The sequence below is a fragment of the Brachionichthys hirsutus genome, chromosome 19, assembly GCF_040956055.1.
Source record: "Brachionichthys hirsutus isolate HB-005 chromosome 19, CSIRO-AGI_Bhir_v1, whole genome shotgun sequence".
Taxonomy (NCBI): Eukaryota; Metazoa; Chordata; class Actinopteri; order Lophiiformes; family Brachionichthyidae; genus Brachionichthys; species Brachionichthys hirsutus.
In genome coordinates this window covers 11,279,090-11,340,037 of record NC_090915.1, presented here as the reverse complement: position 1 = coordinate 11,340,037, position 60,948 = coordinate 11,279,090, and the positions used below count along the sequence as shown (strand labels likewise).

General features: G+C 45.5%; 6 protein-coding genes across 6 annotated transcripts; 4 read left to right on the top strand and 2 right to left on the bottom strand.

Annotated features, from left to right (window-relative positions):
* The first annotated feature begins 708 nt into the window (after positions 1 to 708).
* zfand5b (zinc finger, AN1-type domain 5b) lies at positions 709 to 5,222 on the top strand. The gene is made up of 6 exons (XM_068752631.1): positions 709 to 1,037; positions 2,657 to 2,840; positions 2,928 to 3,054; positions 3,185 to 3,288; positions 3,516 to 3,644; positions 3,867 to 5,222. The coding sequence occupies exons 2-6, from the start codon at positions 2,684 to 2,686 to the stop codon at positions 4,013 to 4,015; spliced, it is 666 nt and encodes a 221-aa protein (XP_068608732.1). The 5' UTR covers positions 709 to 1,037; positions 2,657 to 2,683; the 3' UTR covers positions 4,016 to 5,222.
* A 3,383-nt stretch (positions 5,223 to 8,605) lies between these two features.
* Positions 8,606 to 19,265, top strand: tmc2a (transmembrane channel-like 2a). The gene is made up of 20 exons (XM_068752617.1): positions 8,606 to 8,626; positions 9,852 to 9,890; positions 9,983 to 10,427; positions 10,856 to 11,011; positions 11,088 to 11,178; positions 11,272 to 11,353; positions 12,100 to 12,206; positions 12,516 to 12,614; positions 12,839 to 12,981; positions 13,260 to 13,407; positions 13,525 to 13,713; positions 13,801 to 13,980; positions 14,066 to 14,224; positions 14,363 to 14,491; positions 14,991 to 15,058; positions 15,993 to 16,232; positions 16,335 to 16,460; positions 17,024 to 17,102; positions 17,629 to 17,749; positions 18,019 to 19,265. The coding sequence occupies exons 1-20, from the start codon at positions 8,617 to 8,619 to the stop codon at positions 18,213 to 18,215; spliced, it is 2,808 nt and encodes a 935-aa protein (XP_068608718.1). The 5' UTR covers positions 8,606 to 8,616; the 3' UTR covers positions 18,216 to 19,265.
* Positions 19,266 to 20,364: 1,099 nt separating this feature from the next.
* Positions 20,365 to 24,960, top strand: LOC137908309 (annexin A1-like). Its single transcript, XM_068752698.1, has 12 exons — positions 20,365 to 20,616; positions 20,685 to 20,801; positions 21,125 to 21,230; positions 21,522 to 21,616; positions 22,056 to 22,169; positions 22,682 to 22,772; positions 22,853 to 22,989; positions 23,124 to 23,217; positions 23,852 to 23,947; positions 24,382 to 24,440; positions 24,520 to 24,642; positions 24,726 to 24,960. The coding sequence occupies exons 2-12, from the start codon at positions 20,724 to 20,726 to the stop codon at positions 24,780 to 24,782; spliced, it is 1,050 nt and encodes a 349-aa protein (XP_068608799.1). The 5' UTR covers positions 20,365 to 20,616; positions 20,685 to 20,723; the 3' UTR covers positions 24,783 to 24,960.
* A 1,890-nt stretch (positions 24,961 to 26,850) lies between these two features.
* slc30a5 (solute carrier family 30 member 5) lies at positions 26,851 to 32,012 on the top strand. Its single transcript, XM_068752804.1, has 16 exons — positions 26,851 to 26,921; positions 27,330 to 27,452; positions 27,563 to 27,629; positions 27,791 to 27,876; positions 27,961 to 28,048; positions 28,188 to 28,275; positions 28,381 to 28,457; positions 28,535 to 28,705; positions 28,937 to 29,225; positions 29,311 to 29,519; positions 29,596 to 29,753; positions 29,828 to 29,957; positions 30,256 to 30,481; positions 30,558 to 30,784; positions 31,017 to 31,145; positions 31,768 to 32,012. Exons 1-16 carry the CDS (start codon positions 26,851 to 26,853, stop codon positions 31,936 to 31,938), a joined length of 2,310 nt encoding a protein of 769 aa, XP_068608905.1. The 3' UTR covers positions 31,939 to 32,012.
* A 457-nt stretch (positions 32,013 to 32,469) lies between these two features.
* On the bottom strand, positions 32,470 to 42,746 carry LOC137908829 (MAM domain-containing protein 2-like). Its single transcript, XM_068753251.1, has 15 exons — positions 42,713 to 42,746; positions 42,479 to 42,589; positions 41,306 to 41,583; positions 38,811 to 38,895; positions 38,514 to 38,672; positions 37,874 to 38,151; positions 37,523 to 37,616; positions 37,033 to 37,179; positions 36,155 to 36,274; positions 35,516 to 35,661; positions 33,989 to 34,085; positions 33,544 to 33,696; positions 33,002 to 33,255; positions 32,841 to 32,925; positions 32,470 to 32,750 (listed from the first exon to the last, which is right to left on the bottom strand). Exons 1-15 carry the CDS (start codon positions 42,744 to 42,746, stop codon positions 32,704 to 32,706), a joined length of 2,088 nt encoding a protein of 695 aa, XP_068609352.1. The 3' UTR covers positions 32,470 to 32,703.
* Positions 42,747 to 43,302: 556 nt separating this feature from the next.
* pip5k1ba (phosphatidylinositol-4-phosphate 5-kinase, type I, beta a) lies at positions 43,303 to 52,318 on the bottom strand. The gene is made up of 13 exons (XM_068753250.1): positions 52,256 to 52,318; positions 51,270 to 51,400; positions 50,597 to 50,714; positions 50,352 to 50,504; positions 48,974 to 49,270; positions 47,787 to 47,971; positions 47,306 to 47,386; positions 46,910 to 46,958; positions 46,738 to 46,822; positions 46,522 to 46,662; positions 46,329 to 46,419; positions 46,081 to 46,168; positions 43,303 to 43,377 (listed from the first exon to the last, which is right to left on the bottom strand). Exons 1-13 carry the CDS (start codon positions 52,316 to 52,318, stop codon positions 43,303 to 43,305), a joined length of 1,557 nt encoding a protein of 518 aa, XP_068609351.1.
* Between the last annotated feature and the right edge of the window lie 8,630 nt (positions 52,319 to 60,948).

The following is a 60,948-nucleotide window of genomic DNA, read 5'->3' as shown; positions in this document are numbered from 1 at the left end:
TATAGTGTACACTATCCCAGCCAGCAGCACAGATAAGGGGGGGGGGCACACCCAAGAAAGAGGAAACCTCCTTTATTTTTTCAAAACGAGGTTTAACATTTGAACCACTGGATTTATGCAACTCTCACAGATCTCAAGGGATTAAAATCACACCGAGCTAAACATTGAGTTTGTCTTTTTTTATTTTTTGAAGGTTTGCGTAGGGGTGCGCCTTATAAATGATCTTGCGTTATACATGCTGTGATGTGTTGCCCATATCATTATATATTATAGACGTAATCCCACGAGGGCAGTAAACATTGAATGATCATTGTCAGAAAAACAAGGACATCCCTGGAACACTGAGTTCATGACAAAAACACGGGAACGTTAATGTCCCGTGATCCGGTGCGTGGGCCTGCCTGGCAATGGAACTAGTTCATGATGGACAGAACATTCCGGACGAACCGGTAGTTTACGGGGAGTCTTTAAAGGCAACATTAAATCTAAAACTTGTCTTGAATCCTGTTTACGCAAACATGTTTTAACTAAGCAACAAGTCCAAGGACACGATCTGTGGGCTTGGTCGAGGCGTCAGATTTAATGTTGAAATCTTTCCTGGATTTGCTCCAACACGCTTTTGCCATCCAATCACACATCACCGTTTCCGTGACGTAGACCGGAAAAGGAGACGAGAAAAAAAAACGCGTCACGTAAAAGCAAAACAGATTCCTCCACTCGCCAGAGGACGTCAGCAAGGGTAGCGCGGCCGGGCCCGTCGAGTCCCCCCCCTAATGTGCGTGAGAAGCCCGACAGAAAGGCTCCAACAAGCAGCTGCCCCGGCGGCCCGAGTTAGCTAAGCGGAGTTAGCTAGACGGAGTTAGCTAGACGGAGCTAGCTAAACGGAGTTGGCTAGACGGAGTTAGCTAAACGGAGTTAGCTAGACGGAGTTAGCTAGACGGAGTTAGCTAGACGGAGTTAGCTAGACGGAGTTTACCTTTTTACACTGATCGTGAGGCCGCCCTGAAAGATAAAGCTACGTTCCTCACACACGGAAGGTGAGCTAACTATGATGAGTGTTGGTTTGGGAGGTGTCTGAAGTGAAGTCTACCCTCATCATCATCCTCATTTATCAAAAGTCTCGTTTTTATTTCACTTCGCTGAGCTGGGATGTTGATTGTATCTTTGGATTACTTTATTAGCGAGGATTTAAAATAAAACAATGTTTAGTTCGCTTAGCACGTGTCCAGGTAAACTTTGTGGTCTATTTAATAAGGGTTTATGGATAACGGCTCGTTTCTGAAGCTAAATAATGTCTTTTATCTGCTTGTTTTGTTCCCTCTTCGACCTTTGTCGCTGTACAACCCGTAGCATGATTGCGTTTTGCTCGCAGCCCCCCCATCCTGGGACTTGGGTCTGAGTTATCTGGTTGGTTATATCTCGGTTTTTATCATTACTTTATTGTATCGTATAAGCGTTTTACTTTAGTTGTCTATTTCGACATAAGACTCACGGTTCAACTTTTAGTACAAATCTTTGTCCTGTATTCAGGTCGAAGAAAAACAAAGAGCAGACAATGAAGGCAACAATGCTAATAGTTGGTTCCAAGCTAACCTCTAGCATGCTAATGCTAATGCGATCACGAGAACCTTGCTGTGGCTAAACGTCACACGCTGGGCCAGTCGGTACAAATAACAGTGCAGAACTTCGGTTTGTTGTGCCGGTTCTGACTCGAACCCGCGGTAACTCGGGAGCGGGTCGTGTCCGTGCTAGCCACGTAGCGTAGCTTTTTAAAGTCAGGCGCTAGCAGCAGCCATTAGCTTGCTAGGATGACTCGGTGGATTTGTGCAGCGACGCCGCCGTGGCCCGGTCCCCGGTGTTTGTCAGTAAACGAGCCTTATCTATGAACTAATATTCAGCTCGTCTCCGCGGCGTGGCTCTAGCTCTGTTTTATAAATAGACGTGTTCGGAGCCGTGCTGTTCTGAGATCAGTGCCACATGCACCCGTGTGACGGACAGACGCCGCCACGCACTGATCCATGTGAGCCTGGAGCAGCAGAACCGGAGCCCCCCCCCCCTTTCACCTTTACCTTACAATAAATATGAACTAGAGTCGAGGCCAAGAAGTCAGATTCGGTTAAATGAAACGTTTTGCCAAATCTAGCTCCTAACATTTACACCATAGTTCATGTTTCTGCCGGCCAAACATCTGGATCTGCTGGATCGGTGTGGGTACCGGCCCCCTGCTTGTGTGCGTCATCCATCAGGAGCTGCTATGGATGGTTGTGCGTTTAACGATCCCATAATTAACATACCTAAATAGTTTACCAGCCCTGTTTTAGGGCTTCACAGACTGAGATATGGACGCTGCTGTTGGTTGATCGACGTTTAAATGAGCAGCTGACTGATCGCTCTGTTTGTGCTTTGGGTTCTAATGGAACGGACTTCAGTTAAATCTGAGTCCAGACGGTGGAATGTATATTTTTATTCGTGGCTGTCCTCACCTGACCACCCTGTCCAGGCTTAGACCGGATTGACTGAATGTTTTTGGACATAGCCATTAGCATGTTGTGCCACATGGGTTGTGTTTCCCCGCTGCCTGTTGAGCGTTTGTCGCGCCGCTATGCGTAGCTCCGTGTGATCACTCACAGCTTGTGTCTTTTGTTCGCGCCTCCAGGTTAGCTCACAGGTGGCAGGCATCACTATGGCCCAGGAGACCAATCAGAGCCCAGTTCCCATGCTATGTCCCACTGGCTGTGGTTTCTATGGCAACCCAAGGACTAATGGCATGTGCTCTGTATGCCATAAGGAGCACCTGTCGAGGCAGAACAGTGGAGGAGTCGGCTCTTTGAGTTCTTTGGGTCAGTCCTGCTGCAGAGCGTTCTTCCCTTGTAGAAGTGGATCTTCCGGCCTCCACGTCTGACTGTAATGTCGTTTGTCCTCCTCAGGCAGCAGCAACAGTTCTGCAGCCGAGGCTTCTGCCATCCAAAGGTTAGAGGCCACTCTGAATAATGCTGCAGTCGCTGCAGCCGCTGCTGCTGCAGGGGAGGCCGCTGAGTCCAGCGAGGCGCTCGGGTGAGGGGATCCACCGGCATTTCTGACACTGCTTCTTGCTGGATGTGGAGTCCATAATATTTGCTGAACTTCTCATCATAATACAACAATTAATTTTTTTTGTTTCTTTTTTTGTTTTTTTTCCCCCAAGTGGGGTTCCAGCAGCCGTCTGCGTAACACAACAGATGACGGAACTGAGTCTCCTCTGTGAGGAGAAAGGAGCGACAGGGAGCAAGGTGGAGCTGCCTGAACCAGGTGGGTGCCAAATAAGGGACTGTTATCAATCACAGAGCCAGTACGCCATGATGCAGCCTGACGTGGGATTACACGGCCCCTATTCAGATTAGAATCAGATCAGGATTACTTTCTGGCTGTTCTTTCAGTCCACCGTAACAAAATGTTACCGCTGAGATGGATCGCAGTGAGCGCTGAGCAGGTCTACTTTAATGAGTTGGGCTGGATGTTTTGTTTTGTGTCTCCAGTGCTGAGTCAGCCCACATCCTCAGCCTCCCATTCCTCCACTGCTGGCAGTGAAGATCACAAAGCCCCAGAGCCCCCCAAACCAAAGAAGAATCGCTGCTTCATGTGCCGCAAAAAGGTCGGCCTCACAGGTAAGAGGCCCCGGCGAGAGCTGCGTTTGGGGGGGGGTGTTCCAACAGGAGGTTGTTTTTCCTAAGCTAATCAACAGGGAAACGCCCACATTTCTTCAGAAATCTAGATCTAATCCCCCGACCCGCGTATCGCCTGCACCGCGGCGTCCCAGGATCGTGCCGTTCAGGATGTTCTGCTTCTTGTTCCTGATTCGACTCCCCATGCCTTCTGTGGCGTTTCAGGCTTCGACTGCCGCTGTGGGAATCTGTTCTGCGGACTTCACCGTTACTCCGACAAGCATAGCTGTCCGTACGACTACAAAGCCGAAGCTGCCAACAAGATCCGTAAAGAGAACCCCGTGGTGATGGCGGAAAAGATCCAGAGAATATGAAGAGGACTCGCAGCCTGACTTTGAATACTTGGAGTGATAGTTTTAGAAACAGACTTCAGCTCGGCCTTCTTCTGGAGGGACCTGGGCTTTTTTATTTTCTTTTTTGTCCTGCCGTTGTTTGTTACACAATCGGGATTTTTCTCTCCGTGCATGAAAGTTCACGTCTCTTTTCAGCTTTTTAGTCTTTGTGTGTGGGGTGTGGATGTGGGGGTGGGGGCGAGTCCGTCGGCGTTCCCGTCGGCGTTCCCGTCTGCTTCGTGTCTCCCTGAGCTCCCTTGAACTTTGTCTGGAAGGAGTCGGACACTCTGGCTTGGACTCCGACTCCGACTCCGACTGACTGTTACTGCTGTTGGCTGACGTTGCCATGTCAACTATGCTTGCTCTCTGCTGGCTTGAGTAGCAAAATGGATCATGTGTTTTGTTTTTTCCTCCTTGTGTCAGAGCGTAATCCTCGCCCTGTGGAGATGCTTCTGGGATCCGGTGCAGGCAGACGTTAAAGACGAGATTTAGTTTCTAGCCGATGCTGACGATGCTCCTTCCCTCCACCTGTGTGTGTGTGTGGCTGTAGAAGCACAATGTAGTTGGATTATTGACTTGATAGCTTCCGCCCTGTTGATATTGGCTGAATGCTGTGACCCCCCCCCCGGACCTGACTGCCTGGACTCTGCTTTATAGGTCCCAAACCGATCCACTGAAGTCACATTTACATGGTCTCACTTCTTGTTTTCCAGAAAAACAGTGTGTTGTAAGAAGAAGAAAAAATAGCCTGAACTTGTATTAATTTCAGCCTTTGGAAATGTTTAGCTCGACTAATGCTTTTGTCTTTTATGTCTTTTTGGAATGTTTTCGTCCGTATTTACTGTGAGCTGTGACTTGCATTGGCGGGAGTGTCGGACGTTTGCGTCCTGTGTATCCAACCCAACCATGTGGTGCGTGGGCATCAAGTGGCTGTGTGTGTGTGTGTGTGTGTGTGTGTGTGTGTGTGTGTGTGTGTGTGTGCGTGTGTGCGTGATATGATCAGATCTGTGGTGCATAGGCTATTAATAATTCAGATCAGTTTGTGTTCCGGCTGCTTAATCCGTTGTTTTTATCCTTTTAGTTATGCAAGTTTGTACATCTTTATTTATATACTACATTGTGCATAACCCTCCATTAATACAGAATAAATCTGAATATGATCTGAATAAACTATGTTCACAATGTAGAACGACAGCGTCTGTGCCTTCGTTTTCGTATTCCACCATTGCACACGTGAGATAAAACGCTCCGTCTTGACCCGTGATGAACGTCGGCGTGGAGACGTGCTGCGGGGCACGTTGAGCGTGAAGCGGGGCACGTTGGGCGTGAAGCGGGGCGCGTTGAGCGTGAAGCGGGGCACGTTGGGCGTGAAGCGGGGCGCGTTGAGCGTGAAGCGGGGCACGTTGGGCGTGAAGCGGGGCACGTTGGGCGTGAAGCGGGGCACGTTGAGCGTGAAGCGGGGCGCGTTGAGCGTGAAGCGGGGCGCGTTGAGCGTGAAGCGGGGCGCGTTGAGCGTGAAGCGGGGCACGTTGGGCGTGAAGCGGGGCACGTTGAGCGTGAAGCGGGGCACGTTGGGCGTGAAGCGGGGCGCGTTGAGCGTGAAGCGGGGCACGTTGAGCGTGAAGCGGGGCGCGTTGAGCGTGAAGCGGGGCACGTTGGGCGTGAAGCGGCTCCGGCTCCAGCGGACTCCCAGTCTCGTGTTTGCAGAGTGAACGTTGACCACCTAGAGCTGGGATCTTTTTTTCTGTGAGATTGCGTCGCTCGTTCTAATCCTGGCGTTCGTAGTTCACGTCTGCAATATTTTCAGTTTATAACAATGATCTCTGGTTAAATTCACTACATAAGGTAATCGACACGAAGGAGCTCTTCATGGATTACCTCAACTGTTCTTTCGCATTATTTTCCTTTTTTTGCCTTCCTGAGTTGCTGAGATTTATTTATTTATTTTTATCACAAATTGACGAGACAAGTGGTGCACATGAAGAAACGTTGTTCCCTCAGAGACAAAATGAGTGTAGGAGGCTTTATTGTGTCGGATACCTACGGACGCCTCATTAAAGGGAGCAACAATTGCGTACAAAGAAACAAATCAAACTTCCAACCATCGCTTAATTTGATCAGATTTGTTTTGGCTCTACGCACAAACAAATTCATCTTGCATGAAATCTGGACTTGATTTTACTCAAAGTTGTTTATAAATTCTAAAACACAAGGGGAAGACTTGATGTAATCTCCTAACTTGAATTCATGTTGATGTTTATGTGACGGCGTTTATGCCTCTACCAAAGAGTTTGTGCTTCTTAGCGGAATTAGACAAAACTACTTTCCACAAAACGTCTCTGGAAGAATGGAGCTGCGGGCGACCCTGGTGTGGATTCAGGGAGAGATGCATCTGGTTTATTTGTTAGAACTTAACTTTGCTATGAAAATCTTTCTATATTTCTCTAAAAATCTATATTTTGCGGCAGATCAAGCTAATCATCCGTATCTAATAGATTAAATTACATATTTGTGTGGGATCTGTATCCAGCTGCTTTACAGAAATAACTTGACAGTGGGATTGTTTGGTCCTGAGAGATATTCATCCTCGAGCCATTCGTTCCTTCATCTTCTGAAGACGAAACGATTTGAAACACTTATCCGAATCTGGGTCACAGGATGGAGCCTACATCCCAGCTGCCTACAGGCAAGAGGCAGGGTACACCCTGGACAAGTCGCCGGTTCATTGTAGGACCACACGGAAAGACAGAGACGCTCACGTTCATGCCTACGGACAGTTTAGACTAGTGACCAGTTCACCCAAGTTGCTTTTTTTTAGTGGTGGGAGGAAGCCGGAGAGAACCCACGGAGAGTACGCACAAACTCAGCACAGAAAGAGCCCAGGTGGAATTGAACCAAGGACCTTCTTGCTTTCAAATGAATCATTTTACACCTCAGTACTCATCTGGTGTCTCCAGGAATATGTTCTGAAAATGATCATGGCCTTTGAATACATGTGAATCAGCTCATTTAATCATGATACTAATTTAACATTAAGAACTGTTCAGTTCAGTGCATGACCGCTAGGTGGCACAACAAGAACGTGCATTGTATAAAGTTTTTTTATTTCTTTTTTATTGCTTTATTAACATAACGCACAGTACAAACTCACTGTACAGATCTCCCCCATCGACATTACACAAAACATTCACATCTTCAGAGATAAAAATAGAAGGAAATCTAACAGTGAGGAATATAAAATCAGTAATACAATTATATGTGCAAAAGGAAGGAAAGAATGAGAAGGAAAAGATAAAACACAAACAAGGGGGTTGGGAAACGGCATTACATACAGTACATCCACCACGCGAGCCAATCATAGCTTGAAACACTCCGAATGCGTCGCCAGTGCATCGCGGGGCCACACACAACGCACGGACACGCACACGCACACGCTACGAACAATTTAGGCTAATCAATTCACCTAAATTGCATGTTTTTAGAGATGGGAGGAAACCCACGGGGAGAGCTCCACAGAGATAGGATTCGAACCCGATACCTTCTTGTTGCGAGGCGACAGCGTTTACCACTACGTGACCCTGACCTACCTGGCCCATGCAGAACACCGAACCCTAAAGGTTCAGACGTTTGAAAGGTATGAGGTGAGAAAATAAAACGTTTATACCACTCAAATGTAAAAGCTTCAAATCCAACATCGGGTAAAGGCATGTGCTTTATACCCTCATGTGCATTAATCATGCACGGCCAGTCTCATGTAATTGTCACTTTATGATTGCAAAATGAAATTTACAGTCACGCTGGGGATATGGTACGAGAAGTTCTGAATTTCCTTTGGTGTTGGGCAGCACGTTACACATTTATGCATTTGCCCCAGCTGCGTCTATTCCCTCTGAGCAGCCAGCGAGGGGAAGCCACCCCGCTGGATAAACAGGTGTCATGTGGGAACGCAACCGAGTAATGGAATCACTTTGGAGTCGTAAAATGAGCTCTGTTGCATTATTCAATGAGGCTGCGATGCGTGTGTGCATCTATGATGCTTCATAAGGCTTCCGGCGCTATACGCACACACACGCACACACGCGTGCTGCAGGTCGGCTGACTCCAGACCTGCTGCTCTGGGCTCCAAGACAGTGAAATGGAAAGATGCTGCAGCTTCAAGGTCATCTCTGGGCATTTACCCTTGGCAAAGCGAGAGAAACCCAAACCGTCATTAAATGTTTAGGGCGTCTGGTCTTCTTCTCTCACTCTGTGTGTGTGTGTGTGTGTGTGTGTGTGTGTTTTGTCTCAGGTAACACAAGGAGTGAGAGTGTCTACAGTGTGGTCCTTTGGCCAGTTAGAGAAACCCCAGCAGGACACCCGGCTCCACTGCAGGCCTGCTAGGTCCGCTCTGGTTTTCACAAGATCCTGCACTTACCCAACGTGCACGTGTTGAAAGCGGGTAACGCGTAGCAGTCGTCATAGTGACGACACGGTCGGCCGACCTGCTGCTGGGGTCGATTGGGCTACGCTGTAGACGGCTCGGAGGACAGAGGGATTTTCTTTTATTTCTATATGTCATGCCGAGAAAACGTGATACAGCGTCCATGGAAGACGGTGAGTATCCGTTTCGTACATCAGTGATGCAGGTTGTGTGGGTTTTAATGATCTGTAATGGTTCATGGTTCATTCATTCATTCATTCATTCATTACAATGATTCCTTATTCATGAACACAAAGTCCTTTCTTTACACTCTCGCCGCACTGACAGCATTACATTTGCCTCGATGCCAGAGATGCAGACTCTGTGAGTCTAGACTCTTTTCCCGCAAGCAGAAACGTAAATAGAAACAAAACTAGCATGAAGTTATACAGACTGACTGTCGACTGCTTCAATGGTGCGACATCAAGACTCACACACCTGTGGCGAGCGTTTGCTTTAGAGTGTGGGTATGTTTCTCTTTGGTTCTTTGCCGGCGTGTGTGTGTGTGTGTGTGTGTGTGCGTGTGTGTGCGTGTGTATGGGCCTGGGCATGGATGACACACAATAATACATTCATCCAATCCTTGTGATTGGTGGGGAAAAGTTACCAAGTTTAATATCAGTGCTGTGCTTGCTTATCTGCTCTATCTTTGTTACCCTTACTTAAAAATAAAGGAAATTAAATAAAAAAAGATATATAAATACATAAATTCACCCGGTGTCGGGCGGAGCGGTTGGAAAATGAATGAATGGAATGAATAAATAAACACACACAAGACTGGGTTGAGCAGCAGGCGGGTGATTCTGGAAGGGTATTGATCCATTAGATCTTTTTTCTATTTGACATCTGAAATTGCTCAAATAAGAAATGAGAATGATGATGATGATGATGATGATGATGATGATGAAATTATTACACTTCATGACACAACAAGAAGAAATGACTGTGTCTTCTTACAGTAATGATTCATGCCTTGATGAACTGATCACGTATGCATAGGATAAAAGTGGAACATTTTTAACAGCATTTACATCGTAATCATGGACATTAGGCTGCAGAAGTGTTTCCATGGGATGAAATGATTTGCATTTTTTAATATGCAGCATGTAAAATCGCATACAAACTAGAATCAAGGAGGCTGGTTTGAGTGAAACCACCTTTTCTTGGGTCGTCTCACATTTCCCTGCTGTCGCTGTGACCCAAATGAGCTTTGCAACCTCCTCCAGTCTGCCCGACTCACAACGCAGACATAAAGATATTCTTTAGACTGAAAAATAAAAACTTTAACTGACTCTGATGAGTGGTAGTTCATAGTGCAGATGTTCTCCTGTTGAGTGTTCCTTCTGTGTTCTTCCTCAGTCGGGATTGAGATTGACGCAGATTTGAATGACAGTGACGGTGAGTGAATAAAAGATTTACCGGTAATTGGACTGTGTTATAAAATAATTATTCTTCAGTCTAATCTACTGTGTTATTTGATCTTAATCTAGAGGATTTCAAGCAGAGGAGAACCAAAAGGAGGCAGGCAGGTGGAAGAGGAGGTGCAAAGGGAAGAGGCCGGGGTATAAAAGCAGCCAGCGAGGAGGAAGACGAGGAGGAAGACGAAGCTCCCAGGAGACGCAAGGGAGGAAACAAGAAGTCCAAGAAGCGTGGAAGTGGTGATGATGATGATGAAGATGGTGAGAGCGGGGATGAAGCACCCAAGAAGAAGCAACGAGGAGCAGCCAATAAGAAGAAAGGAGGCAAAGCCCTGGACAGTGATGAGGAGGACAGCGATGACAATAAAGGAAAGAAGGGGAAGAGAGGAGGAGGAAAGAAAGGAGGGAAGGATGATGCACAAGATAGTAAGGGCAAGAAGGGGGATGCTAAGGGGAAAGATAAGGGAAAAGATAAGGACAATGAGAAGAATAAGAAGAAAAAAAAGAAGGATGACAGGTAGGTCAGAGCAAATACATCCAATCATCCAATCATTCATCTTTTACCGCTTAATCCCAAATCACTGGATCTATTGGAGCCTATCCCAGCAGTCTACGAGAGAGGCGGGGTACACCCTGGACAAGCCGCCAGTTCATCGCAGGGCCGCACAGACAGACAATCATTCACACACACACACACACACACACAATTCAGCTAATTAGCATGTTTGTGGTGGTGGGAGGAAGCCGGAGAACCCGGAGAGAACCCTGCAGACACGGGGAGAACATGCAAAGTCCTCACAGAAAGGCCGCAAGTTGGATCTTCTTGCTGTGAAGCAACAGCACGACCCACTGCGCCACCGTGCTGCCCGGAGCAGATACGACTGATTCTTATTTTCGCTTTAGAAAGACGTCGCCTCCACAAATTCCCATCCCTTTCTCCCCCAGTTCCTCTGATTCCAACTCTGACTCAGATGAAGAGGAGGAGTCCATGTCAGAAGGAGAGATGGCCAAGCTCATGGAGGAGGTGGAGGAGAAGAAGAAGCTGATCACGAACATCAGGAACAAGCCATGGAGGATGAAGAAGAGGCTGACACACCTAAAGTAATGCCTTACACCTTTACCGGGATCCAGCTCCTGCTCCTCAACCTGAATTCTGTCTCTCCTTTTTTGTTCCCAGGGAGGCTCAAGAATTTGTGGACAAGTTTGAAGGAGCTTTGGGAAAAGGAAAAGGCAGAAAATGGTACGCCTACAAAGTGATGATGGCAAAGGTCAGGCACCCAATTTGCATGTTTGATTCTTCTCTTTTTGATCGTGTGCATATTCCTCCTGTAATCTCTCTATTTTTATATATATGCTGCCAGAAATGGATCAAGTTCCAAAGGGATTTTGAGAACTTCAGAACTGCCTGCATCCCCTGGGAGAGGAAGATAAAAGAGGTGGAGAGTACGTTTTCTTGTCTTCTTGCAGCAGTGCTGTTGTGTGGAAAAAACAGACGAGTGAGTGGGTGAATGCTGAGTGGGTGAATGCTGAGTGGGTGAATGCTGAGTGGGTGAATGCTGAGTGGGTGAATGCTGAGTAGGTGAACGCTGAGTGGATGAATGCTGAGTGGGTGAATGCTGAGTGGGTGAATGCTGAGTGGGTGAATGCTGAGTGGATGAATGCTGAGTGTGTGAATGCTGAGTGGGTGAATGCTGAGTGGGTGAATGCTGAGTGGATGAATGCTGAGTGGGTGAATGCTGAGTGGGTGAATGCTGAGTGGATGAATGCTGAGTGGGTGAATGCTGAGTAGGTGAATGCTGAGTAGGTGAATGCTGAGTAGGTGAATGCTGAGTGGATGAATGCTGAGTGGGTGAATGCTGAGTGGGTGAATGCTGAGTGGATGAATGCTGAGTGGGTGAATGCTGAGTAGGTGAATGCTGAGTAGGTGAATGCTGAGTAGGTGAATGCTGAGTGGATGAATGCTGAGTGGATGAATGCTGAGTGGGTGAATGCTGAGTGGATGAATGCTGAGTGGGTGAATGCTGAGTGGATGAATGCTGAGTGGATGAATGCTGAGTGGGTGAATGCTGAGTGGATGAATGCTGAGTAGGTGAATGCTGAGTGGATGAATGCTGAGTGGGTGAATGCTGAGTCGGTGAATGCTGAGTGGGTGAATGCTGAGCGTAAATATCTCTACTCAATATCCTCAGGTCACTTCGGGTCTTCGGTGGCATCTTACTTTATCTTCCTGCGCTGGATGTACGGCATGAACCTGGTCCTTTTTGGTTTCACCTTTGGACTGGTTGTTATCCCAGAGGTGAGATGATTTAAATCGAATTTAAATCTGCTCTTAAAATTGGTATATTGGTATATATATTAATAAAGCCCTGGTTAAAAGCTCTAAGTTTGAAGCATCTTATTTCATTGGTATAAAAAAAAAACTATTCCATAAAAAAAAGAAAAAGAAAAATGAAGAAAATATCGCTTAAAAATACGTTTAAAAAACAGTGAATCATATAAAACAAAAATGTATAAGGTCACTGTAGAGTTCTGGGTCTTCCTGGGTGAAGGACAAAAATGTGATTTCTTTTATCATATGAGTCTGTATATTCATCTTCTTTGCCAGGTACTGATGGGCCTTCCCTATGGATCTATTCCCAGGAAGACTGTGCCTAGAGCGGAGCAGGACACCGCTCAGGACTACTCCGTCCTCATGGATTTCAACGTCAGTCTCATCCCACCTCTTAGTAACCTGCAAGAGAAATCAAACACTTCTTACCTTCCTTTCGCATGACAGAAAACGGTGGCAGTTGCTTTTCATACTACAATGCCAACCGCCACAGGGAGGTTCAGGTCTCAGCTTTACAGTCTTGCCAGATCGACTGTGATCTAAAACTCTTTTTTTGCCCCACACGTATTGCTGAATTCACCACCTCCTTGTTTTCTTAGGGCTACTGCAAATATTCCGTCCTATTCTATGGATTTTACAACGACCAGAGGACCATCGGCCTGCTGAAGTTCAGGCTGCCTCTGTCCTACCTCATGGTTGGGATCGGCACCTTCGGCTACAGCCTGATGGTCGTGATTAGCACGTGAGTCTGCAGCTGCTTCCGGCTCAGGGGTTTAGCCCAGTGCACCTGATTTTCATTCAGGTTGCCAAGAATCTAAGTTTGAAACGGTTAGAACGCCATTCGTCAGCCTACCCAACGTGCACTTGTTGAAAGTGCACGTTCCCTAGGGAACTCAAGCTAGGCCTAGACATAATGTTAAAACAGTTGTGTATATGTGCATTTACCAGGTAACAATGCAAATATCAAAGTTCATTTTGACACTGTTCAGAAGGCCCCATGCAGAAGGTTTGTTTTTTCAGGATGGCCAAGAACGCAGATGTCGGTGGCGGAGACGGAGATGAAAGTGAGTTCACGTTTGCCTGGAAGATGTTCACCAGCTGGGATTACCTTATAGGCAATGCAGAGACTGCTGACAACAAGTACGCGTCCATCACCACCAGCTTCAAGGTAAGCGTGGCAGCCGTTTCACAGGAAGCGCGTGCCAGATCTAACTTTAGCTCCATTTGTTCAGCTCCCTGCTGCACCGGAAATACAGTCAGAGTCATTCCTGGTTTGCAAAAACAGGAGTCCATTGTGGATGAGCAGGAGAACCAGAAAGACGAGAACATCCACCTCCGGAGGTTCCTCAGAGTCCTGGCTAACTTCTTGATCTTGTGCAGCCTTGGCGGCAGCGGATACCTCATCTACTTCGTGGTGAAGAGGTCTCAGGAGTTCGCCAACCGGGATGACCTCAGCTGGTACGAGAAGAACGAGGTAATTGTGGTGGGAAGGGTACGATCGGTCGAAAGACATGGTCCCTGTGAAGTGTGCGTCATGGTGGTGTGTCTGTGTGCTGGGCAGCTGGAGATTATCATGTCTCTGCTGGGTCTGGTGTGTCCTCCTCTGTTCGAGACCATTGCAGAGCTGGAGGACTACCATCCCAGAATCGCCCTCAAGTGGCAGCTCGGACGCATCTTTGCCCTCTTTCTGGGAAACCTCTACACCTTTCTGTTCGCCCTGTTTGACGAGGTCAACACCAAGGTATGACGACTGCGTTCAGCGAATCTGCCCCCCCCCCACTGCTCTGACTGCGCAAAGACCGGACTGACTCCCTTCTGCCTCGCAGCTGAAAGAGGAGCAGTCCATCAGGAACGCCTCCATCTGGGCAATGAAGGAGTACTATGCCAACTACACAAGTCTGCTTAACGACACAGAGGCCACCCCACCCCCCATGAACCCTGCCGATGTCATCAGAGGGCCATGCTGGGAGACTGCTGTTGGCATAGTAATAATTAGATGTCACTCTAAGTTCTAGGTGCTGCTGTTGCGGTTCCTCTTAGCACTGTGCGGAGCTGCCATGCTGTCAGACAAACTGCGGCACAAAGCTTTTCTTCACCAGATTGCTTTCCCGAACTTGTTCCAGGAGTTTGTGAAGCTGACCGTGTCAGACATCCAGGTGACCTACTTGACTATCCTGATCGGTGACTTCGCCAGAGCGGTGATCGTCCGCTTCCTCAACTACTGCTGGTGCTGGGACCTGGAGGCTGGATTTGTAAGTCCGCCAGCTGAAGACATGGATTCAAATGGAATTTGAACATCTTGCCATTTTGCTAGCTCTGTGAAGGAGGTTATGCCTTTGATGGCGTTTGTCTTTCTGTGTCTGTCTGTTAGCAGGATTACGGAACAAACTGCTGGATGGATCTTGAGCAAAAAAAAATCTGAAGATGGGTCTTGGTCTAAATTAGATCCCATTAAATTTGACAACGATCCAGATACATGTCTGGATACAAAATATATATATACATATATCCAGACTTTCCCATTTATTGAGGCTTAAAAAACATAATATCTTATAAAATATGCTTTATCCTTCCCACTCTGCAAGACATCAATTGACTGCATGTTAATGCTCTGCCATTATTATTTATGTCGCAGGTGAACCCCAGCAGCTTACCTGACATCTAGTTCTTTGTATCCTAAACTGTGGGTGAAACGCTATCGTTGCTGAAGCTTCGCTGAAGCTTTTAATCTCTCTCTGTGGTCACTCTTAGCCATCGTACGGAGAGTTTGACATCAGCGGAAACGTACTCGGATTGGTCTTCAATCAAGGGATGATATGGTACCAACTTTATTTTGATGCGTTCGTTCCACATGCTCAGTTGTTGGTGTGTGCCCGTTTGTGCGAGCTTACATGCGTGGGTGTGTGTTGCTGCATGCATATCCAGTATCGCCGTGCACAGAAGATATCAATAGCAACGCTACGCCCTGGGGTTCAGGTTGCACTGGAGCCGGTCCCTGTGGATTATCAGCATCGCTTTAGATTAAATGGTCACGACCCGCTACACCCTGTGTATCACCTTGCTGTGGCGCTCTGGATACTTTTATTGTTATTTATTTTATTTACTACAAGATATATGATATTGTGTTAGAATTCTATGCTGCAAATGTGAAAATGCAATGGAGAATATATCTCATTGCTTTAGATGATGATGATGATGATGAATATATTTATTAGATAGAATGTTAGCGTACAAGTACAGTCAAACAGTAGCATGTATTACAGTACAAGTACAGTCACACAGTAGCATGTATTACAGTACAAGTACAGTCAAACAGTGGTATGTATTACAGTACAAGTACAGTAACATCCTGTCTAAGAGGAGCATTTCTAAAAAGCCCTTGCGGTCTTGTTTCCGTTGAAAGTCCTTCGTACATAAATCATCGACATTTAACAATACAAATAAAAATAAAACCAAAATTCAATAACTCAATTGATGCAAAATAACATTAGAAAAATATATATATATATATTTTACACCACAGATGCAAACTTACAATAAATCACACCACAGATGTAAAATGACAATGAATGACAATAAATTACATAAAAGACACTTAATATGTGCAACGTAGGTGGACAAATCAATTTGACTTTCTTTTTTTTTACTATTTGGGAATTGCAATTTGATCATTGACTGTGAATATGATTTCGTAGCATATTGAATTAGAGGAGTACGCCACAAACACCAATGGCGTGTTGTGGTGTGTTTCAGGATGGGTGCGTTCTATGCTCCTGGGCTTGTCGGCATCAACGTGCTGCGCCTGCTCAGCTCCATGTACTACCAGTGCTGGGCTGTGATGGCCACTAACGTGCCCCATGAGCGCGTCTTCAAGGCCTCCAAGTCCAACAACTTCTACATGGGTCTGCTGCTCCTCATCCTCTTCCTCAGTCTGTTGCCTGTTGTCTACACCATCATGACGCTGCCACCTTCATTTGACTGCGGGCCCTTCAGGTAGTGGCGCTTACACAAAAAAACGATCGCGTCATTTGAGCCTATTTGGAAAAGGCGCGTGTGCAAATTGCATGCTGACGTTCAACGTGTGCGTGTTTGCAGTGGGAAGGAAAAGATGTTTGATGTGATCATGGAGACAATTGATCTGGACCTGCCTGCCTTCATGGGGACGCTCTTCAGCTATGCAGCCAACCCAGGCCTCATCATTCCAGCGGTGCTGCTCATGGTGTGAGTTCACGCGACCGCCACTCGTCACTGGAAATGTGCTCTAACCCGGGGCGGCAGCGGCTCGGTGGGTTGGGAACCGGAGGGTCATCGGTTCAAAAATATGGGCTGGTGGCTGGAGAGGGGCCAGTCTACCTCTAGGGCACTTGAGCAAGGCACCGACCCCCCCCAAACTGCTCCAGACATGCCGGGCATGTCACAGGGCCTCTACATATTAAACATGGATTGTTTGGAGGGGACCCATTGTAGGGTGTAAACGACATTTCACTGTGTGTATGTGTGTGTGTACTGTGTGCTGCGTGACCATGGCAACAATGAAGAGTCTTCTTCCCATTCCCAACCCTTGGGACGGACTTTTGTTTTTTTGAAGCATTTCAATGAGCTCCCTATAAATAGTTAAACCTAGACGACACGATCTGGTACTTCCTCCCTGATGAGCATCCTGTCAGTCGTGTCATGCGAACATGTGCTATATCTCAAACTGAATGACGCTCACATGTGCCACAACTGAAGCTGTCGAGGTTGTAACATGTAAAACTCTACTTCCTGCCGTTTCTCTCCGACAGTCTGGCCATCTACTACCTGAACTCCGTGTCTAAGGCCTACCAAAACGCCAACATGGAGCTGAAGAAGAAAATGCAGATGGTAAGTAGGAAATATTGCAGCGTCTCTTTACGTGCAGCGGGTCCTGCTACAGAACTGCAGACCACGTTGTTTTAATTTATGATATAGTTGTCATATCTGATCATTTCAGTTAAATCAACAATCACAGGTCTGCTGACACATGATGTACAAGCTGTGTGCAACAAAAATATTTATTAAGATGCATTCTGCTGGGTAGGAACATTTGGACAACAACGAGATCGCATCAACGAGATCTAACTGACTTTGGACAGGAGGCAGGGTACACCCTGGACAAGTCGCCAGTTTATCACAGGGCTGAAACCAACCATTCACACTCACATCCTCACCTGCAGTCCGTTAGAGTATACTGCATGTTTGTAACTGTATGAGGAAGCTGGAGAACCGGAAGCAACACTAGTCACTACTATTCACGAGAGCACCAGGTTTCAGCTGAAAACAGTCTCCAGTGATGCCCAGCTGATTTAGGGAGCGTGTGTGTGTGTGTGTGTGTGTGTGTGTGTGTGTGTGTTTGTGTGCGCGCGTTCAGGCTCGAGATGAAGAGAAGAACAGGAGGAACAACACAGACAGCACAAACCAGGTCATGAAAGACCTGGAGGATCTGCTGCCAAACCGATCCCTCATCCCGCCTGCCCCTCCACCGGAGCCTGGTCAGTCAACTCCCGACTATTAATGCTACTGTATCAAGGACAACGTTAATTACAAGCCCATGGTAACTGTGTTTTCAGTTTTTATTCTTTAAAGAAGTATTATTTCCATGTATCCTTCACTAGTTCAGAGTTTTACAACCATCTTGATATTCTGTGATTTCTTTCATGGTTTCACGTTAAACATGTTCAACAGCTCTGATCATGTGAATTTAGAAATCTCAGGCTACAAAATGAAACTGATTCAACATCGACTTCCCCCGACTAAACAGAAAAGGCACCAGAACCGGAGACAAAACCAACTAAGGTGAAGCCGGGCTCGGCCGGTAGAGGTGTCAAGCTGCAGAGAGACGTGACTCTGGCTTCACCCAACCCCAACGTTCGAGAGCCAGTGAGTCGGGCCCCGAGGGGAAGAGGACCTGGACCAGGGCCGGGCCGAGGCCGTGGAAGAGGGCCCCCTCCAAGATAACAGTGGTCATCTTTCAGACTCTGCTATTTTATAGCTGGAGACGAAACCAGATGAACATTTGCAACATTCTAACCTTCAACCTTCATGGAGTTTCACAATATGTCGCTGTAAAAAATGTTTTGTCTCGATTCATTTAAGATCAATGAATGACGTTTGTTGGTCCATGCTTTTTCCCTGTTGATTCCAATGATGTTAGGACACTGTAATATGCGAATAACACAGAATGTCATTGTTTGCTAATCCAATGTGAAAAATAGTCTGTTGAAAACAGTAAAAATAACAAATATTTTTGTTTTAGCACCTCAATTTCCTAGATTTTTGTAAATTTATTCTTATTCTGAATAGAAAGAAACACGTTTCAAAGCTGTTGTTTTTATTGGAGCAACGAAAGACTGGGAAATTTTGTCTATGAACGAAAACACCCGATTGAATCAATATATGGAGAATCAATGAGACATCATCCATGGAATGGCTCCTGTAAAACCCGATTGTATAAAGAATTGATTCAGTTATTCTGAATTGTGTTCAGAATAACTGAACACAATTTGCAAACATTTCACTTGGATTTTATTGGACATTTTACAGTGTCCAAACTTTAACTGGAATTGTGGCTGTCTGTTGTGATATGATTCTCTTCAGATAGATAGATAGATAGATAGATAGATTTTTTTTGGTCCTCGTGGGGACATTTTTCTTCTTCTTTTCTACAATAAGGTTATTAATAATAATAATAATAATACATTTTATTTGTATAGCGCTTTTCTAGACGCTCAAAGTTGCTTTTTTTTGTTTAATTATTTGTTTTAAATCAAGTTGACTGGTAGAGTTGAATTCTGGTGGAAGAAACTGACAGTCACGCTGTATTCTTTTTTCTCTGATTTATTTGGGGGTATGAAAAATACTAAACATTTCTCTGGACATGTGCAGCGTGTTATTCACACCATTTCCGATAACAGAAACTCTCTCTAAGTCTCTCTTAGCTCAGCCCTCTTTCACAATTTGCTCAAGTACAACACTTTTCCGAATAAACTTCGCAATGGACTGAGGTAATTTGCCTGACTTGCTGTTGTGTGTCCTGTAATGTGCCTGTTGCACATACCATACAGTATATTGTAAAGCAAATGCAGCAATGATATATAATGCAACACGAGGACCGACATCACTCAGCGGGGTGGAGAACCCAAAAGCACCACAGGAGAAGGGAATCCAGTAACGTGCATGTCATGTTCAAACACAGGTGGTCAGTCCAAACCAGCAGGGAAATCAGGGCAAGGACAGGCAATGAGACAAGTTCCAGGAGACAGGCAAAGTTCACAATCCAGGTCATTGGACCAACCAGGCAGACAAATCCACACGGGGGCAGGCAGAAAATGAAATCCAAAAACAGGCAGGGTAGGTGCACAATTCATGTTGATTGTGCAATGCAACTGATATCTATCTCTCTTTGCTTTTGCAGAAGGTGAAGAGTCTGTGTTGTGCCAGAGAGTTGGGGTACAACAACAACAGGACTATAAAAAATGGGGACCAAGACCAGCTGACTCAGAAATGTAACAATATTAATGCAGTAATGTGATTAACTTTACAAATGTAACAACTTAAGGTGTGTGATCATTTACATTTCTGTTTTGTTTTCATTTTGTCTTTATTCAGGAGAAAGATGTCAAATAGATGAAGACCTGGTTGTCATGGTGATTGGAGGCCATTCATCACTGTCGAGGATAAAGGGTTTAAAAGATGTGTGAAATCATTCAATCGTCGCGATGTTCTACCGGCTACATTCACTGCCCCTACCCTAAAGTTACACAAGCACATTCACTGTCCATGCAAAATACCAAAATTCAGATTGACGTCAACTGATACATCTGCCTGTTATACATCATTTGTCCAGTAGAGGACCTCGTAGAGCAAAAGAAGCTTGGAGCTGCAGTGAACCAACTTGATGAAAGGCTTCAAATCTTCATGAAGCTTCACCTGCCCTTCACTAAAGGCCACATATACAGCCCTCAGACCCCCCCCCCCCCAACCTGGCAGAGATGTAAGGACTGAGCAGAGTATAAGATGTGTGAGAGCTGATTGAGAGGCGAGTTGCAGGTGACAGGAATGAGCTGATTGCAGGGGGGGGGGGGGGGGGGGACAGGTTCATGTGAACAGAAGTCTCCTCCAGCGCTGCTGCCAGTGCTTCCTGCGTCTCGGTCTGACTTGTTTGACTGAAGCGTTCAGGCCACGTGAACATAAGAGTCGCCCAACCGGTCGGCCTGCCTTCAAAGGAACGCTGTCTCTGAGGGGTGGCAGACGATTGGCTGATCCTCTGCAGGGGAAAATAAACCTGTACAGAGATGGGCAGAGGGAAACCAGCACACGTTTAGCTGCTCGGGTGTGTCAGCCGTCTCCGGTAACGCAGGTGATTATTGTTGCGTGCTTCGACCTGAGGAAGAATACTCAAACCGAATTCATTCTTTATTTCCACAGTGGTTTTGCTTCTCTTCGTCGATCGCCAGCCAATCCGAAATGGCCTTCTTCAAGAAACTTGTCAATAATATCAGAAGGAGGGATGATGATGATGATGATGATGATGATACCGTCACTGTGAGTATCAGATAATGCAGCAGCAACATGGAGAACACCTCTGTTGCTTAACTGCAGCTCTGCTTATCATGGTTTTCATTCCGTTCCATGTTTATTTCGATCAATCTTTCCGTGCTTTGAATGAACACTAATCTATAATCGGACATGCAGCACATTTGGCTTTTAAAGGAATGCCTGAGTGACGGCCGTCTGTAGCCGTGGTAACCCCTGCAGCTTGGCTCAAAGTCTTTATCGCCCTCTCTTCCGGCTTCCGTCTCGGACTGAGCTGTGATGAAGCTGAAGAGAATCACAAATAATATGACGTATTCCTGCTGCTGTTGTAGGTGAGGGGTGAGAAGAAGCCCAAGTATTACGGAACAGTCGTCCCATATCCCAACTTCAATGCCAGCCGTGACTCTTCGGTTCTTCAGGACGCAATTAAAAGTAAAGGTGTGTCTGCTCACGCAAGTTATCTTAGAAATAACCTCAGGCTTGCATGGTTGGGTTGTTTGGAATTGTTTTAGTGAGTATTCTGAAGTACTCTGCACCTTCTTTGCCTTTCTTTACCGTTTCCAGAGGATACGGTTGTTTAAAGCCTTTTTGAAACGAACAAGCTTCTTTTCTCATGCTTGAGTTATTTTCCAGGCTTGTGATTACTATTTCAAGACTCCACCTTGCTGACCTGGAGTCTGTGCTCCAGTGCTTTAGGGAAATTGAGGCAAATCTAATTGTCCTTCACAGATGTGGACGAGGATGTGATCATCTCTGTCCTGGCTATGAGAAGCAATGAACAGAGACAGAAGATTCAAGTAGTGTATGAAGCGTCTACTGGCGAGGTCAGTGATCCGTTTCCTGTGTAAAGATAAGAAACGCTCATTTTTTCACGGTTTGCTGCTTTTTAAGTCGTCATTATTATTAATTGATGGATTTCCACAAACAATTGGAGGAGGATGGGCAGATCCAGAACAAGGGATGGATTCATGAGGGGTTGATTTTCTTCAACCTTCCTCGAAACATGCTCAAACTACGACACCAATTCTTTCCCCAAATTCTGCAGATGAACTGAATCCGCCCCTTTATTTGTATCTGCATCACAATCAAATTGATTCTTTCCTGTTCCATGTTCCATTTAAATCAGTCCTGCCAACAAACAAAATATATATAAACCACAGCACATATTTGTTTCACCCTTCTTTCTGGTCGCCGATAAAGATACATGTATTATATTATAATGAACTGCAGTGCAGTGTTGCCACGCCTTCATTTGTGTCGCAGAGCCTGCACGAAGCGCTGAAGTCGAGCCTCTCGTCAGATTTAGAAGACGTGTCTCTGGCTCTGCTCATGACGCCGGCGCTGTTTGACGCCCATCTGCTCAGGAAGGCCACAAAGGTGCAAATCTAGTATCTCCATGTTCACAAATGTTGCTCTCGATGCCGCTGTTAACTTCACTGTTCCGTTCAAGGGGGTTGTTATAATCCATTGCAGCAGTTTGTCGAATGTTTTTGAAGTCTTCTCTCATCCGTAGGGCCCCGAGACCATAAAAAAGCAACTTCTGAACTTCTGCACACTCTTGTTCAGAATTCAGTTCAAGTGGTTTTAGCAGCAGTAACGCACTCTTAGACCTGCAGGCGTCTTTTTTTACAGTCACTGTGTGATGCAGCAACGCTTTCATTACAGTTCTACCTCAAGGGTAGATCAAATAATGACAAACGGTATGAATTAATTTTATCCAGAAGTACTTGAAGCTCAAACTTCTTTTGATTTTCCAGAAAAGAGAAATAAACCCAATCAATAGATGCTTACAAATACAAAGAACTATTTAGTGTCCTATTTTTGTATCCTATACAAATGTTTTATCTTTAAACGACTGCTTTGATTTCTTCATACTTTTATCTAATCAGCATTTCGGCACAGATGAAAAAGTCTTAGTGGAGGTTCTGGCAACAAGAACAAATGAACAGATTGAAGAGATCAAGAAGGTCTTCAAAGAAGGTTTGCCCCCTCCGGGACAGTTCCTCTGTTTGCTGTTGTTCCTGCTCAAGCTGAGGTCTGACGTGTGTTTTGTTCCCCAGAGTACAAGAAAGACCTCGAGGAAGTGATCAAGGATGAAACCAGTGGGGACTTCACCGCGGCCCTTCTGGCCATGCTGAAAGCGACAAGACCCGCCTCCACTGGCGTCGACAAGGATCTGGCTAAAAAGGATGCCGAGGTAAAGTCAGGAAAAATTAACATTTCAAGTCGTGAAAAATGTAACTTTACAAAAAATGGTTGGATTCATTTGTGAAACGTGCTAAAGAGATCAATATTAACATGTAATTGTATGTTCCGTCCGTTTACCTGCAGACTCTGTACAATGCAGGCGAGAATACCAGCGGCACCGACGTGTGTGCCTTCATCGACATCCTGACCACGCGCAGCGGCCCACAGCTTTCTAAGAGTGAGTGTTTGAAATGTGTGAACGACTCGGCTTCTCAGGTTGGACTATTCAGGTAGGCAGGGCAGCCCAAAGCAAAGACGCACGCACACACACACACACGCACACGCACACATCCGGACGAGCGGGTAAAACCACATTGAAGCACGAGAAACACACCCACTGGTGTGGGAATGGCACAGAGCAAAATCAAGCTGATTCCTCACATCAATGTAAGGAATTAACATTTCAAAGGAAACGTCTTTGCGCTGCAAACCTGATGTCCGGGATCATTCTCGGTTATGGTTGGATGAGAGGGATAGAATCAACGAGCACAAATAAATCCACTGCACTCTCCTCAGAACACTGTGTATGTGTCACTTTTTGTTTGTCCATGTTGTATGTTCACTGGGGTGTGCAGAGCCCTCTGCGGAGGAAAGCAGGGGCAGGTGACGGCAACCATGAAAATAAATAGCATAGAACGCTAGCAGTGACTGTTGTAATAACAGAGTAATAACAAACATTTTTCAGTCCAGCTCATTGCTTATTTAGTCACTCTGCTATTTTCTTGCACCTTGACTATTCCTTTAACTGTGGAGGAGACGCCTGCTTTCTGTTTGAGAATGAGATCAGTTATCAATAAACACCTGTTTTCCAGCATTCCAACATTATAAGGTCATCAGTGACAACTCCCTCCCTGTAGCCCTGAGCCTGGAGCTGCAAGGAGACATTGAAGACTGTCTCACTGACATGGGTAAGGAGAACTTCACGCAGAACTTGGTTCAAAGATTCTGAAACATGCTGTAAAATACGTATCAATTAAAATAAGGAGGTGTTCAAATTAGGCTGAGGAAGTTGGGCTTACGCACGTGTGTGTTTTTTCAGTTGTAAAAGGTTGATGTGCTCTTTATTTTGTGTGTTTATTTCATACTAAACTGTGTTGGACCTTCAAATTAAATGTATCACGAAACAAAGGGATAGGGTTAGTCAACACTAAATGCAAGTTGTAACTGACTTCTGTATTTAATGTTTCAAAATGTTCTCCAATACCTAAATGACCAGTGTTTAATACTCACATAAAATACAAAATCAAAATAGTGTGTCCTTTTTCACACGGTGTGTAGGATGTTTGCGTACCAACACAACGATACCTGTGTTCATTGATAATACTTTGTTTTGGATGTTTAGTGAAATCTTCCTGGAGCCCACCTGCTTTCTTTGCAGAGAGGCTACACGACGCCATGAAGGTGTGTGTGTGTGTGCGTGCGTGCGTGCGTGCGTGCGTAAGTCCAGCTTTGAGCACTCACGCCCCTGATATCCTCTCAGGGCCACGGTACCTGTGAGGAGACACTGATCAGGGTGCTGGTGAGCCGCTCAGAGGTCGACCTGAAGAAGATCTTGCAGCAATACAGGCTCATGTATGACAAAAGCGTGCAGGAAGACATAGTGGTGAGACGACCTTCCTCTGAACGGCCGTTGGTCTGTTCTGATCTGCTATTATAACTGATGATCTATTTGTCTCTACCTCACAGAACGACACCAAGGGCCATTACCGGAACATCCTAATTGCATTGTGCGGACCCATTTAAAATTCCTCTCTCACCATTTTGTTGGTGATCAAACCAAACCTTTCTCAAATGCATGTTCGCACATTACTACAACTAACAAGTCTGCTTTAATTAAGTACTTAAGAATTGACTCATTCTTTACTGCAGTCTATATCAAGTATCAATACTAACATGATTTAAAAAGATAAATTGTGGAATATAAAACAAAGCTTTTGTCTGTTGTTTTTCTTTTGCATCACCATTTTGCTTGCATCTTTTGATTATTTAGGATTTTCAAGATTGATTGCGCAGCTTGTATCATTTCACTTGCCTTGTGGAGCTGTAAGTCACATCATGCTGAATGATTCATTGAACACATTTTGTTCTACAACAAATGTTTGAAAAACGGTGTGAAGAACATGGAACAACTGAAAGGTGGAGCGGGAGAAAAGAATTGACAACGTTTTGGGCAAAAAAAAAAATTGGATGGCAAGAAATGAATGGAACGACGGCCCAGTGGCGTGTGGATTCTCTCCGGTTTCACCTCCAAGAACCTGCAACTTGGGTTAACTGCTCACTCTCCTTAATGTGTGTGTGTGCTTGAGTGGTTGTCTCTCTCTGTGTGGCCCTGCGATGCGCTGGCGACACGTCCGAGGTGTACCCAGCCTCTCGCCCATAGAAAGCTGAGATATGAAAGTCACGTGACCCACGAAGCAGAGAAGCGAAAAGTGGATGGATGGATAGAACGTATCACAAGTGCCTCAAAATGAAGTGCTGCTAAGCATCCAACTCTGCAAGTTAAGCATAATTATAAAGTAACAAGGCTGCTCAGATTAAAAGTCACAAAATATTAAAAAAATATAAAAGCAAGTTTCAGGTCAAAAGACTATCATAATATTTTCAAGGTAGATTGAAATTGGAACCAAATATAAAATTATGAAACCCAAATGTCAAAATAACAGCCATGGGTCTGGACATTGAGTCTGTGGACTCGTACGGTCGCCTCAACAACAAACTGAACTGGACTATCAACACAGGCGCTGGGGCTGTGCAGGGACAGACGGAATATGAAGAGAGTAAATAGACAAATGCCAAAGGCATGCAAATACACCTCCAACTAAATGGTAGCTCCTGCTGCCTATAACAAGGAAGCCGCACCTATAAGGCAGTTTAGGAAGGCCCAAAGTCTTAATTCATTATTCTATCATGTCATGACCTTGATAAAAAAAAAAGCTGATTACTGACGGTCATGGTATCTCAAGAAAAGGTCAGACAGGGAAAGGCATTATCAAGGTCTTCTCTCTCTCTCTCTCTCTCTCTCTCTCTCTCTCTCCTGCACCACTTTCAACCCTTTTGACCAATCAATCATTGAATGTAGAAAATAAAATAATTAAGGAATTAAAGTCATCATGACTTTAATTCCTTAATTATTTTATTTATAACTATCACGGTGTATTTACCCAACCTACTCCAATTAAAAACATGAATTAACTATTATCATGATGCCTGAATGAAGTTTGGATTGCCAAAATCTGAAAATGATGAAAATTAAACTTTTGAACGCTTTTTTGAGTGCTCGACAGAAAAATAATATTTATAAACCAAGTCAGGAACCGGATGAATTATATTTGCTGCGCCCAAATCCGTCCACATTAGAAACCTAAAACAAATCTGGGCACGTCATTGTCGGAGTATAGTTTTCAAATGCGCATGCGTTGGGGTGACGTAAGCACCCACGTGACACGAAATGTTTACCGTGTCCGGAAATAGCTAGCTGGGTGATTTGTTCTTGCATTCGAGGCGCTGTTTGTTTTTATTGTGGTCTCTTTCATTGAAACTCGATTTTATATCGTTACTTTTCTGGCTCTGACTCATTGTTTCTTTGACGCTCCACGTGCACAGATCTAACCGCGGTGCTAGCTGCCTAGCTAGCTAGCGCTAGCCATCGGGCGCAGAAGTCTGCCGGCCGGCTGTAGGTTCGGTGTGAAGTTAGTTTACAGCGGAAAATGGGCACCTTTGCTCGTTTCCGCTGGTGATTTCACTGTTACGGTAACAGTGATGAACTGCAAATGGGTTCCGCGTTAAACGTGTCTAATTTGGATGTTTAAAAATGGAAGAGAAATACAGCAGCAACGTCCTGTCGGGAGGAAAACTGGGAATGGTCGAAACGCCCAGCTCAAGGTCTGTGTCTGGTTTTTATTTTTAGCTCGTATGAAGTCAGGTGTGACTTGTGGCATTTCCATTTTCACAGTTTATATATTACATATGTTGTTTGTTGATTGAGTGATTGAGTGCTTAATCCTGAATAATCTCAGTATACCATTAAAACAATTCACTGTTTAATGTTCAAAGCAATAAACAATAAATGTTCTTAGTGCCAAGTGTGAACTCCATAAATAAAGAAATAACAGTGGCATGCATGTAATTATTGATTGATAAATTAGGAGGTAGACAATGATGAAGGTAGCAATCTATGTCCAGATTGTGAGTTTTAGCACATGTTTAGCGTAGTTTATTTGTTTTCCATTGTGTCCGGTGCTGATGGAGTCTCTCCGTCCTCTTCCTCCTCTTCCTCCTCTTCCTCCTCAGGCTAACCAGATACCTCGCTTTACTAGTTGTCTCAAAGGTCCTCAAGGCTCTTGGGATCTTTGAGTCTTATGACATCCTCAAAGTTGTTCACATTGTCCAGTTCATCTTCACGCTAAAGCTAGGGTAAGTGGGCCCATGCTGGTTGCTAGGCGCCACCGCGCCTAGCAACCATCGTGTGCCGGTGTCATTGTGTGTCGGAGGAATTGATGACAGCGATTCTTCCCCTTTCGTAGGAGTGCTGTCGTTCTGCTTTTCTTTCAAAAGCCTTTCTCGTCTGGGAAAGTCATCTCAAGACGACAGGTTTGTAGAGTTCCTCCCCCCCAGCTCGCTTCATCGGGGAAGCTGTTTTCCTGTGATGTGTTGCGGATGCTCTTTGATCTTATCCTTAGGGGTGCATGCTGACTGTCCCTGTCGTACCCGTTGGTGACCGGTTTCCTGTTGTTCATCTCTTTCCTTCGTAGTGGATGAAGTTACTCAAGCATGCCGTGTTCAGCTGCGTCGTCTCCCTCCTGGGCTTCTTTGGTTTGACGCTCTGCGGGCCGTTGAGGTAAAATGTTACCACAAACGTGTGTTTGATGTTAAACACTAAACGCGTCTGATGTGGTTGAAGTCCGGCGTGTGTCTTTTGCAGGACGCTGTTGCTTTTTGAACACAGTGACGTGGTCGTCGTCGCGCTCCTCGGCGTCCTGTTCACAAGCTCCGGGGGGGGCCCGTCTAAAGTAGGGGGCCACAGATCCTCTCAGTGTTTGTTGGCCAGACAAAGGAAACGTGTCGTACATGAGACTCTGCGCTAGTTATTACCGTGTAATAGACGAGTCTGATTGTGTCCTGATCCTGCTTGTCTCTGACCCCGTGCAGACGCGAGGAGCTGCTTTGTTCATCGTTGCTGTGATCTGCCTCCTCCTCTTTGACAACGACGACCTCATGGCCAAGATGGCCGAGCACCGTATCCTCTGCTGCTTAGGGAGGAAGTCGCGCCTCTGTTCTCGCTTATTGCCGGTGTTCCGCATCGTCGGCGTCTCTGTCCCGCCTTGACTCGCCTGCCACCCAGCTGAGGGGCATCACGACAGCGCGCTCATCCATTTCCTCTACACTGCCATTGCATTCTTAGGGGTTGCGGATCACAAGGTGAGCGCCGCCATTACGGCGCGTTGGATTTTAGGTTCGCTGCATCGGTTAGAATGCCTTCCTGTTGTTCCCACTAGGGCGGCGTCGTGCTGCTGGTGGTCTCCCTCTGTCTGAAGGTGGGTTTCCGTACAGCCTCCAGGAAACTCTCCGTGGAAATCGGTGGTGCAAAACGCCTCTATGCCCTGGACAACCTGGTTTCTGCAGTGGTGCTGCTGCCCTGGGTCATCGTGCTCTGGATGACCACGGAAGTGAGTCCGCGCGTCGAAGCGGAGCGCGTTCATACCGGGTGTCGTGTTTGAGTGTCATCGCGCAGCTCGCAAAGGTCTGGCGTTGTGCGGCGAAGGGAGAGACGTTGAGTTGTTTCTAGATATTCTAAAACAGGAATCGCTTCTAAAATCTTTCTGCACCCGTGAGAAATGGCAGCCTGAGGGTTTCCTCGGGTCGGATGGCGCTCAACGCCATCTCCATCTCGACCTCAGAGTAAAGTAGAATCCTGGTCGGCCCTCATCCTGCCATTTGGGATGATCGTCTTCTCCGTGATGATCCTGGAGTTCTACGCCGAAGCCGTCTGCGGCGCAAAGATGGACATGCCGAGGTGTTCGCGCTACGGGACCGCCGCGCTCATGACCAGCGCACTCCTGCTGGCCAACTTCTGGACTCGCCCGCTGACCGACCAGCTGCACTCCGTGAGCAAACCGCCCCAGCAGCTCGGCACGGAGCACGTGCTCTCCGGAGGCGTGCTGGTCAGCGCCATCTTCTTCATCGTGTGTAAGTAGCGGCTGTGGGATGATGGGCCGGCGGGGACATTACGCGCGTTGAGCAGGCACTGAACCCGGTTCCTTTCCTGATGCAGCCTCCAGTATTCTCTCATCTCCATCAAGGAAAGGACAGAAGGGCACGTTGGTGGGTTACTCACCTGAAGGGACCCCCCTGTACAACTTCATGGGCGACGCCCTGCAGCACACCTCACAGTCCCTCCCACGGTTCATTAAAGAGTCCCTGAAGCAGATCCTGGAGGAATACGACTCCAGACAGATCTTCTACTTCCTGTGTCTCAACATGGTGAGGATGGAGCAACGTCTGAGTTGGGATTGCCCTGAACGGGACTCTGAAGGGTCGTTGCTCTGCTGCTTTCCAGGCTTTCACGTTCGTGGAGCTGTTTTATGGCGTTTGGACCAACAGTCTGGGCCTGATCTCCGATGGCTTCCACATGCTGTTCGACTGCTCGGCTTTGGTCCTGGGCTTGTTTGCTGCCCTCATGACCCGTTGGAAAGCTACCAGGATCTTCTCCTACGGGTAATGCTCACCAAGAACACGTGAAAAGGCCTTTAAGCTTTAAATTCATTCAGGTAACGATGTTCTTTTTGCAGATATGGTCGTGTTGAGCTGCTGTCTGGATTCATCAACGCCCTGTTCCTGATGGTGATTGCTTTCTTTGTCTTCGTGGAGTCAGTCACCCGTTTGCTGGATCCTCCCAATATAAACACAGACATGCTGACTGTGAGTATTTACATTGTTCTCCTTCTTTATGCTATGTTTATAGGACTAAACCTTGTTCCTCTAACACTGCAAAACAAATCGTAGACGATATTCAGCAAAGCAGGTGTTGGAAACTATTTCTGTGTGTGACGATAGTTAGTCCCAAACCGCGTCCATTGGAGCTGCCTGTTTACTCGAGGCAATGCGAGCTGTCCTCATTTATAGGGAGCAGCTGTGCTCAGACACTTATGTTGTGGTGAAATAAAGGATGTGAGCGTCCAGCAAATGTTCGTGTTTGTGCTGTCTCTGCCTCCTGCAGCCGGTGTCTGTTGGAGGTTTGCTGGTCAACTTGGTGGGAATCTGTGCCTTCAGCCATGCTCATTCCCACGGTGGCAAAAGTTGCCCGTCACACGATCACGGCCACTCGCACCACGGCCACTCCCACAGCGAGCACGGCCACGGGGGTCATGGTCACTCTCATAGCGGGCACGGGCACGGACACTCTCACGGCTCTGGGAGTGGCGGCATGAATGCTAACATGAGAGGTACGTGTTTCCACGGAAGAACTTCAAAAAAAGAAAAGAGAGAAAGATTAAATACAATCCCAACGTTCCCGTCCAGGTGTTTTCCTCCACGTCCTGGCCGACACGTTGGGCAGCGTCGGCGTGATCGTCTCCACCCTCCTCATCCGTCAGTTCGGCTGGCTGATTGCCGACCCGATTTGCTCCCTCTTCATCGCCACGCTCATCTTTCTCAGTGTCATCCCTCTGCTGAAGGACTCCTGCGAGGTTCTCCTCCTGCGAACTCCTCCAGAGCAGGAGAAGGAGCTGAACAATGCCCTGGAAAAGGTGAGGAGTCGGGAGACTGACCGTTCTCCCTGCTGTTTAGAGACTGTTTTGGAACTTTTGCTTTAAAATGATAAAAAATCTGTTTGATTTATTTTAGCAGTTGGAGTTAGTCACTTCTACCCTGATGAGGGAGGTTCAGGTTCCTGATGTTGAGCGTTCACTCTGGTGAAAGCCTCAATGGCCCCAACCAGCAGATATTTAAATGGATTATTTATTATTGTTGTTTTTCCAGATCGAGAAGATTGAGGGAGTTTTGTCGTACAGAGACCCTCATTTCTGGAGGCATTCGGCCAGCATGATCGCAGGGACCATCCACCTCCAGGTCATGCCAGACGTGGTGGAGCAGAGGATCATACAGCAGGTAGCTGCAGACTCCATATCAAAGAGTCTTCATGGTCGGAGTTCTGCTGTTTGATTTTGTTTAAATGCTGTAGGTCAGGGGTCGGCAACCTCAGACACGTGCGTCATGCCTGGCACGCGAGGGTATTCATATCGACGCTCGGAGAGTCAAAAAACATTATATTTACTATATTTAAGGCAGTGACTGAAACGCACCCCTAGGTGGTGCTGTAGCGCTGCATATCGTCTTGCTGAGCAGAGCAATTTGAGTTGTTTGTCCTTCGTAGGACACCGTAGGCTGCTGCTGTTCTCTTCAGGGCCCATGTTTAGCTCAGTTTTCTCATAGTAAAACAAGGAAAACGATTCGCTGACGGAGAATACGTGGAGGAGGCTTTCCTATCGACTGCGCTGAGTCCCGTGTGTCCTACGCACCACCGATTCATGGATGAGTGGACTGAGGCGTTGGTAATTAAGTGAACATGTTTAAATACTGCAAAAAGCAGATCCTTTACAAATGATTGTGTTAAAGAGGGAAGTGTTGGCACTCTGGGCTCGAGAACACTGCACAGCGGGCCGCGTCGTGGAAGGTTGCCGAGCCCTGCTGTCGACATTAATGGCCGTCGCTGACTGCTCTCTCTGTGCAGGTGACTGCCGTTTTGAAAGATGCCGGGGTGAATAATCTGTCAGTGCAGGTAGAGAAGGAGGCCTATTTCCAGCACATGTCAGGACTCAGCGCCGGCTTTCAGGACGTCTTGGCCGTCACGCAGCAGATGGAGACCATGAAGTACTTTAAAGACGGGACGTGTATCATGTGAAGACTTTCTGCAGGACCAAGGGAAACATTAGACTTATTTTTCATTGAAATGTACAGTTTGAATTAAACTGAATATATTGGTCGCAGCTTCACTTTGTTGGTGTTTGTGTGAAAATGAAGTGCTGAATCTTTCATGCTCCAAATACTCATTATTACATTATTACTCTTATCTGCATTTGGGGGATTTTATCACAGCGAGATTCTTGTAAGAAACAACCTTTTGGTTTTAGAGTTTCTGAAAAAGTCAAACCTTTATTGCAGCTTGTGCAAAGCTTTAGTTTATTACATGTTAATTAATGCAGGCTGTGGCGATTGTTGGAGTCAATGCAAGTATAATTATAATCATAATCATCCTATAATATAAAAATCTATTTATGTAATAAATCATGATGAAGCTTATGTGGGCCTGGAAGCTTCTCAGTGTTGATATCACTGCCTGCGACGGGCAGATCGTGCTAAGCTAAACCACCAGGTGGCCAGAAAGTCGCGTTGAATTCAGCGAGGCACCAGAAGTTGCATAAACTTCTAGCTTTATTTGAGCAATGAGCATTAATCTAATGCATACGCATGTTGAGACAAACACTTTAACACCACAGTTTGCTGCGGTGCCGGGAGAAATGGTGTTTAGCTGCATGAAAGGAAAACTACACAGCCAGCTTTATCTAACCGACGTCTCTTCATGTTCAGGTGGACAGGGAGGAGTCAGGCCTCTAATGTGCATGTAGCAGGATTCATGCATTGTGCACTGCTGCTCTCCTATTGGCTGCTACTCGATATCATTGGCGGTTCCCTCGTTGGCCTCGGTTTCCGTTTCTGTCGGGGTAACGAACAGAAATCAGGAAGCTGTATGACGCCGGGTTTCTGATCTGCTCATTAGTGTTAACCGTCTAATGGATCGTTTACCTGGGCAAGGTCCACTGTCCAGCATAATGTCATCTATGGCTATGTCGCTCCTCACGGATGAACCCCGGGTTGCTTCAAACACGATCTGAAACAACGAGAAGAAGTTTTACGCTCGTTCTTCCTGTGACCAACAAACAGCCAACGTTCCGCCGCTATCTCACCCGATGCTGGCTGTCACACTTGTACCGCACCGCGGCCCTCAGCCAGGCGATGCTCTGCTCTGTGCTCCGTTGCCACAGCAACACATGCTCTCCATCCTTGTCCAGGTGAACGCTGAGCTGGCCCGTGCCTGAGCCATACATGTGGTAGAAGAAGCGCAGACACTGAGGGGCCCTGGAGCCCCTCAGTAGACGCGACAGCAGCCGGGCGTTCTGACCGGGCAGCATGGTCGATGCCTCCATGTGCAGGTAATGTCCTGCCAATCACAACTCAACGGGTTGGCCTGAGGTCCAAAGCATCCTTAAAACTGCAATGCAGTCTGGGAGAAATATGAGCTTGCTGCACTTTAGGAGATGCCATTATTTACAAGGGGTGTAGTAATTTACAAGAATACAGTAGTGAGCTATACATGTATTTCTAAAGACATACTGTATAGTTAAAAACTGTAAAAAAAAAAATATATAAATAGTGCTTTGATGCGGTTAACTACTGCAAATTTCCAATGAAAGGTTCAGCAGTGCAGAATAAAACAAAAGCCCCCCACCGAGTCCTGTGGTGTGGTCCCCCCTCGGGCCGGTGTAGGAGGTCGGGGTGGGTCCTCTCCGCCGCTCCCAGTCCGCACCATCAGTGTGGTCCTGAGTGTATCCACAAAGGCCGGCCTCAAAGTCACAGTGTCCCGGGAGAGACGGGAAGGAGCCTGCTCGGCAGGACACACGAAGCGTTTTGGGCTTGAATTTAAAGGTACAGATGCTGTAAAATATTACAAATGATAATAAGAATGTTAAATGGATAGCTTCACTAAGAGATTAAGATTAATTAGTAGTTAATTAAACCCCCCCCCCCAAAAAAATCCATCTTCATGTAGTGGGATTTATTAGAATCTGTCTGGGGATCCTGTCATTCATGGCACACTGGGGTGGTTGCCTTGGTTACCAGACTGTTTTAGTTGTCCTCCATCACTGTGTGCCTGTGGGCCGATGTTGTCCTACCTGCCGTCAGCTCACAGTCCCCCAGGATCACGCTGACGTCGTCCAAAGCCACAGACCCACAGTCCCAGATGCTCCGGCAGACGCTGACGAAGACCACCTGAACAGGGGACAAGCGAGAAAAGAGGCGTCTTCATCACCACGAGTCATCAGGGGACAAGCGAGAAAACAGGCGTCTTCATCACACGAGTCATCAGGGGACAAGCGAGAAAACAGGCGTCTTCATCACCACGAGTCATCAGGGGACAAGCGAGAAAACAGGCGTCTTCATCACACGAGTCATCAGGGGACAAGCGAGAAAACAGGCGTCTTCATCACACGAGTCATCAGGGGACAAGCGAGAAAACAGGCATCTTCATCACCACGAGTCATCCTCATTTATCATTTCCAGGTCAGCCGCAATAAGGAAGAAAAGAGTTCTGCTTGTTGCTCGTTTTGTGCTGTAATGGCTGACAGCGCCAAACACGGACCACGTGGAGATGAGAGCGACGATGCGTTGATTCCTCTTCCTCATCTGACTTTGTTCCCTTTGCCAATGAGGTCATGTTTTATAGTCGTCTGTTTGTCAGAAGGATTAAGTAAAAGAACACAGAACATGATGGAAGGATTTGACGCGGGCCTGGAAGGAAATCATTACATTTTGGTGCTGATCCAGAAAAATGGGCGGAGTCGGGATTGTTTTCTCTCTCTCTTCCATTAACATTGTTTCTTGTTATTTTTGCATGTTTTTGTTATTATTCGAAAAGTGCTGAACAAATCCCCATGAATCATTATGAAGGGCTCGATTCGGAGTCAGATCGGAGGAGGCACGTTCACTGGGAGTCCCTTGAGTTTGGTCCGGAAACGGCTCGCTAATGGACCGTCAGCTGGGTAATTACTGAAGACGTGCACCCTTCCTGAATCATGGGAAACAATCTCTCAGGTGTTATCATGCAGTTGACATTTTACTGAGCCCAAAACGTTGTGTTTTTGGTGGCTTTTAAAAATAGCCAGCATGCTAATGTGCGCGCTGAAAAGATCAAAGCACCCAGCGCTAGATGACTTTTAGCGGTTTCTCCATGTGTCTCTTTATTTGGAATTGATTTCTCTTCCCTCTGGTCTGGCTTTATTTTGGACTCTTGTTTTCAGTCCCACATTTCCTTCCCTCCCTCCCTCCTTCCCTCCTTGATTCAAATCTCGCGTCCTGATGTTTTCACTCTTTTGTTGGTCCTTCATGTGTTCTTCAGTTTATTTTTCTTTCCTCCATGTCTTCCTTCATGCATATAAACGTTTTCTTTGTTGCCCGTCTCCCTCCCTTCCTCCCCTTTGGCATTCATTTATTCACTCTATTTATTTAATCCTCTACAATTCATTACTTATTTTGCCGTGTCCCTTTTTCTTTTTTCCTTTCCTTCGCCACTCCCTCCCTTTCTCCTTTCAACATTTTAGATGTCATCTTGATTTCCTCCATTTGCCATCTTTCATTCCATCTTTCTTTCACCCCTCTATCATTCATGATTCATGTGACGCCTCCACTTCCTCCCCTTTGACCTTGGCAGGCTGGGTCGTCTGGAAGGTGACGTCCGTTGCGATCCAGATCCCTCTGGACTTCTCTCCCAGATCCCAGATCTTCTCCTGGCTGCTGCCCTGCTGCTGCTGCAGATACACGGAGAGGGCCCGGTCCGTCTGGTTGAACCCTGCAGGGACATTTATGGTTGGTGCGTTAGTTAAATAAATCACTCATCATAAATCATAAATGTGTAACCGGATGATTTGAGTTAATTGGGCAGGCAGGTGTGGGAGGGAGCACCTGTGGGCCATTTACCACTGATTGGGGGGGGCGTATATAGGTGCTTCCCCTCCCTCGTTCCAGCGTCCTCATTTGTGTTTTCCCCGTCTCGAAGGCAGGTTGGCCGTAGACTGTCACTGCCGTGTCTCTCCTTTTCTTTTGTTACTTTTGTTTTTAGAGTGTAAATAAATGTTTTGAATTCCTAATGCCGTGCTGGTCATCACTGTGAGCGGACCTGTGGGTGGGGAAACCCGCTAAAACGAGTTTGGGACCAACGGAACAAATTAAAACTATATCTTTAGGTGCAAGTCCTAAAGTGGCGTTGTCGTTTAGCCCCATATGCCCGACGCTACAAATGCAAACGCCACCACTCATCTGTGGAGTTTGTTGGTGCCACTCACCCCTCAGAGAGAAGTAGAATCTCAGGCAGAACTTGGTGTTCCCAAGCAGAACTGGACCGATCAGACGGTTCATGTAAGCCGGCTGTGGGCTCTGGTGGGAGTCGGCCAACAGGAACGATCCTGTGAAGGGAAGACAACCTCGTTTCCCTGCACAGCTCTCGCTTCCTCGGAATCTGCTTGTCATGCATGTTCCCATCATCTGGTGTCAATTTCCATTTGAACTATTTTAAAATGTGCAAATTCACTGGATGCATCCAGGATTTGAGAGAAACATTACAAATGGAGCAGCTGTAGCTTTGATGTGGATCTCAGAGCTGCCAATGTTCTGTGTATGAACACATTGTCTCGTTTATACGGAGGGGCTTTTATCTTTGCTTTCAAATACCGGCTACAGAACCGCTTCTGGCTGCTAACTGGTCCACTGTGTCCACCGGCTCAACCCGGGCGCCGTCTTTCTGCTGCTTGGTGCACTGTTAGCATGTTGCTGTGGTAATAACGTCCACCGGCTTGCAGGTGTGAACATTCATTCAAATGAGAGAAAAAGGATTGTGCCAGTAAAGCAATAAGCTAAAAGAGGCTGAAAAGCCGAGCTGCAAACTTTACGTATTTCTTGTCTCAATGGACACAATGCTAAACCCTCTTCCAGAGATGTGGCGTCACACACATGAAAGAAAATCAGGAAATAAATTAAATCGTTTTTTTATCTCTGCAAAGACCCAGCAGCTGTAGTTTGCTCGAGGCACAGACGCAATGAACAGCAGATTGGCTGATTTCTCGGCCGCTCCACATTTAGCGCTCAAACGGTTCCTTTGTCTGTGAACCCTTTCAGTAAAGTACGTGAACTTTCACATACTTTACTCGTACATGCAGTATCCCACCTGCCCCTGTGGTGTGGTCTCCATTCCTGAATATGTTGGGCTTCACAGACACCCTCCTCCAAGACATCCCTGTCGCTTGGTCCTGAGTGTACTGGCAGAGGCCCGCCTCGAAATTGCAGTTTGCAATGGAGGGGTCAAAGGTTAGCGCTGGGGTGAAGAAATGAATAGAATTCAGCGTGACATGAAATAAATATCAAGGCTTGCTTGACATTTTTAGGCGTACTGATAACAGGCGGCAGGTCAGCGTCTTCACTGTCCACCAATCAAAAGGCTAGACGCTACATAGCTGGGAGATCTATGGAAGAAAGGAATGCCCGTACCAACATCAGCAGAAACTGATATTTCATCCTGATCCTTCCAGATCTGATATTGCAGCTATAATGTGGCTTCTGTAGGACTATTCGTCCTTTTAAAGTCCAAAAACATGAATGTTCCAGATGTTCTGGACGCTAAGCATGGATGCGGCCGTGATGGTGACATGACAGCTCACCGGTGTTTGTGCTGCAGAACTCTGGAGAAAAGGAAATGTCATCAACAGCAACTCGTCCTCCGCTCGGACTGTTAAAGGCCACTTCAAAGACCACCTGAGGAGGGAGGGCAAGACGCTCATGAGGACGCTCACATGCAAGTTTACGGTATCGCCATTGGCCAGTCACACAAAACTAAACTGGCCACCTTTTGGAACAGAATGAGAGGAGTTGGAGGTTTTAAACACACGTCCCTCTAGAGCTGCATGGAGGACCCGCTGCTGCCGGCGCAGCCAACAAGAACTTCTCAAGGCAGAAGTTCCACTAGTGAAACCTTATTGTTTGTTGTTACACATGACCGTGATCGCACGGACCTGTACAGGGTACGGTGCCTTCAGGTCCACTTGAACAGGCATCCATTCTCCGGGTGTCCCGCTCCAGTCATTCTGGACTTCTGTCCCCGCCTGCCACAGGTCCTGGTACTGGCCCAGACGGTCCCTGGTGTAAACGGAGAACAAGTTCCCTCTGTCTTCACTTCGCTGGTACTGGAAGCTCAGGCAGCCGGACATGGCGACCGTTGTCATGGGAGACACCAGCTTGGCTTCTTCTTTGAAAGCCTTGCCGTGGATGGAGTCCACGTACATCAGGTGACCTGAGAGAGAGCTGGACTCAGTGAAGGTCTGAACACAGACAGCTGAGCTGCCCCCTCTGTGCGTAAAGCCCCGCTGCCCCGTCCGGCAGAGGGTAAGAGATTAGGTCGTCAATCAAAGTCACCGCACACAGACGCAAGTGGTCACATTTAATCAATGCTGCTGGTATTGGGAATAAATTAACTGATACGTTTCTAAGTAAATTAATACAATGATTTTATATAAAGATAAGGGGAACATATATGTATCTAAACCTCGATGCCACTATCTCAGTGACTACTGGCTCACATTCCTTCATTACCATGGAAACACACGTTTGCTCATACCTGCTAAGGTAGCAGCGATCTGTGTGAATAACACTCACCTGTCTTGTTGCTGTAGGTGTGGTCATTGGGTATGTTGTTATGGAGGGCGTGAAACCCTCCTCCTCCTCCTCCTCCTCCTCCTCCTCCCACATACCAGTTTACATTGGCATTCCACTGATTGCTGTATCCACACAGATGAGTGTCCTCAAAATCACACTCTAGATGCAGAACAACAATCAATCAGGGACAGGATCAATCACAGGCATGAGAGCCGAAGGCTTCAACTCCTTCGTGGCCTATTTCCTTCGTCGTCTTGCATAAGCACGTGTGCGTGGCGTTCGTGTGAAGCAACTGACCCAGGCAGTATCCAGAGCTGATGTGGATTTCAAAGATGGCCACGCTGCTCCCAGCGCTCGGTCCAGGTTTACCTTCGATGACAACCTGATTAGCAACACATGTTTAGTGAACTGTTGAACCAGCTATATGGGGTGAGGCAGGAACGACATCATAGGAGAGGAGACTTAAGGAGGAAGTAACGAGTGACGACAGAGGAAGACAAATTCAGAAAAACATGATGTGTGCAGCACATGAGAGAGTTGGAATTTCTTTTTTTTTTGGATTAAATGGTATTTTTCTGGGCTTGGACTAATTTTCTCTGGGCAACTAATTCTGTTTCAATATCCAGCAGGCACAGAGCAGCATCTGGATTCATTTGGAGTCGTGTCTGTGGCTACCTGATGCTTTAATGTACATCGGTCACTCGTTTAGTTTTGGCTTGGCCTCCGCCGACCCCATCATTGTTAGGTGTAACTTTTTCTGTTTGACTGCTGGCAGGAGAAGTGGAGTAGTTTATCAGAGTTTGTTTGCAGAGAGCAGCTGCCTGCGACTTCTGGAATCTGGATTAATTACATGACAGAGGCCCCCCCCCCCCCCCCCCCCCCACACACACACACATTGTTGGATTATTTTGGGAGGAGTTACTTGGGTGAACTATGTCTGGACAAGTATTACATATACAAACAGAGAAGCCAGGTTTCCTTTGCCTCCAGTCTTTACTCCAAACTAAGTGACCCGTAACAGATCCGAGATATATTTGTACGTGACGTGAAAAAAAGAGTAGCTTGAACAGAAGCAAATCATTTTAATGATGCTCATTTAAGATTGGAAAGTAGAACTGTCGCTTTAAAAAAAAGGACCACAATGATACATTTTGTTTTAAAGTTGCAGAACATTTTGTCAGCTGTTGTCGGTGTGACGTTTGACACTGAAACATGTTCATGGATAAAGTGTAGAGACACCCCTGCCTCTGTGTGTAATATTTAAACACGTGTCTCAAACAGTGTTTAGATATTATGTGGGAGTTTCAACACACACTTCAGAATTACCTTTTAAGGCCTTCACCTACATCTTTTGCTCTGTACAGCGAGACGTATTACCTCCACCTGCAGTTGTCCTTTTTTTAAGTTGGAATACGGGAGGAAAGGCAGCAGTTACTAGTTTTCAAGTTTTCGCATTTCCTGCAGACAGGTAGCGCAGAGTTTACACAGGTGATTCCACGCAGACTGCTAGCGCAGAGTTTACACAGGTGATTCCACGCAGACTGCTAGCGCAGAGTTTACACAGGTGATTCCACGCAGACTGCTAGCGCAGAGTTTACACAGGTGATTCCACGCAGACTGCTAGCGCAGAGTTTACACAGGTGATTCCACGCAGACTGCTAGCGCAGAGTTTACACAGGTGATTCCACGCAGACTGCTAGCGCAGAGTTTACACAGGTGATTCCACGCAGACTGCTAGCGCAGAGTTTACACAGGTGATTCCACGCAGACTGCTAGCGCAGAGTTTACACAGGTGATTCCACGCAGACTGGTAGCGCAGAGTTTACACAGGCGATTCCACGCAGACTGGTAGCACAGAGTTTACACAGGTGATTCCACGCAAACAGGTAGCGCAGAGTTTACACAGGCGATTCCACGCAAACAGGTAGCGCAGAGTTTACACAGGAGATTCCACGCAGACAGGTAGCGCGGAGTTTACACAGGCGATTCCACGCAAACAGGTAGCGCAGAGTTTACACAGGTGATTCCACGCAGACAGGTAGCGCAGAGTTTACACAGGTGATTCCACGCAAACAGGTAGCTCAGAGTTTACACAGGCGATTCCACGCAGACTGCTAGCGCAGAGTTTACAGAAATACAGCGCCCACGGCTCGCAGGAGCGATCGCACCACGGCGCCTGTAGGAGGTTAACGTCGGCCTCTCCATTAATCTACAAGCTTGATTTCGTCATTGAATGGACATTCAGACGTTTAGTGATGCTCGTGTCCTCATCTTTTATCGGATATGAGAATGATCGAGCTGCACTTACGCTCTGCGATATGCTGATAACGTCGGTGTAAACATGTCTGTCGGCCGTTTGGCTCCTGTGATGAGCATGAGAATCTGATGCTGAAGAGATGGGGGGGGGGGGGGGGGGTCACTCAAAAAGAATCAAAGCCAGTGTGATGTGATGTCAAGATAAACGTTTCAAGTGATCGCTAATCTGCCGTTACATCACAAATAAAAGCGACGATATCTTTGGTCCTCTGTTTATTGATCTGCACTTTGGTTATCATGCAGTGAAGAGTCACCAAATTCAGAACAGCCATTCGGGGTGGGTCTGAGTGGGAGGCGAAAGCTCTAAACAGCGTGAAGCTCCGAGGGTTAAATGAGATTCTGACAAGGGGAGACAACAGATTAAGTGTTGAGGCGAGAACTGGAAGCTGAAAGTAAATGTTCGTAACGGTTGAGCCTTCGTTTGTTGTGCAGTTTAAGTCCGTCTGATGCTCGTTGGCAGGGATTTAATAGTTTACCTGGTAAGGATCAGTGTTGTTCTGCAGGTCCATGCTGGAGATGACCCAGCTGTCAGAGGGGGTCCGGCTGCTCCACAGGGGCCGGTCCAGGCTCTTTCCCTCTGTGCGCTGAAGGACCTCCAAACGTCCAGAGCCGGTGATCTGGTGGACTAACCTCAGGCAGCTCCACTCCGCCTGTTCCAGAGCCGGGCTCAGCAGCACCCCCCGGGTCTCTCTCTGTGCATCTGGTCCATCAGCCGGGCCATCATTGGTGGCAGCGTCCACAGCAATAAATCGGCCTGAAACAAAAAAGGGTCTTGAGCAAAACTGTGCAAACCGGGACAAAATATTCCCCTCGTGGGTTTACTGGACTATCCCACAGATTTCTATTACAACCTTTGACCCGTTTCCTACAAATAAATACTTGTACAGGAAAGGTTAGATTTAGATTTTAGATTAGATTTTAAGGGCACAAGATATGGCCCACCAACTGCGGCACCGGCTGCAGTAATGGTTCTATCTTCATGTGGAGAATAGGTTTGATGTCTCCCAAATAACCAGCAACAGAAAGTATAAAGAAAACACGTTTTCTTCCCATATTCTTATGCAAACTAAGTCGTATCCACTCCTTGGCTTATGCACGTGGCGATGATGATGTTGATTCAGTAATTAGCAAGCACTCGAAGCATCGCCCGTTGTGAGTCCGTCAGAACAGGCATGACATGACGACTGAATTAGTCCAGTCAAATATCCGGGAGTGATTCTTGACTTGGACATGACCTCCGCCTCTTAAAGAAGGCCCCGCCTTTCACGTCACAACTACCATGCGTGGTTCCAGCTGCAACCTGAGGCGACGTTCATGGCGATGCAAACATTCTGAGATGTGTCTGCTCTGCATTTCGTGTATGCACACCCAGATGTTACCGAAATGGGTGTGCTCAGTATTGCTTGTACCATCTAGCAAAGAATGCGTGACTCTGGGGCGCTTTACTCGCTCCAGATGTCCCTGGATGCAAGATCCGATGTCCACCAGATGACTTTCGTTTCCCCAGCGTGTCCCAGTAGCAGAACCGCATCAACTGCAACAACACGGCTCAACCTGCGGCTGCTATTAGCAAGATCCACACTCGGGGGGGGGGGGGGGCTCTAAACCGCAATGGTGCAAAGATTCTTTGTGCATCTTCCTCCCAGTACCGTCATTGTGCAGGGTCCAGCCGGTAAAGTCTGCTTCTGATGTGTAGCCGCAGGTGTTGGACTCAAAGTCGCAGGAGCCTGGCAACGGCCGGTTCCGGGCTGGGATGGAGGCTTCGGACGAATGAAGAGAAAAGGAGAGAGGAGAGCGAATGGTAAGTATGAATCACTGCAGCTGGCATGAGCAGAACCGGGCCCTCACGCAGCAGCGCGCCACAACCGCTGCAACGTACTCACCAGCCAGAGGCAAGGCAAAGAGCAGGAGCAGCATCGCAGCTTTCTGTGGAAATCAATCAGCCCTCAAAGAAATAGTAAGAAAAAACAAAGTTTGTGTTTTTGTAAAAAATAAAAAAAGTTTTGAGCAAAGTTTGCTTTTAAAGGTTCCTCTTGTGCGGGTCGACTTGAGCGTCTCTGCAGCTCCCAGACTGGCAGCACATTGCAAACGCTGCACTGGGAGGTGTGTGCACGAAAGAGCATGAGGGAGGAGGGGAAAGAGAGAGAGAGAGAGAGAGAGAAGGAGGAAAAGAAGGCAAGTGATGAGGTAGTGGGAGGCCAGCGAGGGAGGAATGGAAAGAAGGAAATGAGAGAGTGGGAGGGATGGCTGGTGACAAAGAGGAATGAGAGAGTGAAGGAGAACAATCAGGAGACTTCCACACATTGATGAACCAAAATGAACTTTAGAGCATTGAGGTTCAGCCCCGATTCTGTTGCAGCAACACAAACGGCTGTTCAGATTCCGCCCATCCCGGTCGTATCCTACCGCTCCGGGGAATTCACCATTAATATATTCGAGCTGGGATCAGGCAACGATCGCAGCAACAAGTGGCTCAGTGGCGTTCACAGATCTGGATCTGAACCATCGACAGGCTGGATGGGCTCAGACACCAGCGGGGAGCAGAACGCTGCAAAAAGGGTCCAGAGACCGTTGAGGAATGCCTTGAGGTCTTTACATCACAAAGCTGGAGAGGGAAGTGAGGGTGTGGAAAGTGCACAAATGTTGTCATGGAGACGAAATGGAGAACACCCCAGGATTATAGATGCTAACTAGAAAAGCACCTAGAGCACAGACCTCCACCAAGCAGCTCGTTCCCCTCCTAACTGGATCTACACCGTCCACATGCTGATCTGGATCAGCACCAGAAGGTTCTAGATTGTTCTCGGTATCTTTATACACCAACATGAAAAGTCAAAGTGAATCAGAGTTCATTTTTGAATACATAAGTGAGTTTTCAATGTTAAAATGTAATATGTTTTCCTGACCTCATTCTGGATCAGATCCAGAATACATCTTTCTTGATAGTTCATATCAGACCCCTTTATGACTGTGATCTTTGGTGAGTGAATTTAATGCATATTTTACAAGATATGATTTTTTGAAAAAGCCTCCATTATAAGTAAATGTGAAAATCCAGACAGGTATCCAGATCACTAAATTTAATGGGATCTAAACTGGTTGGATTCCTAGAGCAGTCTACCTCCAGGGCACTGCCCCCCCCCCCCCCCCCCCCCCCAACCTCCATCTCTCCTCCTCACACTGCTCATCGTCTGTCTCGAAGGTAAAACTCGTAATAAAACCACATTTTATATTACAGTAATACTGTATAGCATTTATTATATAATTTTGTGTGTGTGTATATCTATATAGCAATTTTTTACAAATGTTATAAACGCTGATTTGAGTGTTTTCAGAAGGCCGGACCGGATTCAATTGTTTTCAGTTATTTAAAATCGGAATAACTTTTTTTGAAATACGAGCGATTTGAGTTAAGAGCTCGGTCCAGGAACGAATTATACTCGTATGTCAAGGTATTACTGTATCAAGATTTGGGCTGGTCAGAACGTTGGAGTTTATAACTTCCTGTCACATGACAACATCCCATCCACCCAATAAGCCTCAAAATCTAATCAGGGGTTCACCTTTCCACTAAATTTAGTTGAAATCTGTCAGCATGTTTGGGTTATTCTGAAAAAATAAACTGCAGTGATCACATGACCTCTTCTAACAGTTACTGGCAGAAACCAAAAACAACAACCACACGGTCACATTTGCTGCAAGCTGATTATGTGAAATGATTTATTTATTCAGGGATCCAGCCACTTTGAAATTTTACATTTGCACAGAAAATCAGACATCTGAAAATGATTGTTCAGCGTGGTTGTTGAAATAGCAGAGAAGTTAATGATACTTATGATAGTGTTTTACTTTTACACATTGATGTAGTCTGTGTCCCACCTCTTGACGATGCGACGTATGGATCAGCAATTTAACGTGTGTGTGTTCTCATGATTTACACTCTTGGGAGGACTTGATGTTTCGACAGCGTGGGACTGGAAGGTCAAAGGTCGGAAGTACATGTGGCTGGAGAGACGATTTCACCAACTCATCCTTACTGGAGAACAAAAGATTTTTTATGTGAATTCATCATTTAAACAGTTGGTCTTAGAGTTTTCCTCACTTGGTTTGCCTCATTTCTTAAGTCATCGCGTGAACAATAGTGTGTTCAGTTGTCAAAATGCATCATTAGCATATTGTAAAACAAGAATCTCTTGGAACATTGGATGCATTGATCAATTGACAACCAGGTGAAACTAAAACTTGACTAATGAAGGAGGAGTTTCAAATAGCCAATCAGTGTTCTTAGTTACCCGACAGGCGCTGACCCTGATTGTGAATGCTTTCAAACGTTTACAGTCCAGAGCTGGACCCGGACTTAAAGTGTGCTTTAATACTGGTATGTGTTAAACTGCAAAAGTAAAGTGAAGTCTTTTATAATTTTGTTCAGAAAGACAGAAAAAAATCATGTTACGTATGTGGAATTATTTTGTCACTGTTGGGTAACTTTAAAATAAATAAATAATGACAGTAGATTTTAATCAGATTTCATGGACACAGATTGATTTGATTTCCAAACAAAAGTAATGGCAAGAACTTAAAAAGCTGGCACTTCAGTGAGTCGATATGATTTATACTTTATACTTGACCTCATCTGTTCTGGGGCTTCAGGTTAACAGCAGCTGAACATGTTCAAATCTTCCCCCTAACCAAAGACGAGAGTAAAGAGAACAATTCTGCCGTCAGATCCATTTGAGATCTTGATTTTCCTTTCACGCTCACTTTGAATTGCACTCTTTCTTTTTTTCTAAGAGGCTTTGAGAGTAGATTAAATCCAACGTCTGCAGGATTCCCACAGAGCCTGTGCAAAACTGCTTAATGTGGGGGCTGAAGAACAAATTCTCATAAGCCTGAGCAAGGATTTGGAGGTTATATAAGCAAAGTGTTGTAGAAAAGGTTGATTCGTGAAGGTTTCTCATGCTGACACATGTAAGGATGTAAGGACAGTCGTAGAATGTGATATCCCAAAATATGTTATAACATCTGCCTGACTCCTATTATAATAAAGTGTTTCACCCCCCCCCCCCCCCCAAACCTCCTCTTTGACAAAAATCTTTTTTGGAACATTTTGATCAGCAAGCAATCCTTCCATCAACATTCACAAAATGATGATCATTAGAAAAAGCAATCCGCTCACTGCATTAAGGCCAGCAAATAGCGTGCGTGTTTGACAGCAGGGTGAGCAGACTAATGCAGGCTCAAAGCGCCAGACGTCCAGCTCAGGCTCTGATTGGCTCCTGCTGGGAGACGGCAAAGGATCGTCCAGCGCGATGGTCGCCACGGAAGCTCGTCGGTCCTCACTGCGACAGGGACACACGCACAAGTTCCACAAAACATTGGCCGCATTAACATTTCAAACTCCCTTTACTATGCGGACGCTTCTCATAGCGTTTAGAATTTTGTATACTGCTCAGTTAAATACTATCCTCTAGTTTTTCTCTGGGTACGCAGGTGAAGTACCTGCTTTCGGGATCCTCTTTATCGTTTCCGGTGAATTCAAACGAAACAACGGATCTCGGCAGAAGGTCTGGCTGCTTGGATGAACTGAAAACTGTCACACAGATCTGAGTCGGTAATGTGAAATAAAACACTCCCTCAAAACTACAAAGGCATCGCTGCGATATAATGCGATTGTGTACTTTTTTCCTCTTACAATTTCCATCCAAATTGTCCATACTTTGGGCCTTCTTCTCGTTTTTCCTCTCCTCCGCCTGTGGAAACAGGAACTCCTGGGAGGCGGCCTTCACCGCGTGAAGGGAGATTCTCTTCCTCTTTGATGATGCACCTCTTGAAGCTCAGAAAGGCAAGGAACGAAAGAATAAAAAAAGCTAAACTTGCAGTACGACAGTGCAGTGATCATGCAACTTACGATGGATCTTTTTAAATACGCGGGAGCCCATGAATTTCAGAAATCTATCTGCATAGAAACCCGGCCTGTGCACCGACACCGTGTCCTGAAAGCAGCGGCCCCATCAGACGCAAACACACTGCAGATATACTGTGTTTAGTTTGGCTGAAGGATGGGACGTGACGCTACGCACCCCATCATGAACAAGAGCTTTCCAAGAGTGTTCCATCTTCTTGATGAACCTGAAATATTATTAAAAAAAACAATCCTCTAATTATCCAGTCTGGAAGGATTCTATTGCCTTTAAATCAAATTAAATCATTTGATTTCAAAATGTGCTCGACTGAACCGTAATTGTGCATAAAGTAAAAATATTAAAAATTGTTTGACAAATTAAAAGCACAGCAAGAGACTCAAAAGTTAAAGTTGAAACTCCATTTCAAAATGTCTAGTCTAATTCATTCTTTTTAAGCATAGCAGTAAACTAATTTATACAAAACCATTTTTAATCAGAATTAAAGGAATTAATCTGCCAAGTTAAAGTCAAAATGTATTAAATGTGTGTTTGTGTGTGTTACAGCAGATTCACCTGTACGATTGAAGGATGTCGATGATCCCTAAAAAGATGAGAAGGCTTTCATCTTTATGTTTTGCAGGAATTCCACCAAGTCTGGAAAAAAAGGGGGGGGGGGTGGGGTCGTTGCTGTGGTAACAATGATGGAGCTCTCCATTCAGTGCCCAAACTTCTCTCGTGGCATAACTTAATGAATATTTAAATGTGTTTTAAAGGTGTCATTTCGACTGGATCGCTGTTGAGATCTTTTTTATTGTTCCTGGGAAAGCAGTTTATAAAAAGACAAGGGAGAAGCAGATGAAGAGACTTTTAAACGACAAAGCATAAAGAGCAAGGATAACAGAGCGCCCCCTGCTGCTAAAAGACTTAGTGTATCATATAAAAACCTCTCTGCCACTGATCTGCACGCAGGCTGCTCCGACAAACGACAACACAACAATTTGTATTAATAAAAAACAAAACAAATCTTGATTCGAAAGCAGAAAAGCATTCTCACGTGTCGTCATCCGCCACCGGTCCAGGGTCCTTCACGCTGCCCTGAATGGACTCCAGGGCGGTGGAGTAGAGGACCTTTTGGCCTTTCCTGCTGTCACATCGGCTTCCTCTGCTCAACGGCTTCCGGTCCAACACATGAATCCCCAATAAGAGACTGTAGTCCATGATCTTAAAGCTTTCCAGGACCTGGCAAGAGACCGAAACGCAATTTATTTATCACTCCATATCAGCAGAACTCATGAAATGCAAGCGGCACGGGGCATCCAAATAAGTCATGCTAGAGTTAGGCTTAAGTCCCTTTAACAACAAATATCTGGGCTATTTAAAAAAAAAAATATATATATATATAAAACTGTACTTTTTAAACTACCCATAGTAAACGTTTTGCAAGCTGCTTCTACGATGACCTCCCCGATACCAAGCGGGTCCCAGTTAAAGGTGCTAAATCTGGATCTGCATAGCAGTAGCACAGCACTGCGAGCCACCGACCCTCTGACCGAGCCCTGATGCCCTGAGACAACTCCTGCCATCAAAGAGGCCTTCAAGCTGCCAGGCGGGGCAGTTTGTGCTCCAGCTGCTCAGCGTGACCATGAGTCAGGTGGTTCGCTCTGCTGGGTGTTAATCCTCCATCAAGTGGCCTCTGTTGTTTCATATCAGTGACGTAGCAGGCAGCGCTCGAATGCAGGGGCTATCCTGGGTTGCATAATGTTATCGAAGGTGCTTTCATCAGCGACTGGACTTAAAAACCCACTGAAACAACTGAACGAAAATAATCACCGGATGTTTTTAGAATGGAATAATCCCCCATCTTCATCCATCACAGATACTGAATAATCTCTGGATTTGGAAGTTTTCTTAATTTCTACCACTGAAACTTCACTAAGTTTTTGTTTTGGAGTAAATGGAAAAAAAAAAAACTCTTTTGGAAGTTATTTTTGTAATTCTTTCCACTTTTTAGCATTTTATACAAATGACGGTTTGAGCTGCTGGTTTTGCCTGCAGACGACAGGACTGAAGATTGACGATGATGTTTGACAACATTGTGCTTAAACTTAACAAGATATCAACCTGTTTGAATTAAAAAGGTGTCTGACTACTTTATACTTTACACAGATCATGTATAACTAATACTCTGTACATGTTGGCAGATGACTGATAAATGGATATCCTCTTTGCGTGAGAACACACCCGGCAGTCCATCTGCAGCGTCTTCATCAGGGCGCTGTAGGTGTCTGCGTTGAAGTGTAGGCCTCCGTGCATCTCCTGGAAGTCCAGGTCTTTGAAGGTAGGCGAGGACTTGGCCCGCTCTTTACGGGAGGCGTGGCGCTTGTAGGACGAGCCCTTCAGGTCGTACTTGTAGTGCATGTTGATGGCGCGCGGCAGCACGTTGTTCATCACCACCACTCTGAGGGTGGCGCCGCTGCACTGGATGCAGTAAAGGCCGTAGAACTTTGGCAACAATGTCCTCGGGTTCTGGTTCAGATTCTTCAACGACAAAGACAAAGCAGGTTTTTGGATTTAGGATCAAATGTTCATTGCAATTTGCATGTTGGATTGTTGGTTTATGTGTGCCCGGCTGTGTCTCCTTTGATGGAGGGACTGGGCGTGAATTCCTTTAATTCTAGCGTGGATCTGGCTAAAGATAAAGAAGGAGACCCAGAAGTTGTTACGGCTTCCTTTCACATATCTGAGACATTTTTTTTTTATCTTTAATCTTTAATTTCTGAATATTTACATAGTAATGGCGTGTGTGTGTGTGTGTGTTAAAATGGCACAAAACCCCAGCAATGTGGCACTTCCTGCAGGATATGCGGACCTGTCTATCTAAAGTGGGTGTTTCTTAACGTGGTTATTTGTAAAGCTCTAAAACCATTGTGCACTTATTTCACCGGAAGAGTAGCCATCTTTGATTTACTCGCTTGAAAAAGCATTCTGGGATTTTCCATCGCTATCTTCTACCCTGGGCGGCACGGTGGCACAGTGGTTAGCGCTGTCGTGCGAGTGATTGCCTGTCTGTGTAGCCCTCTGTCCAGGGAGGGCCGTCTGAAGAGCTAGACGACTACCCCCTGATCCGTTCTAGAAACGGGACACACGACCCGACACAGGAAGGCACAAAACTAAAGCCAAGTCTAGGAGCAAGTGGGGGATTGGCATCTGGCGCTATATAAATAAAACTGAATTGAATTGAATTGAATTCTTCTGTAATCCTGCCAAAAGTAAAACCAGTCTGAAAACAGATGAAAATATGACATTTTGGGTTCGTCCACGATATTAAAATCATGGACAGGCGATGGAGGATAAGGAAAGGAACATACACGGTAAAATAACAAAGGAAGAGAAAGAATAAACAGAGATATAAACATTCCAGAAAATCCTTTTTACGAATGTTTTTTGGGGGAAGGGCGTGCATTCAACACCGTTGAAGACAGAGGATGAAGAGTGTGCTTTTATTAGGAGTAATGAGTGTAATTGGATTTCTGTCAGTAATTTTAAACCCACAGTTTTACAGTTTGTGCGTTAGGCTTACGTGGGCACCGGAAGGAGGAGCAACAAGCGAGGAGCTCACCATGTAATAACCCGGAAGCAGCTTTTGCAGGAACTCAGCCTCCTTGTGCTGCACCGTCTTAATAATGAACTCATCATCGCTGGTCACGTAGAACCAGGAGCTGCTGGCGCCGGGGTTGGACAGCTCGATCAGAGGCTCGTTGCACATGGAGTACTGGAAGTCACAATGATGCAACCCCGGGGCACGACAGTTTACATTTCCTCCACATTGTGCAGGATCAGAACGGTGGAATCTTCATCACTAACCAGGTAGTCATCGGGTTTGATGCCAAACAGCTCTCTGAAGTAACGGAAAGCCAGCGGTGCGTACGTCTTCAGCCGGAAATCTGGGAAGTGATGAGCTGGAGTGAGGCTGCTGCCCTCCCTGGGGAGCAAGTTTAGGCTAGCGTGAGGAAATTATTATTATTTACAAAAACTGCGTTGCTTTTACATTTTACTGTCTGTCGCCACTTTCTTGGTTTTGACGCTGTCAGCCTTGCATTATAGTAACAGAAGTCAAATCTGTGCTTCTTACTGTGAACAATTAAAAATGTGTGCTGAAAGAATTTCAAAAATATTAAATGATGGGTCTTTATTAATTTCCTGCACAGGAATATAGAAATAAAGCATTTATTTTTATGGATTTTTTTTTTTTAAGAATCAAGCCCAGGCTGGGTCTTTACGTTTTCTTCCTTTTACCTGCAAGAGATCATTTGTAGAACTGTTCAAAATTGTTTTATTTTAAGTAGGAAATTAGATTAAAAATACAGGGATACAAACCAGACCATATTAATCAAGAGCTCCTTTTGAAGACAACTATTGGATATGTTTTATTCTTTTTATTCCTCCAGTAAAAGAAAGAGCTCCTCATAAGGTTCAAACAGAAATGTGCTTCGGCAATGATCATCGATGTCAATAATCTGTGTGACTGTGAGTGTACCTGGGCAGGTAAACACTCTCCACCACGGAGAAGTCCTGCATGAGAACGTCTCTGTCTGGCTTCGAGCTGAGGTTCCCCACAGCGTAGCCGATGCCCAGCTGGATGGCTCCTTTCAGGGAAGAAGCTGTTGGCTGAAAAACAGAGAGGAGGAAAACGCTTCAAAAGGGAGACGAAGCGGATGTTTGCCTTTCACCAAATTCTGACCGTGTTAAACGCTAACATCAGTGCGGTCAAAGTATATTTACGAGGATCCCACTGTACATTAGATTCAAAGGGTATATATTGGAACAAAGGGTTTGTTAAATATGTACAGACTGAATGTTACCATGGTTGCAGTAGAAGAGATGGTGGATAAACATAAACGTTTCCATTATATTTTATGGAAATCCATCAAAGTAGCCATAAAGATATTTCACTAAGTAAAAATGTCATAAGGATTCACGGTGTGAGAATCTGAGTGAACACATGTGTAAACTCTGAGAGCAGTCTGGATCAACCTGGTAGACTGATGGGCTGATTTACTTCTCCAGAACCAAGTGAGTATTTGTGAAGAAATGAGAAGTTCATTAATAAGGGAGCTGCTGTTGTTGTAAATGTCTAACAGTACTGCACAGAGAAAATGAACTCCTGACATATCAACGTCACATCTTTCGTTGAGGAAGCGGACAAGCGGAAGAAAATGGATGGATGGCTTTTTCAAAGGGGAGCTTTCTCAATCAGAGCTAACAGGCACACATTTAGCTTTATATATGTATATATATATATATATATATATATATATATGGGATTTTATGACCCCTTAAATTTCCAGTGTGCAGCCAAATAAAAGTAAATCCAAATGTGAATAAATTAGGTACATGAGTTAGGGTTAGGGTCTCATTACTAAAGTATGTTTCAAACATTAGGTGTCTGATGATCAATGACAGATTTTCAGAGATAATTTTAAAGATAATGTAATCGCTAATGACGACTTAACAACCGCTTACCTTGTTATGATCCTTTGGTGCTCTGGAAGCTGAGCTTCCTCTCTCCGTGCCGGTGGCTGACATCTTTTACAAAGAGAGAACCTGATCAGAGAGAAGCTCGGCGGTCCTTCCTCCTGCTGTGACTCACTTCCCTTCCCCCCCTCAGTGATGGACAACTTCAACCCGTGCGCTACCTGGAACACCCTTTACCTGTGTGTTTTTTTTCCAGGTGTGCTGTTCCTGTAGATGAGGTGGAGCGATATTAACCATTATATGCATTTATATACAATTCATCACCTGGAAAAACAGAGCTTCCGATAGGCGCAGACCTTCCTGAGCAGGGCTCTGTCGGGATCTGAGAGACCTCCAAGGGTTGTTGTGAGACGTTAGCTCCAGATTCCCTCACCACAACCCTCAGTCCTAATTAAAAAGGATTGGCAAATCATTACGTAGCAAATTCCCCTGTTGTATAACAGCATGTGCGGCTTGAGAGCTTTCTGACTTAGGTCTGACAAAATACAAGCGTGATTACTATAACAATGGACACAAAGACAAAAAGAATTTGACAAGGATCAAGGGTGGCGAATGTTATATTTAGGACTTTTAACTCTTTAACTCATATACAAATTTAAATTAAGAATATGTTAATGTTTATAATCTAATAATAAAAAGCGTGGCAGAAAGGTTGTATAAATTGCTACACATAATAAGAATGTTTAATACACAAAATGCAAATCTGCATACTGGTAACTATCGTCCCATTCGAAAGTACAGAAATAGTAATATTAAAATAAAAATAGGCCACATATGTGGCAAAAATACCTAAAAACGGCTAATTTACTTCTGTCAGTAGAGCTTTTTATTCCAAGGAGAATAATACATGTGTAATAAATTTTTGTTTCCAAAATGTGTGACTGGCAGTCCAGAATGTGTTTGCTTATGTTATCGTGTGGTGGAAGAGATGAAGTAATTCGCTCGGGTTTTCTTTTCCGTATTCAGTATTTATACATACATGCATGCCCACACAGAACAGCTTGGCCGGAAGGATAATGTACGATTAAGCATTTGTTAAGTAAATTACCGCTAGTTTGTTTGAATTGGTATTTATAATGTTGTAAATAATTATCGACAATTGTAAAAAATGTCGATAAACATATAGGATTTTTTTTTTTTAATTCTTAAAATATATTCAAGGGCATGTTAAAAATTCTTATGCTTGACACCTTCTAAATCCTGATTTCATGAGAATCACCCATATGTCATGTGTTAGTGAATATTGCCACCCTATATTAAATTATTGTTTATTTTAGGGTTAGTTTTTTCTTTTTGTTTGTTTGTTTTAGATCATATTTCATAATGCATCCAATAAACACAACAACCTCATCCAGCATATTAATGACATGTTATCATTTCCTCTGACTGCAGGGAAGAGAAGCTGAATTCCTCCTCATGCAATCACCTACTCACGTCCTGCTGGACCACACACAGGAGGACACCAGTTTGGGCTGACTGTCCACATCGAGAGACAAACAACTACGTGTGACTGTGCAGAACCTGAACCCAAAGTCAAGCATGTGGAATCCTCAGTTTAGTGAAAAGACGGCTCTGTGCCTCCTTACCTTAACAGGCATGAGGACATGACGAATGCAAGTCAGTGAGAAAAGATGGTGCACGTTGTGTGATGCAAATCAAGTGGGGAAGTGCAAAGTGCTGCAGCACTTCCTCTCTCCACCCACCTGTTGTATTATTCCCTGGCAACTGTGAATCAGGTCTTTTATTACACACAGGAGCAGAATCTACATGTTTTTATGTAGTATAATTAAATATATTGAGTGTTCAACCTTCGTATTTGGTTAAATGAATGTGGTCTATAATTAAGACACTGATTCAGGACATGTTTGGCTACCAGACATTGTAAAAAAAAAAGAATCTACTACAGAAATTGAATTTAATACATAAAACTATTTACAAAACATTCCACCTGGTAGCTTGTTGCTGCCCCTGTAAAGATCGTGGTACCACAGGGATTTATCAGTAATAAAAATATAAATGTGTTTATAATGCCACAAGATAACAAAACATTGCATATGTCACATTCACATTTGTACTATAAAATTCAGACTTTTAAATCCCCACGTGCTGTTTTCACTTGACCACCAGGCGGCGTAGTGACAACAGGAGATATGACATGAAGATCATTGATCAGATGGTGATTTGGCCAGTAATTTGTCTGTAATCCTGCTGACAAACACACAAACAAACACAAACCACACTCAACCAATAACATACACTTGTTGTTGGAGGTAATTAATATTGAGTATTATCCTTCTTTTTCTAGACTTTTCTAACATGAGCCCTGCAGGACAGGCTAAACCAGTCCAACAACAGGCAGCCCACCGCTCAATGTTTACTCCACAATCTGTAGCAAATAATACGCTAATATGTGTAGCGGCAGAACCATTTTCTAACTGTTAATGTCATACATTTATGTTTGTATATGTAAGAAAGAAATCAAGTTGAGAAAGTGAATTGAATTAACTTTTATCCTAAAGCTCAGTTTTACAAATTTAACAGGTAGTTCATGATTTAAAATACAATTTAAAATACACACTGATTTTCTTAAATATTTTTTAATAATTACTGTGTGATTATGTCGGCAAACACACCTTAAATGAACGCCATTTGATTATGTCTTCCATTTTACACCGGTAAACGTGAATATGTTATCCTGTCTTATTTGTTTTGGTGTGATCAATCAGGTCAATCATTTCCCATCAGGGTACACTGGACTCTAAATGAACGCACTGTCCTTTTATTTACCTTGATAGGAGAGCTAAGGGTTTTTATAAAGTTTTATTTCAAAACAAATAAGTATACAAACAGTGTATAAAGATCACATAACAATTGCCGGGGGGTAAAATGCAAAAACATTATATACATTCAAATATTATATATATACATTTAAAGTTCAATTAACCATTAATTAATATTATATAAGCCAAACTATCATTACAAAAATGTTTGAATGCAGGTCTTTGCTTATTATATTTACATTTGTGGATGTAGAACTTTGCTAATACAATTAAGAGGTTTATAATAAATACATATATCTTCTTTCTCTTTGCTTTTTGCCTTCCTATTTTTAGGGGACGGGCACGAATGATGAAGCTGCTGAAAATGATTCTCGATCATGCGCAGATCCAGAAGAGCCGCTGAACGGCCGGGATGGGTGACTCAGGACGTGACGTCACCTCTCCTGCCGCACCCATGGGGAGTCGCAACAGAAACTCCATACAAGCACACCTGCAGTTTCTAAACCACGCCCACATACCTGCAAGAACCAGGAAATAATTGCAATGCCTCGAACGTAGCAAAACATACAAACTAAAAGTGTTTTTTTGTCCGTCTCGTCGTCCGCCGCTCGATCGCGGCCCCGTCCTCCGTGACGCCTGACCGGAAGCAGGTGAGTCCGGTTGACTCGGTTCGTCGCTGCTCCCGCATGTCGACATGTTTTCACTCCCAGAAGAGAAGAGGGCTTTGAACCCAGCCCATACCGACAGAACGCACGGAGCAGACATGTCTATCATTCTGGTCGGGGTGGTTAGCGCGTGTGCGTGCGTGTGTGTGTGTGTGTGTGTGTGTGTGTGTGTGTGTGTGTGTGTCTGCGTGTGTGTGTGTGTGTGTGTGTATATATATATATTCAGCTTTGTTATCGCCATGTGATATGAATACCAGCAATGCAAGGACATTTTCAAGCACCTTGTTCATGCTGACTCCAGGAAATAATAGATATCGGCATTAAAAAACACACACACACAAAATTAGAATGTAAATTGTGCTTTGGGTTTGAAACCCGTATTCCCAGGTACGTCAGCATGTACTCTGTACTAGCTACAGGTGCAGTGCTTGCTGAGGTGGGCTTCAGCAGCGAGGGACAGACCCGTAACCTGCATGTAATCTGAGATGCTCCTCCTCCGTTTGTCCCACAGCAGTGAGGACAGCAGTGAGGACAGGCTTTGTTCATGCAAAACTGTCCACCAGTCTGTCTCTCTCTCTCTCCCTCTCTTTGTTTTTACTACCCTCTGACTGGCATGCGTCCCACGATGCATTGCATATGGACATTAACGGAGTCGGGCCATGTGAGGAGCAGACGAGGGCCGGAGAAACTAACCGCTGATGTGAAAGCGTTCAGACGGCCAAACCGTTCTCTCCCCGATGAAACAAGAAAACCGATGGCGTTCTCAGAGTGAATAAATTAATGGCAAAGGGAGTAGCTGCCGGAGTGAAGCGCTCTTCTTCCTTCATAATTTAAATGTGACTCGTTTTAAAAAGCTCTGCGCTGCAGATTCGATGCACTTTAAATTCACGTACGCATTTGAGTCGTTTCGTCAGTGTAAAAAAAGTAAAGATGCAAAATGCATAACTTGTGCTTGGTCGGGTGTCCATAAGTATTTGAAGCCACACTATACAAGTATAAATAGCTACTCAATTAAAAGTATAGCAATCTACTCTGTGTATATATAATAAAGCTATTGAGGGTTATGGACTGCTCAGTTTCAAAAGGTTAAATTGGTCCATTTTGTAGCAAAATATGCTTGAAAATGACTGCAAGTCGTCATCATCGTTAAAATGTTTTATTTTGTGTGAAATTTTATTTAATTATATAATTTGGACAAGTTCGGCGGTCCAGATTAAATAGCCCAACGGGCCGCATATGGCCCCCGGGCCTTGGTTTGCCCATGCCTGAGTTAGCACAATGTCATTCTGTGTTGACGCTTCTGATGCTTTAAAGCCGTCATGGGGTGGGATTTTCTGCCAGCGGAACTCAGGCTGAACTGCAATTTCATCAGCCGCCAAATCAAAAAGCCTATTTAACGAGATGAAAGGGTTGCGTGTGCAGCGAGTTGTTGTTTTTTTAAAGCTCATCTGTGCTTGTAAAATGTGTATTTTTGTAGTTGGTATGTTCAGATAGAAACCACCAACATTATCTGGCTCTGTTAGCTCGTAGCTTCACGCGCCTTCGTATGGCTAATCTCTGATGTAAGTTTGAAACCAACTATTACATTCCTGAATTTTCTGACGCTTGTCGTTTCAGCATTGGCTTTTGATTGAGTGTTTTATTTTGAAGTGCATTTCCTGTCACTATAGCCACTGGATCCTCCTGCTGCTTGCTGCCATGAATCGGTGCTGTGAATGCAGGGACTCCTGTTCATTAGTGTGTTTCGTAAAAATCGCTGCTTTCTGTTGGAATTTCACGAAAGACGGAAGCCAATTTTAGCGCTGCAGCATTGGTCGTAACATAAAATATGTTTTAAAGAAACATTTTGACATTTAAGAATCCTCTGATCAGCTTTTTTCTTTTTGATTTTTTTTTTTTTATATTGAATTTTATATCTGTACTTTAAATATAACGATGCTGACAGACACGACAAAGTCACTTTAGAATAGAATAGCCATCATAGAATAGTTATTTAGATCATATTGAAACGTCTTGCTAATTAAATAAAACAATGTCCTGACAGTAAATTAGCATGGATGAAATTCCGAAGCCGATGTGGCCGTCATTTGCAGCAGGAATGGCGTGTGAAGAATGCATGCAGATGTTGGTGGTGAAAGAGAGTTCACGTAGGTTTGGGCTCTTATGACCCGATATAACCCCAACCTGAGTGAGCTGAGGGAACCCGAGAGAACATCAAAGCAGGACCGTGCTTCATCCCTCCTGACGTGAATGCTAGCGTGCGCCTGACAAGCTAAAGCGCTGCGCGTCTGAAGCGCTCCTATTCATGGCCGCTCTCTGCTCCGTCTGGGTGAGCATCCTCTGAGGTCACTGACGTGTTGGATTACGATAACTGCCCGAGTGTCACGCCTGCTGTCTGAATTCTGCACATCTTCATTGTTCTAATCTGGGCTCCTGATAAAGACCCGCAGAGTGAATTTAAACAACCTCTCCTTTACTTTTGTGCTATTTTTAGCACCCCGTAGTGGATTTCTGATGCTCAGAAAAATCTGCAGTCGCTCTCATGGCATGACTACTCAGGCGTAATCCAGACATCCAAGCTGCTGGGATACAAATCCAGCGTTTGCATTGGCTGGCAGCTCACCAAGAGGCCACGGAGATTATTTATTTATTTCCAACCTCTCATGCCCGCTGTCTGATGCAGACATTTAATCCGTGTGGCGGTGTGGCGTGCACGCTGGGGGTTGCACATGGGGGGGGGGGGGGGGGGGGGGCGTGTGTCTTTAAACAGAGCTGGGAATGCTTTAGAGAAGTTTCTGCTCTTTTGCTGGAAGATGCCAGCGAGCGTTTGCCTGCGTTCCTACGAGTTGGTCCAGTTTTAAATATTGTGACACAAAATAACACAACTGCAAAAACACAATATGTACCAGTACTAGAATTTTGTACTCCAATGTCCCCGTACTACTCGTGTTAAAACACCTTTCGCAACCAATATGAAAGACGCATTTGAGTAATGTTTCATAAATAGTTCAAACCCAGTGTGACTAGATATTCTAGAAAAGCAAAGTCCTTCCAGCTGAAGCTCCTTTTGTCGACGGCTGGAGAACAAGGGGAGACCGTTTCCGTAGAGGTGTCCTCCTCATCTGGACGTCACACTCAAAGCATCCTATGCATTCACAGATCTGTCCATGGAAACAGTCCGTCTGGGTGTGAAGGGGAACGGAGAGATCCGTGATCTGTCAGGGCTTAGTGCCGCCATTATCCCGGCGATGCTGCGGCAGGGTGGCGAGGCAGCGTTTTCATTAGCGTAATGTCCAGAGAAGCTCTAGAATTATGTAAGAGTGACGTGCTGTCGTCCCCTCCTTGCCTGGCAGGAACGTGGCCGTTTGTGTTCCTCTTATCGTCCCCTCACTCTGAACAGCCAAAAGGACATCTGTGTGATTCCGCGCTCACGGACGGGACTCGTAGTAGCAACAGCTTGCGGACCTCAGGGGGGGAACGGCTGCCATGAAGAAGCGAGTTTACGGTCGTGATCGTGGAGACGGAATGAGACGTGGGAATCCCGAGTTTCTCTCCGGTCTCGGACCTTCTTCGAGGAGGAATCACGGAGCAGGAGCCGCGTTTAGAGCCGTGGTTTGTGCGTGACGCCGTCGCATTCGGAGGAGAATTAGAAGATGAAGTTTAAGAAGTTCATCACAATCATGCAGGCAGCCATCGGGGTTGTGCCCCTGAACAAACGGGAGCTGCTGCCCCCTGGCAGGAAGCTGTGGCGACCCCCAGGGTGAGTTACATCACTGTGTCTCGTTTCTTTTTAATACTCGCACAGAGTTCGTATGAAGAATTAGTGAAGTGCTGCAGCTCTTTGTGTGCATCAGGAATGTTTCTGAAATATTCTGTTAGTGACTAAGTGAGAAACCGCCGAGCACGCCACGTGTTCGGACATGTTGCCAGCATTCAGGTCACACAATCGGCCTTAGAAATTAGACTCCAGTTGTGTAGTCAGTGCTCATGGAAATGTGCAGATGTTTAGTAGTTAGTTTGGATTTTTATTGACCATTCGTGGCAACACGAATTTCAGGCCTTCAAGCGAGGCCTGAAACGTTCATGTCCTACACACAGGCTCATTGACGGCAGCGTGCGACAGAAAAAGCTCATTTCATATCGGTGGGTCATTTCTATTTCTGCTGTTTGCTCGCAGTAAGGCCTGCTAGCCTTGTCGTCGTGTAACGTTAATACGGCCGCAGCTTGTCTGCATTTCTTAAGTTTTACAGTGTTTCTATTACCCTCGCCGAAGAGGAGACGAGGGTATTGCAATTGGGTGCGTTTGTTTGTATGTTTGTCTGTTTGCTTGTTTGTTTGTTTGTTTGTTTGTCTGTCCGAGCGCATAACTCAAGAACTAGTAACCCAATCGACTCAAAATTCTTACACAAGCAAGGTTCTGTCCGTGGCTCGGTCCTCCCCGAGAATGGCGTTGATCCGGGTCTGGGTCCAGATTCTAGAATTATTTTTACATCTGGAATTGTATGGCATGATGGGAAAAAGAGTCCAGAAGGAGTCTTGTAGTACGTTCCGGAGTAACAGTAACAAAATATGTTGTTTCCCACATGTCTCCAGGATAGGCGGAATAAAAATCCACCTGAAAGAGGGACAAAAGTTATCCCTCAACAGAACTGCAATTCTATCTCACTGAACGGATTTCATTCGCCTGGTGTTGATTTTGTATCAAAGTTTTATCAGCACATCCAGAATAAGTTGATTACTAGATTGATAAATGCAGGATGTTTCGACTCTTTCCACGCAATCCAGCAGAGACGTTTGTTTTTGTCTTTAGTAGGGGTCAGATTTCAAGCAGGCATGCATGCATGTTTTTTTTCTTTTCTTTTCCCACAATGCATTTGGTCTTTTATTAGCCCCACTCTGTCTGTAAAATGCTCTTGTCTTTCAAACAAATCTGTTCCAGCTCTTTCTAACAACTCACTTGCCTCTCTGCCTTTATTGTGTGTGTGTGCGTGTGCGTGCGTGTGTGTGTGTGTGTGTGTGTGTGCACAGGGAGCAGCCTGGCTCTGATCGGAGCAGCACTGACCTCCTCAAGTCCGGCCGCAAGTTCCGCTGGGCCAGAGAAGCCCAGTGTTTGTACCTGCGCCGCCTCTCTTCACGCAGCTTCTCAGCCATTATGATGGTACGTTGTTTACATGACGTTAAATGCAAACGCAAATACCTCAACGTACCTGCGTGGGTTTGTTGGTACCGCCCCCAA

Bases quoted from the DNA above. Each gene is read 5' to 3' on its own strand.
- LOC137908829 (XM_068753251.1), bottom strand. From the start codon at position 42,746: ATGCTGCTCCTGCTCTTTGCCTTGCCTCTGGCTG. The intron at 37,180-37,522 runs GTGAGCTGTCAT...TCTTCACCCCAG, and splicing joins GTTCTGCAGCACAAACACCG to CGCTAACCTTTGACCCCTCC. The intron at 34,086-35,515 runs GTCAAAGGGGAG...TCCCCTGTTCAG, and splicing joins AGACGACCCAGCCTGCCAAG to GTGGTCTTCGTCAGCGTCTG.
- tmc2a (XM_068752617.1), top strand. The intron at 11,012-11,087 runs GTAATGCCTTAC...TTTTGTTCCCAG, and splicing joins AAGAGGCTGACACACCTAAA to GGAGGCTCAAGAATTTGTGG. The intron at 12,615-12,838 runs GTCAGTCTCATC...TTGTTTTCTTAG, and splicing joins CCGTCCTCATGGATTTCAAC to GGCTACTGCAAATATTCCGT.
- zfand5b (XM_068752631.1), top strand. From the start codon at position 2,684: ATGGCCCAGGAGACCAATCAGAGCCCAGTTCCCATGCTATGTCCCACT. The intron at 3,055-3,184 runs GTGAGGGGATCC...TTTTCCCCCAAG, and splicing joins GAGTCCAGCGAGGCGCTCGG to TGGGGTTCCAGCAGCCGTCT. The intron at 3,289-3,515 runs GTGGGTGCCAAA...TTGTGTCTCCAG, and splicing joins GGTGGAGCTGCCTGAACCAG to TGCTGAGTCAGCCCACATCC.
- slc30a5 (XM_068752804.1), top strand. From the start codon at position 26,851: ATGGAAGAGAAATACAGCAGCAACGTCCTGTCGGGAGGAAAACTGGGA. The intron at 29,520-29,595 runs GTGAGGATGGAG...GCTGCTTTCCAG, and splicing joins ACTTCCTGTGTCTCAACATG to GCTTTCACGTTCGTGGAGCT. The intron at 30,785-31,016 runs GTGAGGAGTCGG...TTGTTTTTCCAG, and splicing joins TGAACAATGCCCTGGAAAAG to ATCGAGAAGATTGAGGGAGT.
- LOC137908309 (XM_068752698.1), top strand. From the start codon at position 20,724: ATGGCCTTCTTCAAGAAACTTGTCAATAATATCAGAAGGAGGGATGAT. The intron at 21,617-22,055 runs GTCAGTGATCCG...TTTGTGTCGCAG, and splicing joins ATGAAGCGTCTACTGGCGAG to AGCCTGCACGAAGCGCTGAA. The intron at 23,948-24,381 runs GTAAGGAGAACT...TTGGATGTTTAG, and splicing joins AGACTGTCTCACTGACATGG to TGAAATCTTCCTGGAGCCCA.
- pip5k1ba (XM_068753250.1), bottom strand. From the start codon at position 52,318: ATGTCAGCCACCGGCACGGAGAGAGGAAGCTCAGCTTCCAGAGCACCA. The intron at 50,505-50,596 runs GTTAGTGATGAA...TGTGACTTCCAG, and splicing joins TCAAACCCGATGACTACCTG to TACTCCATGTGCAACGAGCC. The intron at 49,271-50,351 runs GTGAGCTCCTCG...TTGTCGTTGAAG, and splicing joins TGCTTCCGGGTTATTACATG to AATCTGAACCAGAACCCGAG.